This window comes from Mirounga leonina, unplaced genomic scaffold, assembly GCF_011800145.1.
Source record: "Mirounga leonina isolate KUSES-001 unplaced genomic scaffold, KU_Mleo_1.0 Mir_95, whole genome shotgun sequence".
Taxonomy (NCBI): domain Eukaryota; kingdom Metazoa; phylum Chordata; class Mammalia; order Carnivora; family Phocidae; genus Mirounga; species Mirounga leonina.
Genome location: NW_023270865.1, coordinates 22,215,855 through 22,287,943, shown reverse-complemented (window position 1 = coordinate 22,287,943; position 72,089 = coordinate 22,215,855). Strand labels below are relative to the sequence as shown.

Genomic DNA, 72,089 nt, shown 5'->3' with positions numbered 1-72,089 from the left:
TCCAAAACTGAGTCTACTTTTAACTGATAATTTAAGTGTAGGTTTTCATAATAAACAACGAGAACCACCACATACTAAAAGGTCGATGTTCTGACACCCACAGATGTTGGTGCAAAAAAAAAAAAAATCCCATATTTTTTAATGCTGGATTTAGTACAAAATAGTATTTTCCTTGAATATGGAAACTTCTATAAACACTTCACTCAGAGCTTTAAAAAGATTCTAAAAAATAAAAATATTTGAAAGCAGCACCTGGTGAACAGCCAAGACATACATGACATGTGCAGAGAATGAAGAATGCCAACAATATAAAAATACTTATTAACATAGCATCTGCTACATGTCAATGTTTCAAGTACTAAAGATACATGATAATTAAGACTTATTTTCTAATCAAGAGTAGGTTAATGCTTTGTTGGGATAGATATATTTAACCAAATGATAGTATACAATGTGTTAAGGCTATAATAGATGGAGTAAAGTACGATCTCATTGATTTTGGAAATTAGGAAGCTGAAGAAATTCAATGATTATTTTTATTTTTTTAGATAAGAATTATAGGGTCCAAATTTAGTATTATTGTTCCATCAGAGTGATTTCTTGTTTGGCAAAAATGGAAAAATGCCTTCATATAATATGGTTCAGTATGAAATAACAATATTGAGAGGGCAATACAGATGGAGATCGAGAACAATGAAACTAACGGTTGCTAGTTTAAAAATGATTAAGATAAATACTGAAGTCATTGAAAATGATTCTAAGAAATTACATAAAGTGAACAATATGAGCCATGGTTGATCTATACTTTGTAAGAGCCGTGGTACAAAGAAGGTTGTAAGTTATAGGGACTTTAAATAATTAGACAATGATAGATGAGTTGTATTTATAGAAAAATATATAGACAAAGGCAGATTATGTATCTTTCCCCATGTGCCTATGTGTACTTCTCTCTTGAAGCCATGATATCGCTAACAGATGTACTAACATTTTCTTTTTCTGTGACAGTTAAGTTGAGCAGGTTTTCATGTAGCTGTTGTACATCTTTCTTTGAAAAAATGTCTATTCATATTCTTGGCTCATTTTCAAGAAAGGGTTATTCGTTTCTTGGTTATTGAGTTTTAGGAGTTCATTATATAGTTTGGATATTAATCCCTTATCAGATATATGGTTTGCAAATTATTTCTCCCATTCTGCATGTTGCTTTTTCATTTTGTTGATTGTTTAATTTAAAGCCATGCAGAAGCTCTTTATTTAGGCTCACCTGAGTGGCACAGTCTGTTAAGCGCACAGCTCTTGGTTTCCACTCAGGTCATGATCTCAGGGTTGTGAGATCAAGTCTCCCATCAAGGTCTGTGCTCAGCAGGTGTGTGCTTGAGATTCTCTCTCCTTCTCACTCTGCCCCTCCCCCCTGCTCTCTCTCTTTTTCTCTCTCTAAAATAAATAAATACATCTTTTTTTAAAAAAAGACATTTAACAGCTACATGCTCACCTTAACTAACCATCACAGGAAAAAAAAAGTACATATGTATCAATAATTACTTTGTAATGGAATAAATACTTCAAGCAAAAAACAGAGTGACAGAATGGTTAAAAAGGCAAGATCCAGGGGTTCCTGGATGGCTCAGTTATTATCCTTTGGCTCAGGTCATGATCCCAGGGTCCTGGGATCAAGCCCCACATCGGGCTCCCTGCTGAGGGAGGGCTTCTCCTTCTCCCCACTGCTTCTGTATCGCTATCTCTCATTATCTCTCAAATAAATAAGTAACTAATCTTAAAAAAAAAAAGCAAGATCCATCTATATGCTGCCTACAAGAGACTCATTTCAGATCTAAAGACACATGCAGATTGAAAGGGAAGGGATGGAAAAGAATTGATGATACAAATGGAAGTGAAAAGAAAGCCAGGGTAGCAATACCTATATTGGGCAAAATAGACTTTTTTTTTTTTTTTAAGATTTTTATTTATTTATCTGAGAGAGAGAGAGAGCATGAGAGGGGGGAGGGTCAGAGGGAGAAGCAGACTCCCCACTGAGCAGGGAACCCAATTTGGAACTCGATCACGGAACTCCGGGATCATGACCTGAGCTGAAGGCAGTCGCTTAACCAACTGAGCCACCCAGGCGTCCCTGGACAAAATAGAATTTAAAACAGACTGTAACAAGAAACAAAGAAGGACACAACATAATCATAAAGGAAACAATACAACAAGAAGATACAATAATTGTAAATATATGCATCCAACATGGAGACACCCAAATACATAAAGCAGCTAATAACAAACATAAATGAAGTAATTGATAGTAATATAATAATAGTAGGGGACTTTAACACCCTACTTACATCAATGAATAGAACATCCAAACAGAAAATCAACAAGGAAACAGTGGCTTTGGCTAGGACTTCCAGTACTATGTTGAATAAAGGTGGTGAGAGTGGACATCCTTGTTCCTGATCTTGGAGGAAAATCTCTCAGGTTTTCCCCATTGAGTATGATGTTGGCCCTGGGTTTTTTATATATGACCTTTATTATGTTGAGGTATGTTCCCTTTAAACCCAGTTTGTGGAAGGTTTTTATCATGTCTTTATTATTATCATTTCTTCTCCATTCTTTATGCCTCCATTTAAATTTATTTTAGATGTGGTGCTATAATCTCTAGTTTTCAAACACTGAATCTATATTTCCTCTTTTGTGTTTTATAGTTTACTTTTCAGAATTGCATCTGAACTATATTTTAGTCTATTAATTCTTTTCATCTGTGCTTAACCACTGTTGATACTCATCTTTGAATTTCAAAGTTTGTTCTGAATTCAGTTCTAGAATTACTCGTGTGTGTGTGTGTGTGTGTAATCTGCTATAATTGAATTTGGAAAAGGTTAGTTCTCTGAGAAATATCTTAACAATCATTTTACATGTTAAATGTAGTAAGTACCATTGGACTTAAACAAAATATTTTTAAAACTATGGATCTTTGGATCTACTTCTGCTGTCTTTTATTTCTGTTTAATCACTTATAGTGTTTGTGTTGTGCATTAATTATTTTCTGTGTTCAGGCCATTTAAATATTTAATATTTAAAATATTAAAATATTTTAAGGGAATTATTTTTAACTAAGATGAACATAACTTGTTATAAGGATTTTTTTTTTGGGGGGGATGTCATTTGTTTCTGTCAGGTTCCTTGCAGTGATACTGGTGTGTGAGCTTCTTAAAATGTTTAAAAGTTTTAATTTTCTTGAACAATCAATAAAATATGGAAATAAGCTAAACATTTACAGAAGACCTGGCTCTCTTCCAATTTATTGTTCTTCTCTGGGTTTGTTACATTTCCAGTCTTCTTTAGGCCCTATGCCTTATCTTGAAGATTATTGTCTTGATGTTTAGAGAGGTTTTCAAAAGAACAACTCAGTGCCTTAACTGTTACTTCTAGGAATGCAAATGTCCTTGGAGGTTAAAAATGGCTTTTTAAGCATTAGAGTTATCTTGATGCTCACCTGATATTTCCTCCCTGTCTTGTTAGCTCTGATAATATTTTAAATAATCTTTTAAACTTGTATCTTATCTCTTTAATTGTTATTAGTAGCAAAAATGATCTAAGCTAGTTTTTATAAAAAAAAAAAATCTTTGTTATGAGAGTCTAATTTTCTTTGCATGTATACTAAGTAAATGTTATTAGGTGAATTTTGTTCCTCCCAAATTACTATGTTATAGCTTTAAACCCCAGTGCCTCAGAATGTGACTGTATTAGAGTTAGAGTCATTAAAATGCTAATTCAGTTAAAATTATGCTACTAGGGTGGACCCTAATTCAATTTGACTGGTAACTTTATAAGATCTTGAAAGCAGCAGGAGAAAAATGACTCATCACATACAAAGGATTTTAAATAAGAGTAAAAGAAAATTTTTCATAAGAAATCATGGAAGCCGAGGCAATAGGATGTCATATTCAAAATAAGGGAGAAAAAGATAGACAACCAAGAATCCTATATCCAGTAAAATTATCCCTCAAAAATGAAGGAAAAATTCAGGCCAACAGAACAGAGAATATTTGTCACGATAAAGTAAACCTACAAGAAATGTGAGGTTTTCAGGATGAAAGGACATTAGACAGTAACTTATATCCATATAAATAAAAAATTATACCAGTAAGTATAATTACATGTGCAAGTTGAAATACAGAATAAGTGTAATTGTAATTCTTTTCTTCTCCTATTTAATTTAAAAAATAACAGTATAAGGAAATATTATAATATTGTCTTGATTGACTTCTATATAAATGCATAATTTGTATGCTAATAATAGTACAAAGGAGAAGATGGGGTAATAATGAAGTAATTTGTGTATACCATTGAAATTAAGCTAAAGTTAACCCAAACCAGACAATTTTAAAATTAAGATACTTTGTAATTTCCAGAGAAATCACTAAAAAATTTACTCAAAGAAGGTTGCCTTCCTTGACCTCTTTTTGTAGAACATATAACTAAATAATAGGAGTATCTATAATTACTAAATCAGTATTTTAATATTTTTCTAAGCAGTAATCCAATCTATTCTTCTTCATGTTTTGGTCTGAATGAAGTAAAAAATAATTTTTGTTGTTTTAGGAATTTTCCCATGACCTAAAGCATTAACAAATTTTAGACTTTGTTGTGCCAGATTTACAGTTTGCTAATATTCATGGATAATTGCAAAATTTTACTTTGTTTCTTCGCAAACATTTAATTAATTTGTAGTCTATCTGTGTGATCCCATTGTTGTTTTTATAACATGTTTTTACTTTTTTCTTTTTTTCACTAAATTTCGTTCATTTGTCCAATTCATTCATATTAAAATCTCTCCTTTTCCCTTAAATCAGTACTCATAAGGACATTTTCAATCAATACTAGTGAATAATTTTGAAATATATTTTCTGAAATTCTAGGACACAAATTTGACTGTTTTAAAAACTAATTTTCTGGCTACTTATATTTCTGTTTATTCTAAATCATCCTTTAGATATACCATGTTAATCAGATAAAAAATACATAAAAATTATCATTCTTACGCTGTTTGCTATGTAGTGTCAATATAGCAATACAATAATGCTGAAAATGTGCTGATTTTAGTAGAATTAAATATGAAAAAATAATTGAAATTACCTTAACATGACATGTGGAATAAATCTGGAATTTTAAAATTTATTTTAATATAAAAAAGTCACTTTATTTTGTACATTTATATACTATGGTTTTAACAAATGTAGTGTTTCTTGAAACTTTTAATGATTTTAGCATGTACTATTTTGGAAAATATGCAGATGGTAGTAAATAACATATTTTGTTTACTTTTTGCAAAGTATCTAATAAGGAAAAATCATTTTATCTTTTCCTATAACTTTTATTTTATAACCATTTATTTGTCTTTTGAAATTCTGATTTGAGAAATAGGTCACATCAAATTCCAGAGGATTTCACTTTAAGAAATAGTTTTCTTTTAAGGAGATAAAAGTCTTAATGAAGAGAATCAAAACGTCTTGGTCTTTATAAGAAGTCTATTACAGATTTATCAGTTCATTATCTCCCTAATTTCCCCATTTATAAATCTGAGACATCTGATTAACTTTCTGGTGCTATTTAAAGTATCATCCATGTATGATGCATCAAATACACTGAGGACATCTTATTATTTGACTGATTTAATAAATGATACTGGCGTTTTCCACCCTGCTGAAGAAAATAGAGCAAAAGTGTAGAACCCAGAAAGTGGAAACAGATGGTCAATTTTATAGTAAGAAACAATTATACTTTGTCTCTCTTCTGGTTCCTATTTGTTGTATTTTGCTGTGAGGGCAATTTCCCCCAGCCAGGGAAGTATAAAATGCTACATTTTTTCAGAATCATTTATAACAAAGTTACTTATAAAAGGTCATAAAATTGGGGCACCTGGGTGGCTCAGTTGGTTAAGCGACTGCCTTTGGCTCAGGTCATGATCCTGGAGTCCTGGGACCGAGTCCCGCATTGGGCTGTCTGCTCAGGGGGGGGTCTGCTTCACCCTCTGACCCTCCCCCATCTCATGCTCTCTCCCTCATTCTCTCTCTCTCAAATAAATAAATAAATAAAATCTTTAAAAAAAAAGTTCGTAAAATAAGTAAAATTAATCTATGAGGTATTTGGTTTTATATTAGTTTTTCAATAAGTGTTTATGTGCATAATATTTTTCCAAGTATTGTGGAAATATTGAATAAGGCAGTATTTGGGTCTTCATTGAGAATGTAATGTAATTAGGTAGATAGATTTACCCATGTGCAATACTTAAATAAGCATACACTGCATTAGTCAGTACTAAATGACAGACAATAGGCACTGTGAAATATCAGATAAGAAAGAAATTGAAGTAAATTCTTTCATTGATTTTTTCCTTTACTCAATCATTTATGTATTAATGTATGTATTCATTCAGTTGATATCAGAATTTCAGTCATTCAAAATAATACTTGTTGTGTGAATACCAGGAATGTATGAATTCATCCATTTTTCAACCAATGATAAAACTTGTATTTCAGTAACTGTGCTAGATGCTGATAGAACAAGAATGATTATAATCCAGCTCTATCACTTCAGATCATTAGAGCCCAGACAAGTAAACAATATATAACATTTCAGTAAGTGAGCTTCAGGACAGTTTAATGGTAAATTGTATTTGTGTGTGCGAGCATGCATGTGAGTGTGTGTGTGTGTGTGTGTGTTTTGCTCAGAGGCCCAAATTTAAAAACTGTTTCCAAAGAGTTATTTGTTGTTTGCACTCAAGACTTAATTTCTACATGAGAATCACTGCTTGATAAATGTCATTTGAAATTTCTCTAATAGAGACAAATATGATGCCTGAGGAGTATAGAGAAAGGACTCCCTGAGGTTGCCTTTTGGACTAACTTTGAAAGGATGGTTGTATTTGTTAGGCTAAAAAGGGAAGAAAGGACATTTAAACATGTGCAAATTCACTCAAGTAGCCTACAAATATTTCTATAACACTTATGAAGAGTGAGTATGGAAGTCATCAGAGATTGGATGGGAAGATATAAATAATTCAGATCAAAAAAGGGCTTACATGTTATGTAAAGAAAGGACAGATTTATTGCACAGTCATTGGAAACCTTATAGAACTTCATACAAATATGAAGGATTTGTATATTTACTTTAGACAAGAGTTAAGACTGAATAAGTAGAAGGAATTAGGAGGATGTTGCAAAAGATGAGAAATAATGACTTTATGAATTTAGGTAGAGGAAATATGATGGGAAAACTGGAAATTTTCTAGAGGAATTTGTGACCCCTCATATGTGAGAGACATAGAAAATACTTATAGCTTAGAAAATGTAATAGTTTTCTATTTTTAAGGACTATCTTTATGGTGGTCATATTAAGAATACCCAAGGGGGACAGGTTTGGGAGGAAAATTAGTGGATTCAGACTTTTTACAAAATGAGTTGAAAGTGGTTGGAAAAATTATTAATAGGGAAATATGACTAGAATTAAGAAGGTAATTAAACAGGCAAGTAAGATTTAGAATGAGATCAATGTAGGTGGCCATTGAAAGCTGACATCTAGAAAAGACCACTTGCCAAAAACATTTAGAATAAAATGATTAAATGATTGGGGTGTTGATGGGATTCTATGCAAGATTATGCGGTCTATATAGGAGTAAGAAGAAGAGGACTCTTTTTTTTTTTAAATTTTATTTTATTATGTTACGTTAATCACCATACATTACATCATTAGTTTTTGATGTAGTGTTCCGTGATTCATTGTTTGCGTATAACACCCAGGGCTCCATTCAGTATGTGCCCTCTTTAATACCCATCACCAGGCTAACCCCTCCCCCCAGACCCCTCTCCTCTAGAACCCTCACTTTGTTTCTCAGAGTCCATAGTCTCTCATGGTTCATCTCCCCCTCCGATTCCCCCCCTTCATTTTTCTCTTCCTACTATCTTTTTTTTTTTAAAGGTTTTATTTATTTATTTGAGAGAGAGAGAATGAGAGAGAGCACATGAGAGGGGGGAGGGTCAGAGGGAGATGCAGGCTCCCTGCCGAGCAGGGAGCCCGATGCGGGACTCGATCCAGGGACTCCAGGATCATGACCTGAGCCGAAGGCAGTCGCTTAACCAACTGAGCCACCCAGGCGCCCACAAGCATCTAATTTTTAACTGTCCAGAGATATATGTTGAAAAAAGAGAACAAAGGATAAACCTGAATTATAATGGATAAAATGTTATTGAGAAAAAGAAAACAATAATGAAAGAAAGTGAATCCCCTAGAAATGTATTTAAATGTGCATATGCCATGTGAGGCTACGTCTGGACAGTGAAGATTCTAGTTTCACTAATTTACTTCACTTTAATAATGTGCTCTAGTACTTTGCCAATGTTACCATTTAATCCATATGAATAATTTATTGTTTTAAATGACATGTTTATTTATGATGTATAATATTTTAAAATTCATAAATAATAGGCATTCATGAACTGAAGTCCAATTATTTAAAAAATGACTTTCCTAAATGCTCTCTAATGCATTCTTAATGTATTGCTAGTCAATAATTTTAAGTAAATAGCTTTATAATTTTATATTTTAATGAAAGTTCATATTTCAATTTTGTATCCAATCTATGTTTACTAACGTAAAGAAGTAAGTTATTTAGGAATATTGATGTGCTGTCTCAAATATTTATGTAAAGAAACTCATGGCAAAAATTCTTCCCAAGTATAGTTTCAATTGGATTTTGATTAAAGATAGTCTAAAACAGATATTAAATTAAGAAACAGTTATATTAAGATTTGATTAGTTATATTTAAGTTGAAATTCTGTGGCTTTCCTGAATAAAATGAACTATGCTATTTCTTGCCATAAATTTCTCTATACTTTACTTGTCAGATATATTACTGTATAAAGTAAAATAAAAAAAATGCATGGACTTAATATTCTTAATAATTAAAATTCAAATAAAAGTAATTATTTTTAAAAAGCTGGAGAAGGAACAAAATGTCAGCTTTATTTCACCTATATATCTGAAAATGTCTCTTTCTATATGTTTGGCTCAATCATATTTCTACAGTTACTAGTGAATACAAATGTCAAACAGTTCAAATAACATGAGAAATATAAAGGAAAATGAGCCAAATTCAAGAGAAAGACTAAGTAAAGTGTAAATAAAGTATGTTTTATAAAACAAAATTTAATCTCCTCTCTGGAATAAAGCTGCTGATTGCCACTGCTACATGATATTATTTTCCCACAAATTCATCCTAGGAGGGAACTAACTCACCTTCTCACATTTAAACATACCGAATTTCTTACTGGAAATGGTTGTCCAATAAGCTTTTACCAATCATCTAATAACATAAAACATTCATGGAAAAGTAAATATTTGTAGACAGGAAACAACAAAATTCCACTACTTTACCATAAATATTTAAGATACATCTATTATAAAATTTCTAATGTAGAGGTATATACTATGTAGTATATATGCATACATACCTGCATATTTATATTCCTAAATTATACTGCTTATATAGAGAGGATATATAGATATATTTAGGGAAAAAGCAAATGCTCATAATATACATCTTTTTTTTATCATAAATTTATCTTCTTTAAAGCCAAAATGCAGAGCAAACAAAAGAGCTATCTAGTGTACTCAGAATTGAAAACATCATAACAGATTTATATAGTATTTTGTAAAACATAACAAGTTTCATATTGATTTATTTTTAGTTTAAAAAGATATACAATGAAAAACTGTGCTTTTGTATGTTACCAATTTTGCATTTCTTTTTTTTTTTTTTAAGATTTTATTTATTTATTTGACAGCGAGAGAGTGAGAGAGCACAAGCAGGGGCAATGGCAGAGGCAGAGGGAGAAGCAGGCTCCCCTCTAAGCAGGAATCCTGATGCAGGGCTATATCCCAGGACCCTGCGATCATGACCTGAGCAGAAGGCAGATGCGTAACTCACTGAACCACCCAGGCGCCCCTCTAATTTTGCTTTTCTAATCGAAGGTCCAGAAAACAGAGGAGAAAATTAATAGTTTCTTATTATTAAGGAATCAGATTCTTTTAGAATAATGTATTGAAGGAAAACAGATTCAATAACCTTTCATTTCTTTCAATTTATGGAATGAGTACCTTGAATCTCTCAAGAAACATGCTTCTCATTCATTCTATTTTTTAAAATCATAATTATTAAACAAACCAAATTGTTTTTCAGTGGTAGTGACATATTCTGTAGTGTATCAACTCAGATTAAAGGAACTAGGTATCAAAATAACTGGATTAAGGAAGCTAGACTAGGATTAATAAGAAAATTTCCTCATATTCCATTAACTATATCCACATATTTAGTGCTTTGTGTTAGAATCATGAAACCAACAGTAAAAACTACATTATAATCAAAAAGGATAATTTAGGGATCTTTTTTCCTTTGTGGTATCATTCACATATAATGTTTCAATTGATTAATTTAAATAAATTTTCCATAACAATTTGTTGTGAACTAAGTAGTTATGTTGGTGTTTTGTAAGACTCCAAATTGTTGTTCAATTTCCTTTTGAATTCTTAAAACTATTATTTTTTCAATCCATCAGACCACATCAAAATGGAAAGATTACAGTTAAAATCTAATGTATGAGGCAACCTGTTTTTAAAACAAATTATTCTCTATAGCATCCTTTAAATCAAGTAGATGAATTTGGGCTAATGAGAATATGTATGTAAACAAATGTTTATTTCTTCTTAATAGCATTTTTCTAGAAAATCGTGACTGTTATATTTTTTTTATTTTTTTTAAAGATTTTATTTATTTATTTGACAGAAAGAGACACAGCGAGAGAGAGAGAACACAAGCAGGGGGAGTGGGAAAGGGAGAAGCAAGCTTTCCGTGGAGCAGGTAGCCCGATGTGGGGCTCGATCCCAGGAACCTGGGATCATGACCTGAGCTGAAGGCAGACGCTTAACGACTGAGCCACCCAGGCGCCCCTGACTGTTATCTTAATACTCAGAATACAGGATATTTTTTATCCTTCTATAGGGGCTAATGATAACTTGATATCATAGTAATGTGGCATTATGATTACACATTTATCATACACAAGAATGCATGAATGACTTCTACTACAAGGTAGCCAAATTACTTTACAATCCAAAAGTTTAAAAATTCCAATAATAGTGAACACATTATATGAAGAAAATATTTCTCTTTAACTGAGTGAACACCAGATTCATGTTAAATGTATTTGTCAGAAATAGATTGATTCATAGATATAAAAATAGCTTTTTATCTTATGAACTACCTAATGGATTCTTATTAAAGATATGAAATAAAATTTTCTGAGCCTTTTGCAGGATCTTACCTCAAAGAACATTTAGGAGTTACTCATTTATTTTTAGTTAAAGATAAATTTTAAACTCTTAACTCTTAAAAAAGAAAAGTGTTAAATCAACTTTAAAACAGCATTATAAAGCTCCAGACAGAGGAATTGTAAACTGAGCTGGTTGTTCTTGTTTTTCAAACATAAATATAATTGATCCTGGTATACAAATATTTTTATGATTCTTATTTAATATACAGAGAATATGCTTACAATTTTCCTTTAGAACATAATGGCATCATTAGTAAATTTCCAGAAAGTCAATAGTTTAAGATAGTAGTTGTTTATCACCTACAAAACTGAAACCTGGGTAGACATTATAATTATTTTGACCATGATTAATGAGGTTTAGACCACTAAAAAAAATGAAATAAAGAATGGCTTGGAATTTCTAGAATATTAAGAATTCAGGATGGCATTTTCTTCATGTGTATTTACTATTTCTATTTAACCCAGTTAATCGTGTTTATTTCCTAAATACAACTCCAGGGTTGTCTCTCTTAGGAATCATCCTCTTAATTTTCTTTTAATTTAGATATCTTTCTTTAGTACTCCTCTACCCTTAGTTTGAGAGTCAAACTTATGAGGATAGAAATATTGCCCGAACAGTGGAGAGTTCAAGAGGTATACAGATTATGGAATCTGAATTTTCTTTATGACAGTTAACTATATCCATTATTAAAGTAGTTGCCTTTTGAAAAAAAATGGTTAACATATTAAGTATTCATTGGTAATAGTCTAACATGTTCAAAGAGGTTTTTATCAAATTCAAAGAGAGCTAGCTATAAAATTGGAAATTTATTAAAATAAAATGCAATTTTCAACCAGATTCATGTACTGTGATCAACAAATTCTCTCATGTAAGCTAATCTATATAAAAAGCCAAATTAAAATCATGAGGCTGTTTGGCGGGCATATAGAGACAGGAACTTGGAACAAAGAGTAGACAAGTCATCTGCAGAGCTACCGTTGTCTAGTAAAATTATCCTGATGTATCCTGCTTCTCCAGGGGTATATACCTTCCACTGCTGCATATAGACTACTGTTCTGTCCTTATGGGTCAGGAACCCACTCCTCTGAACAGTGAAATCACACACACACACACACACACACACACACACACACTCACTCCCTTTAAATTCTCAACATTTTTTATCTTTTTATTTTTAGTTTCTTATTTATTTTTCTAAGATTTTATTTATTTATTTGAGAGAGAGAATGAGATAGAGAGAGCATGAGGGGGAGGTCAGAGGGAGAAGCAGACTCCCTGCTGAGCAGGGACCCAATGTGGGACTCTATCCCGCGACTCCAGGATCATGACCTGAGCTGAAGGCAGTCGATTAACCAACTGAGCCACCCAGGCGTCCCTTATCTTTTTATTTTTAGTTAACCCACATTTTGGCCAACCTGCCTATAAGAGGTTATAAAAGAGGACTTTATGTATTTTTAAAATTTTAGAAAGCTTGGAGAAATGTGTGGTAAGTGCTTTCCTTTTAAAGAGTTAGGCAGTCTGTGCAAGACTTACCCAAACAACAAAATCAGAGTTGCAATTATCCCCAGAATAGTCTATGTAAGGGAAGACTCCTAAAAATAAATTGGAGAGAGTCTTTGAAGAGATTAATCTTAGCAAAGAAAGGAATGTTATTACCTTCTACTCCCATGGAGGCAAGGGAATGTCCTTCTCAACTTCAAGCTAGAGGGAGGTCAAGGGAAATCCTACAGAGAAAACAGGGATGAGTCTCAGAAGTGGAGACTAACCTCACCTGTGTTTTTTTGGGAGTGAAACTAGAGAAGCCTAAGAGCATTGTACCTCTTCTTGCTTTTTAAATCAAAAAGGTCTTAAGGTGAGAAGCTAATTAGAATTGTTAGTGATTTCAGGGCAAAGAGAAAGGGCAGGAATCAGTTAACTTTCATTCTATCCTTTGGGTTGGCAAGGATTCATGATGCTCCTTTTGAGCCTTGTGTGGACTCCACTGGGATTTGTAAATGGAAAGTCATTTTGAAAAGATTTGGCCAGCGGACATCTGCTTTGGTGAAGAAAACTTGGAAGCAAAACTGCGGCACGTGCAGTATTTAGAGGATAGAAACAGACACAGCAGCAGTATCCCTGAATCAACCATATCCGTGATTGCAACAGAGAAGGAAAGAGGCAGCATTTCACACCTACCATCAAAGAGTGGTTCTGATGGCAGATCATGAAGGCACCAGTCATTTCTTAAATGACCTTTAATCCGTTGCCCTGGAAGATCTTGCTACAGAACAAGGTTGAAATTAAAGGGGCAGGGGCGCCTGGGTGGCTCAGTCGGTTGGGCGGCTGCCTTCGGCTCAGGTCATGATCCCGGGGTCCTGGGATCAAGTCCCATATCGGGCTCCCCGTGCTCTGCGGGGAGCCTGCTTCTCCCTTTCCCTCTGCCTGCCACTCTGCCTACTTGTGCTCTCTAACTCTCTGTCAAATAATAATAAAAAAAAAAAGAAATTAAAGGGGCAGGTAGAAAAGTGCCAGATAAAACCAAATACAGGTCTCCACTCCAAAGGGTAAACAGAGACTGATGGCCTAAAGAACTTGAAATTGGATGTGAGGGTGCTGAATTAAACTGGACCAATTTTTTAAAGAAACTTAAAGTAACCAAACAGCTACAGAATCTTCCAGGCAACCGCAATGTACTGTATTCGGGGAAAAAAAAAAAAAAAATTCGGATCACACTGCAATAAATTCTGCCCATTTGATAAAATGCTTTATTTTTTATAGTTATATTAATCTGTGCTTTAATGCATATCTTTTGGTTTTTCTGTGTTTCCCATTTTTCCTATGTGATTATTCCTCTAAGGCATATAATAACCTTATAATTTGCAATTATTACAATTCATTTGTAAATAGCTGATTTCCCCCTATGGATTCCAACAAGCCACAAGGAAAATGGAAAAGTGTGGAAACGTCCTCTATTTTTTTTTTTAAGCTGTATTTATTCATTTGTCAGAGAGACCTGAATGGAAGGCAGATGCTTAACTGACTGAGCCACCCAGGCATCCCCAAAACCTCTTCTATTTTGAAATAATTTCTTTGTAGGATATCAGGCACTTTGACATACACTACCTTTCTGGAATTATAAAATAGTACGACAAAACTTGCACACTGCAAAATGTCCAAAATGTGACGTACGATCAGACTGATTTTGCAGCACTTCCATTGTTATTTCAAAGCTAAATTATGATGATAATTATTAAAATTATTGTAATCTTTATCAGTGTTATCTTTCTCTATGCACAGAAAATCACACAAATCATAGTCATGCTGATGGCCGCATTCTGCTAAGTTTCTTGCCCACAAATTACACTGATCAGGTGATCATCTCCCATAAAGGCAACAGAAACTGGCATGATACAAGACAAATAATTATTGGCTAGCATCCAGAAGGAAGGACACATGTGAGGAGAAGCACATTTCCCAATGGAGTGCTCTATAATCAATGATGACTAGTTCACCTGACAAGAAAGCAGAGCCACGAAACACAAAACTGACACAAAATATTGAGTGGTAGAAATCGTATGTAAGCAAGGGCCTGAAGAGATCAAAAGAGACTGAAGATAGAGACAAAAGAAAGTCTCAGTTGGTAACAGATGAGAGAGATAAAAGGGTGTAGAGTCCAGAGCATTATTGGTCATGAGAGCTGCTTTGTAACAATGATTTCTACATTTATAACCAGCATCTTGATGCATAATCCCTCTCTCTCCCTTCCTCCCTCCCTCTCTCTCTGTCTCTCTCTCTCCTTCCCTCCCTCTCTATACCCTTCTCTCTTTTTCTCCCCCCCCCGCCTCTTTCTCTTTTTCTTTTGAGAGAAAGAGAAACATATAGTGAAACATTAGAAAACATATTATTTTGACATAATTAAGACAATTATTTTAAAGGAGTGAATGATTGGAAGGAAAGTGCAATATTTGAAATACAGTCATATAGAGAACTGTCCCCAGATTGAATAAATAAAGTATAAACTGTTGGGACTTATCTTTATTTATTTATTTTTTTTAATGTTTCATGCTAGAAAGGAAATGCTATCGAAGTTAGAGTGATCTCAATTTTACACTTCCTTTGTCTCCTTTCCATTCCCTTTGCAAATGCATTTTTCCTAAAATTGCACTACCAGAGATGTTATTTATTCCAGCACAAGTTACATCATTAGTAAATTTTATTTACTCACAGCAAATGGGGGAGGCAATGATCAGATGAATGATAGAAATGTTTCTTTCCTTTAAAAGTGAGTAAGTAGAATACAGTTAACAGGTGGAGGGACTTTTAAAAACAGAAATTCTTGATGTAAAGTATTCTATGCCATAAAACATGTTTATTTATTACTCTTTGCTGTAGTGATAACAACCAAAGTTTGAGTAGGAAAAGAGAACTTCTGATTTGATGTCATGACTATTATATTCCTGTAGAATAATCATGGTTTTAGATTTACTGAACCATAGGAAATCAACATATTTTTGGTTAAAAACTGTCAAAACTCAGCCATTTCTTATGGTTCAATGCAAAGGAGATCTTAACGCAAGGATCCAGGTGCAGGGGTATGGGACAGCCAGGGTGAGGGTGACCTTTACTGTCTGCACTCATGATTAGGACTCCTTCATCCAATTTGATCTCTATTTTGATATATATTATAGTGTAAGCTCTGATAGTTGATTTTTCTCTTTTTAATGCAAGTGCCTGGCTTAATCTTTGATTGCTGGGGCCTCCATTTCTAAGATGGCTATCTAGAATAAACACACTGCCAGCTACATAACCAGATAAAGAGCCAGGCAGCTGGCTATCTTCCCAGGCTCCCTTGCTTTCGAATTTCCATAAATGATTATTTGGGCTACTTGCTTTTTCTCTTCCTGTGTTTTAAATTCCTGTTCTCATTTTAGGGCGCCTGTGTGGCTCAGTCAGTTTAGCATCTGCCTTCGGCTCAGGTCATGACCCTGATCCCAGGACTCTGGGATCGAACCCTGCATGGGGCTCCTTGCTCAGTGGAGAGTCTGCTCCTTCACCTCTCCAGCATGTGAGTCCAAAAATAAATAAATAAAATCTTAAAAAATAAATAAATTCCTATTCTCATTTTAAATTCACCAATAATGAGTGAGCCTAAGAAACCCTAGCCCCACCCCGGACCCTGATAAAAGCAGAACCCCAGGCCATGCACTTTCACTTTCTGACTCTCCCACCTGCACCCAGACCTCACCATGTGCTCCTAGGTGTGCCTCGTGTGTTCCACAGCTTGTTAAGCAATAGACCTATCAGTTCAGTTTCCTGATGGTTATTGCTGAAGAACATATTGCATTCATAGTAAGAACCTCAAGGGCTAGTCCAGCCGCAACACTGGTTATCAATTGGCCAAGGCAACATATATATACATACTCTTCTATTTTTAAATATATTGATTTGATAAAAGGTCTTGTAATGATAAAAAATTATAAGATTTGTTTCAAGTGTAACCAATCACACTTCCCCTGTAATTAGTACTGTCCACATACTTGGGCAATTGTAGTTTCTTTGTCAGGTAAAAAATAAAGGCATGAGATAAGGAAATATACTTTACAGAGAAATATTTATTTAAGAAACAAAAGCCATATGTCTTTGTCCTGTTCCACTCGTAGATCAGAGCTAAAATTCTAGGCTGAGGCCCGTAGCATGCTTAATAAAAAATACACGTCTAACTGAAAACTTCAGTTTTGTTTTCTAAAATGAATCACTTTACTTTACTAGCAAAATATCACTATATGTTGATGAGTTAATTAACTACTCCTAGAATCCATGAGATACTGAAGTGCACATCAAATTAATAAGGGAAATAGATAGAAATCCAAGTATTAGTCAAAGATGGCTGAATTCTTTAGGTTCTATTTTCCAAGAAACCCATTACAAGAAGAATGTTTCTTGAGAAGAAAATATGTTCCTTTTGACTTGAGTAGTCTCATCTCCAGTTCTTTTGTTTCGTAATCACATTCTCCATTACAACTGTTTAAAACCTGAAATCGAATGTTAAGCATTTTTATTATTAGCACATAATTTATCAGGCCATTAGAAGAATATATAGAAGAATATATATATAATTCTCAATAAAATGAGAGAGAATGAGATAATATTAGAGAATTTGTTGTGAATTAAGCAGCTTTGCTTTAGATTTATACAAAAGCTTTTTAATTAGTACTTAAGCCATATGGATGTGAATACTACCTGTTACTGAAATTAGAAATATAGTACCTTTTCGTAATCAATGTGAAATCAAATTAAGGGACTCGGTAACACAGACATAGACATTCAGTACCTTTTGCATTACAATATGTTCGCTGATGTTTTAAAGAAGAACAACAATCACTACATAAAAATTACTGAGCCAGATCATGTCAAGTTCTTTAAGGAACAGATGTGCAGTTTTTATGGTTCACTCAAGAGTAGCAAACACATTATTGTTTCTAGAGTGCATACACTAAAACAATTATAAAGATGTCAAAATTATGTTTCATTGTTTCATCTTTTTCCAATAGGTGTGGTGGAAATTTGTCATGTTTTTCATCACAAAGCAAGTTTTGAATATCCCTTATTTACATTTAAGTAAATTCTCATACCATTATTTACTTCTCACCAAGGTATAAGTAAAAAAAAAAAAAAAAAATTGTTTTCTTACTCTCTCTTACGCCAGAATAATTCCAATGGTTCCATCTCAATTTTAAATATGAGATTCTCATCCAGAAAAGGGCAATAAAGGCAGCAAACATGATACATTGTGCAAGCCCGGAAAATAATGACCAAATCACCTGGATTTCAGGGCCAAAATTAAAAAAAAAAAAAAAAGGTTTCTGGCATTTAGTGTCCATATCAACAGTGTCAGATGTGGTGACGCTATCTAGCCCTGCCAGTTGTGGTCTTTGATGTAATGTTCCCAGGTTAGGATATATGGCCATATAGTAATCTCTATGCCTAACTTCACGACCGACCCAAAAATCCAAGTAATTTTCAGTAAATTTCACGTATACTTCAATTGGCTAGTTTCTTTCTTTCTTTTTTTTTTTTTCATCTAAGAATCCTCATTATATCAGAAATTGATGACAAATGTAGTTACAGGCCATAGAACCTCAAGGAAATGAAAACTCGTGTCTGGTTATTTGGCCTTATTGGATTACCAGGCAGGAAGGATGCAGCTGATATTGAAAAATGAGACTGGCGATCTTTGCTAGATAGTAGCAAAAGAGTTATTTAAATTTTCAACCGTGGCTACTGATATAATCTACCTATACTTAGTATGTCTAGTGAGACGCTGTTGGCATTAGAAATATAAGGGCTATAGGATGGGCTGATTATTTCTAATCTTACCATCGTCTTATAGAAAAATAACGACTCTTGATTTCTCAACCTAGGGAATGATTAGATAAATAGGAGTTGTCTATGACTGTGCTGGAAGAATTTATCTCTAAGTCACTGCAGAACTAAAGTAACCAAGAATCAAATTCAAAGGTTGAAGAATTGTAATGTTAATTTGAGTCATCATCTTCACTCGTTCTTTTATCTGAAACTCAGGGAATTCTTGTTAAAGTGTGAGACCTTGAGGATTTAAATGGAGCAATATGGGAGACATAGATCATTTAGATGACAGCAACTTTCCAAACCATACTGAATTTCCTTTGCCAGCAATAGTTACTCTTCTTTTCTTTCATGTCTATTTATGTTTTGCTTAAATGTCTTACAATAATCTGTTTTAGGCAGGTGCCTTGTTGGGTATGTAGATATTTTTCAACCCCCACCCTGACCTCACTTCATTGCCTCCAATTTTATACTCAAGTCAATTCCTCTTTGTTTGGGAGTGTATGAGGTTTGACAAAGCTGGAGTAAAGTTTTCATAACAGAATAGTTTCAAGATTTTGTGAGAAGAATATTACCAAAAATGTAAAGAAGGTAAGTGGAGATGGATTCTGATGATTTTAGGCCCTTAAAAGCATAGTATGAGAACTAATATGCATATACATACCAGGGATTCTTAATTCAATGCACTAGTTAAGCAGTGGACAAACTCTTTCTGCAAAAGGTCAGATAGCTAATATTTTTAACTTTACAGACCAAATTATTTCTGTCATGACTTCTCAACTTTGCCATTGCATCAAGAAGATAGTTATAGTTGATACATAAATGAATAGACACAACCGTATTCCAATAAAAAGGTACAAAAATTGGTAGTATGTTGGGTTTGACCTGTAGGCTGTAGTTTGTTGACCCTTATGCTAGCTCGCACATTACTAATAATTGTGAATGTTTGTTCATGTGGTTGACTGAAATCTCTGCTTCAGAGTAAACAGAAGCTAAACGAATTAGAAATGACAAAAGGATAAATTAAAAAAAAAACTTAATTAGGGAGAAATCGATCACAGATTCCCCAAAACTAAGTTTCTGCCAAGGTCCTACTGTATGCTGGATGTGTAATTGAGAACGGGGCTTCATGTATGGTGAAATAATACTTGGACTATCATCATGGTCTCTCACGCACATCTCAGATTTAAATTATTACATAGTCCTAAAGCTTCTTGAATGAATAAAAGGCTATTATTCTTAGAAAGAACCCTGTGACACATTAAATGTATATGCTGTAAATCTTCCTCCCAGCCTCCCTCAAAGAAATCTGTGGCAAATTGTCAGAATATTTACTCCAGGAGACTGGGAACTATTTAGAAAGATATTCATTATTAGAAACCCTCTTTTTTTTTTTTAAGATTTTATTTATTTATTTGACAGAGAGAGACACAGCGAGAGAGGGAACACAAGCAGGGCGAGTGGGGGAGGGAGAAGCAAGCTCCCCGGCTGAGCAGGGAGCCCAGTGCAGGGCTCGATCCCAGGACCCTGGGATCATGACATGAGCCGAAGGCAGCCGCTTAATGACTGAGCCACCCAGGTGCCCCTATTAGAAACCCTCTTTAATTAACACCAATATAAGGGGACCAAAGCATGCCATTGTCAATCAGTCAACATAGAAGTTGACTAGGGCATAGGCATTTAAGTTTTGGTTGAATCCAACTCAAGGTGCATCCACCTGAACTATGAACACTGTCGTTATCTGTCCAGTTCCTGAATGTAGAGCTAGAATTATGTGCTCAGCAACTGACAGAAGCCCCACATTTTATTCTCAATTCCTGGTTAGGAAGAGTCAAGTGAAATCTCTGGGATCTCTTTCTATCAAAATAGTAAATCAAAACTCCTACTGCATTTCTCAGAAAATTATATAGAGATGAGTGCCATCAAAGATGTGAAAAATGCATGCCATTTGCTATTACTTTTCTTTCGTCTTTGCAAAAAACAGATAGATTGAGATAATTTCAATGTATTTTCATAAACATATTGAGTTGCACCTCCAAATGTGTTTGAGTATATGTATGTTTGAGTATGTTTAACTTAGCAAATATATCTGGCGCCTGATATACAGCTATTGATCTAGACATTTGTTTTTTTTTTTTTTCGACATTCAAATAATCAAAATACTAAAAAATGATTTGCTTTCATATGTCAAGGATTTTGAGACTTTTTGACACCTAATCACAGAAACATAGAAATTCTAAAACACTGTGCCAGTTTTGTCTATAAGAACTTAAATATTTTTTACATATAGATTCTAAGGCACTGTGCTAGTTCATTCTGTTCGGTTTTGTTTTGTTTTGTTTTCATTTGATTCAATACCATGATGACCTATTACTATGATTGCATCTTGCTAATAAAATGAACACGAGATGTAGCAGACACATTATATTTTGGTAAAGTTTATGTATGACAGAAAATGACAGATACATTACACCGTTAACTTTCTTGGTGTCCAAGCACTGAGGTTTTTAGGATATCATTTCCCCATGGAAGGTAACTGATTGCTTCTTATAGTCCCTATCCCTAACAGAATAAGAACAATGCTCCTGCCATTGACTACAATATGGATGAACTTAGAAGACATGCTAAGTGAGTTATGCCAGATACAGAAGAACAAATAGTTCATGATAATCACTTATATCAGGAATCTAATATAGTCAAACTTGCAGAACCAGGGAGTAGAATGGTGGTTACCAAGGGTTGGGACAACAAAGAATCAGGGAGGTGTTGATCAAAGAGTGCATAGTTTCACTTATGAGAGATGAATAAGTCATAGAGATCTACTGTATACAGCATAGCACATACAGTTAATATTACTGTATTGTACACTTAAACGTTTGTTGAAGGTAGATCTTACATTAAATGTTTTTATAAAAAAAAGATGAGATAAAACTCCTAGGGGTGATGGATAAGTTTAGGACATTATATATAGTGACATTTTCATGGACGTATACTTATCTTCAAGCTCATCAAGATGTACACATTAAATATGTAAAGCATTATTGTATGTCAATCATACCTTAGTAAAATAAAATAATAAAATAAAATAAAATAAAATAAATAAAAATTTTAAAGTCCACTGCCTGATGGACTTCTTTGGATATTCGAAATAATACAAACCACATTGGGATATGCTGCTGTGATCCATTTCCGGAGTGACTCAAAAGTTTGTCACTTTTGAGTGGACTGCAAAGCAAAGTCCATCAAACAAACTCAAATAGTACATCATGCAAGGACTCTGTGATCTGGCCCCAGAGATCCAGTAAGTCCAAGAAAACTTGACATTTCCATTGGAAATCATGTATGTTAATTGCCTTCATGGAGCTTATATTCTAATGACACAGATAAAAACAATTTTATTTCTAATATAACATAAATTTTACATTTTTTCCATTTATTTGTCTTCTCTTGGAGACTAGAATGTAGAGTTTTCTATTTTGATATGTAGCTCATTTGTTCATTGCTATATGTCCAGAAGCTAACATACTGCTTGGGGTACAGTAGTAACTCATAATTCAGTTATTCAAATCATGGCATTATAAGTGCTTTGAAGAAAATTAAAGCAGGTCAAGGATTAAGGGGAAGGAGGGTGACGTGTTCTAAAACAATGACCTCATTTAGTCCTTGTTTGGGGAATCTTTTGTCAAAAGTTAGTCTTTAACAAGCCCCTGAATAAAGTGAGGAAATGAGTCATGGAAAATTGGGGAGAAATTATTCTAGGCAGAAGAAATATCACTTAAAAAGTTCTTGAGGTAAGTGAGCTTTGTGTATTTAAGAAAAAAGCAGAAAAGTCAAATTATTTGAGATAAAGGAAGCAAGAAATTACAGGTTTTACTTTTAAAAAGGTGAGCAGAAGCTAGATCCTAGTGCTGTGGGCGTGGTGAAGGATTTGGATTGCTGTTAATAAAGACACTAGATTTTTAAATAAGGAGGTTATATGGTCAGATCTATATTTTAAAAGATTTCTCTGACTTCTCTGTAGCAAAGAGACTTGTAGGTGTGTGTTGGTAATAGCAGAGGACCAATTAGGCTAAGGTTGCTGTAACAAAATGAAGAGTTGATGATGGCTTGGGTTAGACTGGTAGCCGTGGTGGCCCAGGGTGGACGTGGAAGTCACAGAGGTAATGGTATTAAACAGAGTAGTTGTGGATGTGTTTGTAGTGGTTGTGGTGGTGGGTGAGAGTGATAGCAGTGTTAGTAGTGGGAGTAATGGTGGTTGACTGTACTTTCTTCTTGTGAAATGGGGTTATTTCACAGAAGGTGGCTATATGAATTCAATTAGCTGAAACAATAAAAGAATCAGAAATGTGCTGAGCAAAGTGAGCATCCAGTAAATGTTGACTGAATATATTATTTTGTTTCCTTAGCCATCAACCTAACTTACTCTTCCTCTTTCTAACTCTCTACGGCATGCTGACTCATACCAAGTAAAAATCTCTTCTCCAGGAACAGTGGCTCATACATCTTCCATTGATCATGTTTATATTCTTTTCTGAATGTCACACTTTAAATGAGTAATTCACCTTGCTGAGACATTCTAGTTCCTCATCTTCAACTATCTGATTAATATATGTCTTTTGAAGTACGTTAAAAATTTTTTATTACTTTTGAAGCTTTCTCCATCCTTCAAAAAAAGGAAGATTTTTTTGTAAATAAACACTTACCCAATAGACTTTTTCAATCATTTAGCATTTGACCATTCATTAATTATGAAATTATGAAAATAAACCAAAAATATATTAAAATACATCAATAGATGCATGCACAATATAATATATTCACATAGGTTAATCTTACAATTTTGTGATAATAAAAAGTATGTATAGTTTTATTCTTTCAAGTAATAAACTAAAGAGTCAAAGAGTATTGTTATTCCATTGTTAATACTGTTACAAAGAAATCTCACAGATACTTCATTTTTTCCTCCTTAGGGATTTCCAAAATGCTTACAATATTTAAGGCACAGGGATTTTTTTTACTCCTTGCAGTTTTTTGGCTGGGACAAAACTATAAAAGGGGGAAAGAAAAGGCACTAAGCACCTTTGTAGAATTTAAAGATTTTCATAATTTTAGTCACAAGAAAATAATTACATTCATCATTATTACATGTGTAATGTGTCTTTATTAGGATGAATAGGACTTCACTATATCTGTGTTGTTCTATCAAGGGCAAATGTGCTAATGTCAATTTCTCCTCATTGAAAGAACATCATCAGATTCCTTCATTTTGACAGATAAAACATTCTGGAATAAATAGACAAAGTAGACATATATGTCTAGTTCATCTCAAGTAAATTTAAAGTTGAAGGAATTAATAATGAGGTAATGGAATTTTAGATGAGTTGCAGGGCTGATATGGATTTTGTCATGTTAATATCATCATGCATAACTGGAAACATCTGCCATCTGCTTTATTCTGTATGGTAATGTGGAGCTTCATATATCTATATAATAACACAGTAAGTCTTGTTACTCAAAAGATCTTATCTACAGTCAAGTGAATGCTCTAAGACAATGAATGATTGGTGAGCCTTAGTTAATCTTTGTAATATAATTTATAACCCTGTCTAATATCATTAGACATACATCCCTAGGAATGTAAGATGGAAGGAATATAGCAATATTTCATTTTAACTTTTTGGTACCTTTCCTGATTTGATATAAAAGTTTTAAAGTAGCATTCTGCCTTTAAAAAATCTGTATGATTTCAATTATATTATAATCCTACAGTAATGAAATAAGTTCTCATAGAAAAAGTCAATGTATATGAAAGACTTACAGCATCATTTCAAGGACAAGACTTGAGGTCATACAAATCTGAATTCAAACCCTGCTTCAGTGAACTACCAAACTCTTGACCTTGGGTAAATTATATAATCTCAGACTTAGTGTCCTCAATCCAAAGAGGTGTTCTAAGGTTTTACTGAGAAAACAGGGATAAAGTGCTTAGTTTAGAAAACATGTAATAAATAATTCAATAAGCTGTAGCTACTATCATTACTTAAATGCCCAAAACTAAAGGTTGACTTCATAACTGAGGGAAATTTATGTGCATTCTCTATGAAAAAATGAAAATATTCTTGCATAAAAGTCATATTATTTTATTATGAGGTATTATAATCTAAATATCAACTCTTCAGGATTGTTTAATCGGTGTTTATTTCAAATGGAAATACAAAGAAGTGGAAAAATTACTGTAATGCCTAATTGCATATGTTTAATAAACATTCATTTGGGGCACCTGGGTGGCTCAGTCGTTGGGCCTCTGCCTTTGGCTCAGGTCATGATCCCAGTGTCCTGGGATCGAGCCCCGCATTGGGCTCCCTGCTCAGCGAGGAGCCTGTTTCTCCCTCTCCCACTCCCCCTGCTTGTGTTCCTGCTCTCGCTGTGTCTCTCTTTGTCAAATAAATAAATAAAATCTTTAAAAAAAAATAAAAATAAAAAATAAACATTTATTTGTTATATCCCTCTTGAGAGGGTCACATATATATTAAGACTTTCAAGTTATTTCCTTCAATACATTTTTAAAGATTTTATTTATTCATTTGAGACACAGAAATACAGAGAGAGAGAGCATGAGCAGGGAGAGAGGCAGAAGGAGAGGGAGAAGCAGGCTCTCTGCTGAGCCAGGAGCCCGATGTGGGCCTCAATCCCAGGACCCTGGGATTATGACCTGAGCTGAAGGCAGACGCTTAACCATCTGAGCCACCAAGGCACCCCTCAAGTTATTTCTTGATAAGATAATCCAGTTGCTCAAATCTCTAACCCTCAACCTTCACGATGGTGGTTGCCTGTACGGTGCATTGATAATTGTTATTTCAGTTTGAGGCAATTCTCTTTAAAGCTTCTTTCTTTTAAGATTTTAACTTACTTGGAGGTAAAAACATTCTTCATGATTTGTATCTCTTTAACACTTACTCATAATAGATCTTACACTAATGGCCAGTAAAGAATACCAACATATTTTCTTTTTATTGTTTCATTAAAATGGAAAAGGTAAATTGGGAAGATCGTTTCAGATGTTTTGATAATTAAATATCTCTAATTTTCTCAAGTTATCTTAATTATTTTGTTCAATTCTGAGCCCCAAACACCTATGACAGTATAAATTTCATTTATTTTAATCAAATAATTTAGAAAAGGGGCCAGATCTTGACTCAGTTACTCAGTGTGACATTAAAAAAAAAAAAAAAAAAAGTGTTGAAAGTTTAGAACCCTCAGTCTGGACAAATGCAGTTCACCTTTGTTCTGGCACCACCTGAGCTGTGGGAATGCGCTCACTTGAGTGACATGGAATTAAGTCACTCAATCAATTAAGAGGTTGAATACAGAGCATAAACAAGTTACACTGAAATATCAGCTCTTTAGAACTGAAAATGCTCTTCAGTAGACTCATTGAGTAAAAGCAGAGACCCAGAATGCCAGTATTAACTATTTTTATGTTTGCTTGAACAAATGTCCTAATCACTCTGCTCCTTTTTTCATTAAATATAAAAGTAAATTATTGTCCATTCTGTTCTCATATTCAAATACAAGATTATATATATTTAATATTATTTAATTTTATTTCTTAATTTTATTAATATTTCACAAATTATAGATAGTTGGAGTTTATGATTTTGTCATAAACATGTTAGTGGTGAATAGAGGAACTAGTAACCATATTTTCTTAATTCTACTTATTCAGCATTTATAGATATGAATATTTGAATATTATAATATATGAGCCTTAATCCTAGTAGGGAATTCATTTATGACCTGTAATATTAGTTAAGAAATTGTTCCATTATTATGAAAATACTAATGATGATGGTGATGATAGTGAAGTGAAGGAGAGAGAGGAGAAGGAGGAGGATAAAGGAACACTACTTTGGCTTTTCAGTGAACAACAAAATGATTATCCCCCAGTAGAAAAATAAAAACACTTAGGTTTTTGATATGATTATCAATAGAAAAACACATTGAGAAATGTAAAATAAAATAGTAATTGAGATAAGAAGTGTCTACATTCTATATCTTTGTCTCCAAGTAAATCCAAATGAATTATGAAACAAAGACCAAAGGAAAAACAGAGAGATTTTTTTTTTAAGATTTTATTTATTTATTTGAGAGAGAGTGTGTGTGTAAGAGAGAGAACGTGCATGAGCAGGGGAGAGGGGCAAAGGGAAAGGAAAAAAGCCAATTTCTCACTGAGTGGGGAGCTCTATGTGGGACTGGATCTCAGGGTCCTGGGATCATGACCTGAGCCAAAGGCAGACGCTTAACTGACTGAGCCATCCAGATACCCAAGAACAGATAATTTATTTTTTTATTTAATTTTTTTTTAAAGATTTTATTTGTTTGACAGAGAGAGACACAGCGAGAGCAGGAACACAAGCAGGGGGAGTGGGAGAGGGAGAAGCAGGCTTCCCGCTGAGCAGGGAGCCCAATGCGGTGCTCGATCCCAGGACCCTGGGATCATGACCTGAGCCGAAGTCAGAGGCCCAACGACTGAGCCACCCAGGTGCCCCAAGAACAGATAATATTAAGATAGCTCATTAAGACATGTATGTTTCTGTAAGGACAACCTTTATGAATAGCTTTTCCTTTATGTTTTATTTTGTTTTTGTTTTTATGTTTTCTATAATAGTATTAAATTATGTGAAAATCAAATGGGAAGTCTAGCCATATTATTTTAATGAGGTAATTGTGATGTTAACAGAGATTTTTTTCTTATATATTTTAAGGAAATAATCTCAGAGATGGTCAAAATATGGGCCTATGAATTATTTTTTAAATAATTTATTTGAATGATATATTTATTTAAAGATTTATTTATTTATTTATTTATTTGTTTATTTGAAAGACAGAGAGAGTAAGTGGATGGGAAGGAGACAAGCAGACTCCCCGATGAATGGGGAGCCAGACTGGAGCTTGATCCCACACCCCTGAGATCATGACCTGAACCGAAATCAGGAGTTGGGTGCTCAGCTGACTGAGCCACCCAGGAACCCCTTGAATGATATTTTTAAAATTATTACATATATGTTATTTTAAGCAATCATGTATTTCGTTTCTTGGATGTTGGGCAGCTAATATTGGCAAGACCTATATTTAAAGATGTTATTTAGAGCTTCTTACATTATTGTGAGATTGGTCACTCTTTTTTTATATTGTGGAATATAATGTATGGCAGTTAAACGTTATGTATATATATGTCTGTTAATTTATCAACGTATTTAGAGAACGTTTTTACTCTTTATACACTATTTTAACATGATTCAACAGCAAATATTTTATTTCTAAAAAATCAAATCACTTATAATTTCAGCCACATGACTTTAAATCTAAATATGATTAATTTGACTTTCTAAAGATATGCCAAAGCAAAAAGTTTCTTCCTATTAATTTATCAGAGTAATGTTTAAACATGGAGAAGGATTAGTTGAACAAGATAAATGATTTGAATTAATTTGTGACTCTGTTTATCAAAAGTCTGAGGTAAAAATAAAAAAAAAAGAGAAATACCTCATACTTAAATCTATTAGTGGCATATTTTAATTCTATATAAACCCACAAAAATAAACCCTGAATCAAAGGGACATTTAGTAATTAAACACATTTCAGAAGTTATAAAATAATGTAAGATAGAAAAAGTCTGCATGTCCAAATAAATTGTTCTATAATTCTATAACTGAATATAATATAATTAAGTGATCTTTAAATATAATTAATATATGAGAATGATTTATTAATGACATTTTGTAAATTAGAATGTAAAAGCATGATGTCAATTTATACTTTTCTAATTTTGTTTAAAAATGTGTGCATGTGTACGTGTGTATAAGCAAAGTAGATATAAATTCATATGAATTCTATGTAAAGTACATTAATTACCTTTTTATACATATCTGTACATACATACATACAACCTACATATATGTGGTATGTATAATATATTCATAATGTACATACACAACATAGAGTTATGGGGGTGAGGGAGAGAGCGAAAATATATGTTGAAATATTAACTATTATTAAATTTAATTTGTGCATCTGTCAGAAAATAATTTTGACATAATGTTACATCATCAATAAGGTGCAGTGAAAATAAAGTAAGAAAAGTTCCCTGAATAAAATGAATAAATACTATTTATGGTGTCAATGTCAATTGTAGTTTTATATAATTCAAATATTTGATCTATGTTTTATTCATTCACTATTCATATATGTATTCAGTACTAAACTCATTTGACTGTCATAGCTACAGTTTAATAGTACAAGATGAACAAGAGGAGAAAGATGCATAAGAAATACAACAACGTTCATCAAATATATGAGTTAAAGGATATATAATATGGGGGTGCCTGGGTGGCTCAGCCGGTTAAGTGTCACTCGATTTTGGCTCAGTTCATTACCTGAGGGTCAGGAGATCAAGCTCCACAATGGGCTCTGTGCTTGGCGGGGAGTCTGCCTGAGATTCTCTGTCTCCCTCTCCCTCTGCCCTCATCCCCCACCACTTGCTCTCTCCCACTCAAACAAAAACAAAACAAAACAAAACATGTACAAAATGGTGGCAAGTATATATTTACATGTATATATTTTTTCCTGGAGATGCAATAGGCAGAAAATAAATAAATAAATAGGTGGTTTTCTTGAAAGAAATTTTCAATAAACATTTCACAGAAATTGGTGGTGTAGTGGAAATGGCATTTATCAAAATCGTTCTGTACAAAGAATATTATCTCAGAGCTTCTTTTATCTTGCTTTCTTTTTGAAATGTAATCTTTAAATTTACATAGAGTGAAGTCAATTTTTTGTTTCCATTTTTATAATTTTGGTATGTTCTCTGATCCTATATTTTTGTAATTTTTCAGAATGTCTTATAAATGCAATTATGCAGCATATAACTTGATAAGATTGGCATTTTTCACTCAACACAAGGATTTTGTGATTCATTCAAGTTGTTGCCTGTATTTGAGTCGATTATTTCTTATTGCTGAGTATCTTCCTGTTGTGTAAATATGCCATATTTTATATAATTAATTTACTCAATAGCAATAAATTCCCTACAGAACATTTGGGCTATTTCCATTGTTTGGCCATTATGAATAAAAGTGTTATCAATATTTGTGTACACATTTTAGTGTGAACATGAGTTTTAATTTCTCTAGGGAGAATGCTTAGGGAGAGATTGCTGGTTATAAGGTAATGTATGTTTAACTTTACAAGGAATGGCCAAACTGTTTTTTCAAAGTGGTTGTACCATTTTGCATTTCTGCTGGAAATATAGGACAGTTCTAGTTGCTCCACATATTGGTCAAGATTTGGTATTGTCAGTTTATTTTTAATTTTATTCATTCTAATAGGTATATAATGATATCTTATTGCTTTCTTTTTTTCATTCACATCATGTTTTTATTTGTATTCAACTGTAAGCAAAAGGTAGAATTAATACAACATTCGGAAACTCCAGATTGATCGTCTTTTCTTACACAGAGGAAGAGTGACCAGTTCAACAGGCACAGATTTAGGATTTTCTGACAACCTCTCACTCAGCCTTGCAGCTCATCTAAATGGCCGTGTCTTTACCGCAAAACGACTTTCCCTATTGCTTTTTCTAGTATTGCTCTTTAAAGGAGCCAGAGCATGACGCTGACCCCTAATAACCAGTCCAAGGTGTATCATGTTAGGGGTTAGTGGACTTACCAGCCTCTGGCTGTCTTGGTGAGAGACATGGCCTTGAAAACACGACCCAGGAGTGCCATCATGTAAAATTCCAGAGGGGCTCACAAAGGCACGGGCAACGAATCTCTCTCTCTCTCTCTCTCTCTCTCTCTTTTTTTTTTTTTTTTTGGTAAATCTCCCTTAAAGATTCTTTGATGCTCTGCTCTATTGTTGTAGACCCGGTCTTTTAACCTAAATTCTTTCTTCCTTAAATTCTAGGTCGTTATATTTACAACTTGATGACCCCATCCTACTACCAAAATATCCCTCCCCCATGGAGTTTAAATTTGATCAAAACATAAACCAGGGTGTGACCCTCTAGAATTATAGAGGACAGGCAGAAGGAAAAGTCACCCTAAACCACGGATTGCTCAGGCCCCGCCTGTGAGAATGGGAATGGGGAAAGGAGAGAAATCTACATGCATCACTGAATTTCATCGAGATCTCCGGGAAGGTTTCTTCTGTCTCCTAGTATTCTGTTACATCTCACTCAGGTGGCTGGTCATAGAGTTTGGGCACATAGCCCATTCCGCCTGGTAACACGTGCTGGCCACCGGGGGGCGCCGGAGCTGTACTTTTGCAGAAAGATGCCAATCTGAATTGACTACGGTGGTCTCCAGATCGGTTGCTGAGAATGGGCTCATCCCACTTCAGTGATCCATTCTGCTCATAAACCATCCAGGCTGTCCCCTTGGGAGGCCCAGAGCCGACATAATCAGAGGATCGTGCCACTGCCGATGTCATCCCCCTTCATGCTGACCACCCGGAAATGGTGAGATTCCCTGTATTCCGTGTCCTTCCTGTGAGCATCCGGATCTGTCAAGACCAACGTGTAGAATTTACCTGAATCAAGGTCATCCCATGCAATACTGGTAGGCTGGTTCTTTTTTTTTTTAAGATTTTATTTATTTGACAGAGAGAGACACAGAGAAGGAACACAAGCAGGGGGGGGTGTCAGAGGGGGAAGCAGGCTTCCCGCAGAGCGGGGAGCCCAATGCGGGACTAGATCCTAGGAGCTTGGGATCATGACCTGAGCGGAGGGCAGACGCTTAAGGACTGAGCCACCCAGGCGCCCTGGTGGGCCGGTTCTTAACCTGGGGGGTGTTAGCACTTTGCCCAGCTGGTTGACCTTCAGCCCAGTATATTTGACCTGCATTGGATGCTGCACATGCTTGTCTGCTTGCTGTAGGATCAAAGGCCCAGGCAACGTGCTGAGGTCCACCGGGAATCGCCGGCGCGAGTTGGGCAGACAGCTGGGAAGAGTCGCAGGAGGCAAGGGCACATGCCTGCAGCACCAACTCCCAGCGGGACCACTAATGGTGTCTTATTGTGTGTGTGTGTGTGTGTGTGTTTTAAAGATTTTATTTATTTATTTGAGAGAGAGAGAATGAGAGACAGAGAGCACGAGAGGGAAGAGGGCAGAAGGAGAAGCAGACCCCTTGCTGAGCAGGGAGCCCGATGCGGGACTCTATCCAGGGACTCCAGGATCATGACCTGAGCCAAAGGCAGTCGCTTAACCAACTGAGCCACCCAGGCGCCCTTGTGTGTGTGTTTTAAAGATTTCTTGATTTACTTGAGAGAGAGAGAGGGAGCAGGGGGAGGGGCAGAGGCAGAGGGAGAGAAAAACCCAAGTAGACTCCCTGCGGAGAGCAGAGCCCCATGTTGGGGGCTCCATCCCTCGAGCCATGAAATCATGGCAGGAGAGGAAACCAAGAGTTGTCCGCTCGGCCGAATGTACCATCCAGGTGCCCCCTTATTGTGGTTTTAATTTAAATTTCTTTAATGGTAATGATAGTTGAGCATTTTTTCTTGTTTTCATTGCCATACATCTTATTTGGTGAAGTATATGCTCAAGGGTATTACTAATTTTAAAAATCGGATTGTATGTTTTCTTATTTGTGATCTTGACAGGCCTTTACATATTCTGTATACTTGTCTTTTGCCGGATATGCAGTTTTCTCTGAATATGTAGCTTATTTTTTCATTCTCTTGACAGTGTCTTTCATAGAGAAAAAATTTAGATTTTGATTAAATTCAGAGTTTTTGTGTGTGCATTTTAACAATATGCCTTTGATGTCATGTCTAAAAATTCTTTGCCTAAGTCAACATCACGGAGATTTATGTGTGTGTGTTTTCTTCCAAATTTTTATTTTACATTTTATGTTTAGAACTATAATCAATTTTCAGTGAATTTTTTATAAGGTGTGAAGTTTTAGTCAAGGTTTTTTTTTTTTTTTAATTGTGTATTGATGTTCAATTGTCCCAGCAGCATTTGTTGAAGAAAGACCAGACTTTCTCTATTGAATGATGTCTGTAAATTTGTCAAAATTAATTATCCATAATTGTATAAATTTATTTCTAGACTCTATTTTGCTTTACTAATGTATTTGGGAATATCCTTGTCTATTTTTACAATAAATTCTGCCAGAATTTGATTAAAATTTTGCTAAATCTATGGATCAATTTGTGGAGAAGTTATAGCTTAATAATATTGAGCTTTCCAACCTGTGAACATGCTACGTCTCTCCAATTATTTCTGATAAATTTTTATTACATTTTTTTCATTTTCAGTATACATATCATGTATGTTTTGCTTGGTTTACACTAAAGTATTTCATTTGATATATATGTTTTCATTCTCTTTCTATATATATATAAATATTTCAATTTTAAATTATGTATTGTTAGCATATAGAATCATGATTGATTTTTGTGCAGTTCCCTTATGTCATGTGTCCTTGCTAATTTTATGAATTAAGTCTAGAAATTTCTTTTGAGAATTCCTTACAACTTTTAGAATAGTAGTTACAAGATATACTGAGCTTGTATAAGAGGATTTTTTTTTTTTTTGGTATAAGAGGTTTTACAATGTTTATTAAAGTTGAACATTCACATAACCTATGCATTATAATTCAACCTCTGTGTATATATTTCAAAGAAAAATTGCAAAAATGTAAAAAAATGCATGGGAGATAAGACTGAATTATTTATCCCGGTATTGTTTACAAAAACAGATACTAGGAACAGTCTAGATTTCAGAATTGCATTGTGTGCATATAATAAATTATTATACAACATGGAGCAACGTCAGTGATGCTCATGAACACATGTTTATGAAAACAAAGCAATTGGGAGAAATTTATTCACAGGATGAAAACATATCAAACATACAGAACATGTGATACTGTACCCTATGTTAATTAAGGACATATTTACTTACAGTAAAATTATGATGTCTGAAAATAAACAGTAAATTTAAGGTGACCACTTCTATGTATTAGAGAGAAGGTGAAAGCAGCATGAGAGTGTGGTGCAAAGCAAGTAGTAGTTTATAATTTCTATAATGTATTATTTGATTATTATTTTTAGCTAGATAATAAGTAATAGCTGTTCCTCCCATCTTATATTGCATGTTAATGTGTGAAAAATAATTCTTAAAAAGTCATAAATAGTATGTTCATAGTTCCAGACTCCCATTAAGCATCTATTTAAAACTAAGCTAGAGCTCTTCATTTTCACAGATGTCAGACGGGACTTTCAGCAGTATTTCTACTTCTGCTCCTTCAGCATTGTCATTGCTTCATCAGTGAATAATAGCCAAGGGAAAAAGATTCTCATCAATAGAAAAGTACAGAGAACACACATTTCTCTAACACAGAAACCCAAAATGCCGCCATTTAGCTTTTCCAGATTGGCCATATTTCAGGACAGATAACAGTAGTATTTATCAATTGTGGCTAAAAGTTTGGTTGACGTTGTTCTCCTGAACAGGAAAGAAGAAATGGTTTAAGAATTGATCAATGCATCACATAAAACACCATCAGTGACAGAGTATATAACTGTCCGTTGTCAATGATTAGCAAATTTATTGGGAAAAGACTTACTTTGATAAGAGGAAGAAAACAATAACATCTGAACCCACCAATGAAAGAGTTATGAGCACTTGTGAGGAAAAAGATGCATCAATGAACGTTTGGAAGGACACTGGACCATATAGTAACTTCTTTCTCAAAAACTGGGACTGATTGCTCTCAGTGAACTGAAGCCTATTGTATTACTTAGAGCTGAGTGAATAAATGGCTTGTGATACATTATTCATAGAATCTAAATGACAGAGTATGATTTTTAAGAAAGATACAAAAATGTTAAAACATATACTCAATATTCCATGGGAACTCAGGAAATTTAGAGAGGTTTTATAGTAGTGAATTTTGACTTTAAGAGTATGAATCTCCTAAATGGTGAAAGAGAGGGGCGATGAACTAGACTGAAAACATGAGACACATATATCAATGTGGGAAAAACAACATGGAGAAATGTTATGTCAATGTGGTATAGAAGGTGTAGAAGTGGTTAGTGTTTCTTCTGGAAGATTAATCTAGTTCTTGTTAGAAAGCCTTTCAGGGTGTACAAAGAATTCCCCTGTCCCCTGTAGACAAGAAAAGAGGGACGGGAATGGATTAGCGATAGAAATGCAAGATTGAATATACACTTAAAATTAACTTTGAAAGTGGGAGTCAGGAGGCTGGTCACTAGACACAGGGAGAAAATAGAAAATCGATACTGTGATTAGAAAGAAAAAGGGCAAGATTTTTATATTTATTGTTACAACTTAACTTTAGAAAGCTGTAATAGTGGCCTAGCGACACATGATGAAAACCTGAACAGAGGCAGGAGGAACGGGCTGCCGAGGAAAGCACACACTTGGAATGTAGGACACAATAGCCAATTATCCATCCCTTCCTTTTTTATTTAAGAAAAAAAGTTGAATAAAGAAAATGTTCATTCTTCATGTGTCGTCAAACTATGGTAGGTGCTATGAAAATAAACTCCAGCTCACAGAGATTGAACGGTAGGCCTACTACCATTGGCCACAAATCGAGAAATCTCCACGCTGATGTGCAGCAGTTAATTTGTCGTGGTGTTTCTGAAATTTTGTCGCAGAGCAAAATAGTTCTCACTTATTATCCATGAATTGTTTTAATTTCATTATATCTGACAGGGATCACTTAATTGAGAAGGGCAAGTAAGCTATTTTCTCTCCCCTAAAACACATCTCCATCTGTCATAGCATCTAATATAGCGCCACTAGGATCAGAGAGTTCAATCAATAGTTTACAATCACCGGTTAAACTATAAATACTCCTAGAGGGTATAAAACCTTAAACTATTTCAGTTTTAGCAGGTATCAGATTATCATATATTTTTTGAACAATGATAATGAGGGTAGAAGGAACACTTGGAGACCCAAACATAAAATAAGCGAGGTATTAAAGACACACGGCCTGTTTGAAATTTTACTAGACTGCGACCCTGATCCTTCTATCTCTTGTCTTCAGTATGGTCTCTGCTTATATATATTTTGGCTTACTTAATGACATTCTCTCTGTGTGAGAGGGGAGGGAAATTATACAGTGTTATAATACAATTGCCTGAGTAAATAATCCCACCTGCAACCACTTAACCGACTAGCTTGAAAAGTGTCAGATCTGTGGGTATCTCTGATATCGTCCAGGGCTTCTAAAAAAGTGTACGTACCGAAACCAAAGTTACAATAACCACAGGCCCATCGATTTGTAGAGACTACATTCATACAGACAGAGAGATAGATGCATGATAGAAATAACCATGGATGTAGATATTCACATAAGATTGATCTATCATCTACAGACACACATTTATAGCAACAGGTAGTGCCAGATGGGGAACCAGAAACGTTCTTTTCCCTTGCCACTTTTATCTATTGTTCCTTGTGCTTATAGTTTCAGCCAACGATACTGTAGAGTGAAGGGGTTAAGTAATTTCCCCTAGATTAAAAGTCTCTTGAGTAATGGATAGAATGAAAACTTAAATCTAAGCATCTTGACTCCAAAAATATAATGTCAATCTCTGGAATATAAAAGAGGAAACATTTTGTGGGAAGTCAAATAACGTGCCATGTTATTACAAGAGATTTCTAAGTTCGTACAGTGAAGGGAATCCTTACACTTTTACTGAGCATTTGTATTTAAAAAGACCCATATAGGTAAATAGTAAGTGAACATGACATTAGAATGAGAGGAAGTGGTTTTCTGTGAAAGGACTCACACACAGATAGTAACATGTTGTAAGGGAAAAAATAAAGTCAACTCAAGACTGTCTCTTCCTTTGTCCTTTTTTTTTTTTTTTTTTTTTTTGATGTTTAAAACTATGGCACAGACATAAGACAGGAGCTGGATAAAAGCATGTTGACAGGCCCTCCTCAAGCTCAGCAAGTACATTTGGAATAGAAAACATGTAAGTAAAATTAAATTTTTACACCTCTGCTATGCTTAAGGCAGTTTTATAGCAGATCTTTTTATTTTTACAATTTTATTCATATTTGGTTTTTATGAAACTATATTATTCCAACCTTTCCTTTTAGCTATCTATGCCCAAGTTCAGTCAGTCATGAATTTTTGTTGATATATTTAGAATTAATTTCTTTCCCTTCAAACTCACTTGCTTCAACCATCTTGCTTAAGCCTCTTAACTTACCTTGATCACTGTAACAGCCTATTAATTGGCTTTATTAGAAACTAGTAGCGAGATTGCTGGATTGTAAGGTAGTTTTAGTTTTAATTTTTTGAGGAACCTCCATACTATTTTCCAGAGTGTCTGCACCAGTTTGCACTTCCACCAACAGTGCAAGAGGGTTCCTATTTCTCTACATCGTGACCAACACCTGTTGTTTCCTGAGTTGTTAATTTTAGCCATTCTGACAGGTGTGAAGTGTATTTCATTGTGGTTTTGACTTGTATTTCCCTGATGACGAGTGATGAGCAACTTTCATGTGTCTGTTAGCCATCTGGATGTCTTCTTTGGAAAAGTGTCTATTCATGTCTTCTGCCCATTTCTCAATTGGATTATTTGTTTTTTGGGGTATTGAGTTTGATAAGCTCCTTATAGATTTTGGATACTAACCCTCTATCCTGGAAGTAAACCATAAGAGACTCTTAACTATAGAGAACAGACTGTTGGTTGCTGGAAGGGAGAAGAGTTGGGGGGGATGGGCTGAATGGATGATGTGCATTAAGGAGAGCACCAGCTGGAACGAACACTAGGTGTTGTATGTGGGGTGATGATTCATTGGATTCTGCTCCTGAAACCAGTACTGCACTGTATGTTAACTAACTTGAATTTAAATAAATTAAAAAAAGGAACTAGTGACTCCCTAAACTTAATCCATGGTTTCTCTACCTCTGCAGTATTGACATTTTAGATGACATGATTTCTTGTTGTGATTGTGGGTGTATGTCCTGTGCACTGTAGGAAGTTTAGTAGCATCTGCGGCCTCTACTGATGAGATGTCAGCAATTCCCCTCTCTCCTGAGTTCTGACAAACACAAATGTCTCCAGACATTGCCAAATGTCCCCTGGGGAGCAGCATTGCCCCCATTGAGAAATACCTTCCTGATCCAATATCCACATTGCAACTGAGAATACCTTTAAGAATGCTGAGTTGATTATATTTCTTCCTAAAGGTTTCCTATATTTTTCAATTAAATTTCCAAATCTGTGAGCCTGAAATAAAAAGCTTTTCAAGACTTTATGTATCTCTTCAGCCATATCTCTCTTTACAGCTTATCCTACTCTCCATTTACATCTTGCTGCAAAGCAAAGCAGTCTGCTTAAAGCTCCCAGTAGGCCTTTTGACTTCTTCCCTCAAGGCTTTTTTTTTTTTTTTTTTTTAAGATTTTATTTATTTATTTGACAGAGGCACAGCGAGAGAGGGAACACAAGTGGGGGAGAGGGAGAAGCAGTCTGCCTGGCTGAGCGGGGAGCCTGATGCCAGGCTCGATCCCAGGACTCTGTGACTCTAAGCCACCCAGGCACCCCTACCCTCAATGCTTTTTTTTTTTTTTTCTTTTTAAAGATTTATTTATTTATTTGAGAGAGTGAGAATGAGAGAGAGAGAGAGAGTACGTGAGAGGGGGGAGGGTTAGAGGGAGAAGCGGGGAGCCCGATGCGGGACTCGATCCAGAGACTCCAGGATCATGACCTGAGCCAAAGGCAGTCTCTCAACCAACTGAGCCACCCAGGCGCCTCGTACCCTCAATGCTTTTTATCTTGCTACTCCCTCTCCAGAAACTTACTTACCTACAACCCTTTCTGTTTTTCAAGTTTTTGTTTTATTTTATGAGACTTGAACTTTGTGTTTTACAACGGGTTATTAGGGATTTTCAGGGCTTTGCTGTGTAATGTTGATGGCACATATACAAGTATGATGATACATAGGAACAAGCTTGAAAGACCATTGCAATAAAATAATGATAGCAATTGAAAAAAGTTCCCAAGTAATGCCCAAGGCTAAAGACTAATAGAATCATCAATTAATTGATGGTTTTTCCATCCCATGGGTCTTAATTTCCAACACTTGCTTGAGGAAATTGTTGTGTTTCCCTAATATCTCTTCCACTTCTGTTGGAAAAGTGATAACTTCCATTTTTTAGATGTTCTCAAAATTAAGTAAATATAAAAACATAATGGCAGAGAATATAAAGAGTACAATTTAACATAACTCCTTGCCAGGTTGAAATACACACATACTTAATTTTAACAAGAAATGCAATAGTTCATATATTTATTTTTTAAATATTATGTAAACTTGAATGTGTCGTATGTATATATGTATATATATATAATCATGTTGCATACATACATGCAACAAAATATGCACACATACATATATACATGTGAGTATGTGTAGAAAATTATGTAGGATATATATATATAAAATATATATTCTATATGTGTATATATAAAACTTACATATGCTTTTCTGTTAAAAGAATATTAAATATCTGCCTGAATATTTAAGGTGTTATTTAACCATAGATAAAAAAACATTTAATTTCCACATAGTTTCCCATTAATCCTATGAAATTTAATTAGAGAATTTTTAATTTTAATTAGCACAAAAAGCTTTTGTTTTCACTATACATCACACTTGTTTCTATTGTATTTTTCTTTCCCTCTGAATATTCCATTGACATTTCAATAAAGTATATCTCTTTATTTTCTGGGTCCATTAGTAAAATATCTAATAATATTTTCAAAATTTTATAAATGATTCTCAATAGATATATTACTGTTCTTCCAGTTTTATGTATCTTTTGACAAAGAGCCCTTATCATATCACTCTAGAAAAACTGATTTTCCAGAATGCACTGGAGTGCTGAATCTACATATAAATCAAGTTCAGAAATCCATCATTATTTTGCCTTCTGAGAGAAGATGAAAATTCTTCCTAATTCAACATTATTACTTTGGTATATTTGGAGAGTCTTGCCTTAAGAGCTGTATAGTTTTGAATAGGACCTTTATTTTAAGAGACACCTATGAAACACTGGATGGATAGTATATTAATTCAGAAGAATATGTTAATCTCATAACTCCAATTAAGTTTGTGTGATATCCCCAGGCTCATTCTAAACAAAGGAAACGAATGAAATAATTAAAGAAAAAACTTGGATAAATTGAGAGACAGAGGACTTCTCTGGGCATCGGCCTTAGAGTCATAAGGAAGTATTTGGGGCAGTTAAAAAAAAAAAAAAAAAAGGAAAGGAAAGGAAAGAAAGAAGGCTGAGGATTGAGAGAAGTACAGAAAGAAAAGAAAAAAAAATAACAATTATATAGTAATTTGCAACAGATTCAGTACCTACTACCTAAATTTGTCATGAAATCTGGGCTTCCTGACTGTAAAGCTTGTATTTAGACTCTGATGCAAAATGGGCATTATGAAATATCTAGTGCAAAAGTTATAAAATATATCCTTGAATTAAACATACCAGAAACTTCACCTGTAACTATTTTTGCTATTATTTTCACTTCCACTCTCAGATATTGTCACCCTCTCACAGACTACATTGTATTTTATTATCTATTCTTTCTCTGTAGTGGATAATTCTCCAAAACATGACTTAGTATTGTTCATTTTAATACATGCACACATACACAATGTTTTATTTTTCCTGACTCCTATCACTTATAACCCCTATGTAAAACCTTTTTCTGACTGATCTTCTTTATCCCAGAATAAAGTCTAAGATCCTCATCAGAACTCAGAACGAATCTGAATTTGTGTCTTGCCTACTTTGGATCTCATCTCATTCTTCCACTCATTCACCAAGAGCTGATATCCACTGTTTGCCTTAAAATTCTGGAATCAGGAAGTTAGGGAAAAAATGTCCACATTATTGCCAAGGGTGGAATGACTTTCATTTTACTCCATTTTCATCCAATTATCTAAGCCTAGAAAGATTTGGAATCTTTTTTTTTTTTTTTTTTTTTTTTTTTATCTTCCAGTTCCTCATTACAATTTTAACTTTTAAACAGAATCAACCCCATGAAAAATAATTGTGTTAGTAAGATTTTAACTAGAACTGAGCTATTTCAAGTTTGCCAAAATTCAGAGAATGTCTATGATTTTAGGAGAAGAAAAACTAAGCAATAATATTTCTCTATAAATTCCACTTAAGGAAATAAAGCCTGATGATGATGATGATGATGATATTTATATTCTGCCTTTTCCAGTTTTGAGTAACAATTTATGAGGAACAAAATATGTCTATGAATAAAATATTTACATGCCAAAGACAGTGAAGTTCCTGATATTTGGGGGATCTAAAGTTTCTATTAATGATTGGATCTTGATAATAACTGGTTCAGCCTTTAACCAACTGAGCTAGTCAGGTGCCCCTGGTTCAGCCTTTAGGTATCTACAGTAAATGTAACCCCTGGGCAAGAGCATTTTAAGAAAGAGAGAAAATTTCTTCTCCTAATTAGAGGCTAGCCCACACAATCCTGTGCGACTATGTTATACTGCTGGATGGGAAGATTTAATTGTAAGATTGATAATCTTGAACCTAAGTGTCTCTTTTAGCCCTGACTCAGACAGTTTTTAGCTATGTCTTGTGACTTTGGGCATCATCTCTCCAGTCTTCTGATGTTTTATCCAAAAACTAGAAAAATAATGTATGTCTTAAGTCTCTTAATTGCTTAATAGTAAGATCAAAGCATCATCAAATTTACCAAGTAGTATAGGGCTTTATAAAAGTAAATAATTTTATTTTAGTGACAGTGTATGAGTGAGCGGTGTTCTTTGTTCTTACAGGTTCAACAATATTTGACTATGTAGCAGGCACTGTTCTTGGCTCAGAGGGATGATGATAATTTCAGATATTTTCTGGACTTTTGGTGTGGAGACTGGTGAGTGTATATATACTGAAATACTTTCCCTTGTCTTTATTATCAGATCAAAGACAAACAATGAAAAGATTTACTGGGGATAAAGAACCCTTGATGGTTTGGGTAGATGTGGTTTTCAATGTCTCTCTTGAAGGTCAGGGGAGTCCTCAATTTCAGGGCTTTATTCCATTCCAAGTTGGTGTGAAGTCCACATGTGCATTTCAATTTTACCCTATAGCTATAAATGAATAACTTTCTGTTTTATAGTTACAAAACCAAATTCTGAGTTTCATGTTGACACAGCTAGCCAGGACATAGTCTAATATGTAGTGAAGAAAGCAGAAAAGCATGAAATTACACTCTTTAATATAAAAAATTGAATGTTATGATACTCCTTTTTCTCTTCTAAGTTTGCCAATAGCACTGTAATAGAATCAATTCATCAAGCCAAAGACTTACCACATCATTATCAATTCCTTTATTACATTCTTCTATGTAATCCATTCTCAAATGCTGCTGGATATCATATGAACCCATTGAATTTACTCTTTCTGCAATGTCATCATTCCTGCCCAAACCACCGTCTCTCATTAGATGAGACTAACATTATCCTAACAGTCTATCTACATGTTTTCTTGCATCTATACAATTCATTATCTATTAATAGCCAGAATCCTTAAACATGAAGAGTCCCATGGACTTTCTTCACAGGGACTCAACCATAACTGGTGAAAATATAAAAGTCAAGCAAATAAAAAAGCATTTAAGAGAAACCATTACAAAAAATTTTAAAGGAAATATTATTGATATACAAAGAGAAAATACAGAATCAATTCATGTAAAATGCTCACTCCAACCAGAGAAGGGAAAATGAAAGGACAATTAAAAAAAGAAAAAGAAAAGAAACAAAGAACAAGTACAATTTTAGAAAGGAGTTACAAAGGTGGTAGAGATTAATCCAAGTATATGAATAATCACTTTAAAAATAAATGATTGCTGAGAGCTTCCTAAATTACTCCATGGTATTGCCGCTTTGGCATCCATTTTGTTTGGCTAAGAAGCCTGACTAATTCCTTTAACTTGCACTAGCCTCCTCCTGTATGTATATGCCCTAGATAATAGCCCAGAGAGTAACAAACAAGTGTAACTTCCTGCTATGGCTTCCCCAACTGCCCTTGTGATAAACATCTTCCCTTGTCTTCCAGGGGCTCCCCTTTGTAACCCATTAGATTAAGACCCCACGTAATTTACCAAACCTCCACTTTTTGGACTGAATTGACCCATCTGGCCTTAGTCCAAGAATCCTAAAGCACTTCACCCACAAAAGCTAATAAAGACATGTACCCGGTTCCTATCACTTTCTCTATCTCTACTCTATTTCTACTCTGCCTTGACCTCACAGAAGGAGTAAAATCAAATGTATATATTTGCTCTGTTTCTCTGGACAACACAGATTAACACATCCTTGCATAGACATGGGTTGGTAATCACACATGTATTTCTTTGCTCTTTTAGATGAGAGTATTTAAAATAGCATTATTCCAGTAGAAATGAGCACATCTAGCATTCTGATATTGTTATCTGATATCATTCAATTCCGAAAATAACACTTACCGGGCTTCCAAGTCCATTATTTGTTTTGTTTTCTTTAGTTATTATGGGCTTCATTTTTGGAATCATTTATAAATATATTGTTACCCTATGTCTTAATTTACAACTTGAAAGATAATAACAGGTAGAGATGTATTTTACTGGGAATGAGAAAAAAGTGCTTGTTTCCAGAATATGGCAACATGGATCCTTCTCTAGTGAGGAAGGATTTACAGAGCTAGGATAAGAGGCTTTTATGAGGCCAAAAGTGTGGGAGTAAAATAAAAGTAAAACCATGCTTGATACAAAGTCTGAACTGGTTTTGTTTGGAATGTCCCAGAAAAATCTCCTAGTTCCAGAAGTTCTGAGCACACTATAAAGAAGAATACAGTTCCTTGTTAACAGAAAATTCATGTAGTTCACTTAACATGTTCGTCATCCTACTCCCATGAAGCACTACATATGCAGAGAAAACATCTTACATTATATTCTGCTTTATATCTATTTTTTTGTCCTTTTGAAAAAAATGTATCTGGTTAGTGTATCTGATATTTCATTATAGGTTTGGGTATCATAATGTGGCAATAGTATTTCTGAATCTTATTCATAAGATTTATAAGGAACATATATTACAGTATAGTCCAACTATATTTAGATCTTTTAATCATACAACTTCATTAAACAAAAAGATAATAGCAATTTATATGAGGTTATAAGAATCATGGAAAATCGACACATCAAACATTTAGTGAGTACTAAATTTTCTAATTAACAATTTTATTAATTTGAAAAAAAGAATTTTCATTATTTTTAATGAACAAACTATATAGTAAAAGTATAACATTTGTATTCATAGTAATTAATACAAAGCTTTTCATTTAAAAAATATTATGACAAAAGAATATGAATTTTTACTATTGTTAATTACCAATTGTTAGGTTTTTTTACAAGAACTTTATTCCTTAAAATTGTGGGTAAACTATAAAGTAGAATTAAGTTAGGAAATCTTGTAGCTGTGATTGCTTAAAAACTACAATTATTTCTTTTTTTTTGAAAAGTTAATTTTGAGAAATGTCAATGGACAAGAACCCCTCTTGCCAAGTGGCAGACCCATCTGAATTCTTCTTGGGTATAGATTTTCAATGCTACAACTGGATACAAAGGGAAAAATAATGAATCCTACATATGTGCATTTCGATGTTCCCTAAGAGATGGAGAATTTAATTATCCTGATCTAATTATGCCCAAATCTAGTTTGTCTGATTTGATTACAACAGAATCTAAGTTTTGTGTAAGGTTACTGCTGAATCGGGACTACTCTAATTTCTGCCAAATCTAGTTTACTTGCTCTTTCCATGACCAAAATTATCCAGCTTATAGCTACAACAAAATTAACATTTTGTTACACAAGGTATTTATCTGCATAATTTTTCTATCCTAAAAGGAAGAAAATATAATTTAAAAACTTAAAGGGATAACTGTAATAAGCAGAAATTGTACTGGATTTATGGAGGGCAAAATAAGAATTTGCATTTTTCACAGATATGGAAAGAGTATTAGCTATTTTAAATGTAACTAACTTCCTAATAACACTATGTACATTTACATCATTCATAGACCCAGAGAGCCTCCCCATTTGGAGGAAAGTTTATTGTTATTAGAAACAAGTGATGGTATATTGGGAAACATAAACACAATGATTTGCAAAGCAGGCTTAATTTCTCCAGATCCTTAGAATTTATTATTAGCCTGGGGACATAGAAGCACATTTAGTGGTCTCACAGCTTCTTGAGCTGCTGTCTGCTTTCCCTTGGGAGAAAGTAAAAGCAGGGCAAAGCATCTCCAGATTGTAAATTTTCTCAAGGAAACAATTGCTGCAGTTGATTTAAGAAGGATCTGGAAAATCCCTAGCATATGTGTCACTTCAGCTTTCAGGAAGGGGCAAGAAGGATGGGCTGTGCAGTTTCAGTTTATGACACTAGGTGAGTATTAATTATGCCTCAAGTGAGTGTAAGCTTTTGGGGAAAGCTAGGTAGCATTGCAGAGGTAGTGATTTATAAATAGTATATAAGAAGTGCTTAGAAAAATAGTTTTCTACTAAATGGACCATTTGTTCCCTCCTTTGACCTAGAAGCTAATATTTTATATTTGCTTCTGTCATATTTAATAAACTATTCTCAAAACAAACAAACAGTGATATAGAATGTGGTTTTATGGCCACCCACTATTATAGGGAAAAAAATAATGGCTAAATGACTTTGATTGGTATTAGTTTTATAAGAAACAGTACCATTAATGCAAAAATAAAGTAAAAGCAAAAGTCAAGAGAAGAAAGAAAGAAAGAAAGAAAGAAAGAAAGAAAGAAAGAAAGAAAGAAAGAAAGAAAGAAAGAAGAAAGAAAGAAAGGATAGATAAAGGGAGAGTCTCTTTAATATAAAATAAAAGTCATATCATGTTTACCTTGTCATAAATATAAGTGAACATTATTAAAGAAAATTCCCAATCTTCACAATTAAATCTCCACACTAAACAGCTTAACAGTGTTCAAAAATAAGAGTATGTTCATGTGTGTAATTGCTCATTTTACTTGATATACAAAAATTGTCCATATCATACTAGGGAAGCAGGTTGGAATACAAAAGAAATACCATATGGAATTTCCTCTCAGCTAGGTAACGACTTACCTGTGATCCTCAGGAAAACATGGCCAGAGTGAGGGAATAACTGAACAAATAATTCAGTCTACCTTAGAGCCCATCTTGTGGTGATGTAAGTTGAAAAAACCACTCAACAGCTCTCTGAAAATTTCAATATAAACCTCTGACCTTGAGACACTGGATTAGTTTAGCTTTAAAAAAAAAAGGGGGGGGGCGCCTGGGTGGCTCAGTCGTTAAGCGTCTGCCTTCGGCCCAGGTCATGATCCCAGAGTCCTGGGATCGAGCCCCGCATCGGGCTCCCTGCTCCACGGGAAGCCTGCTTCTCCCTCTCCCACTCCCCCTGCTTGTGTTCCCTCTCTAGCTGTCTCTCTCTCTGTCAAATAAATAAAATCTTAAAAATAAATAAATAAATAAATAAAAATTAAAAAAAGGCATTAACGTCCTGAACTCGAGAGAGCATCACATTTATGCAATCCTATCAAGTTTGCAGCTAGACAAACCAAAGTTTTGTAAAGATATTCTTTTTATTTTATTTTATTTTATTTTATTTTTTTAAAGATTTTATTTGACAGAGAGACACAGCGAGAAAGGGAACACAAGCAGGGGGAGTGGGAGAGGGAGAAGCAGGCTTCCCGCGGAGCAGGGAGCCCAATGTAGGGCTCGATCCCAGGACCCTGGGATCATGACCTGAGCCGAAGGCAGACACTTAATGACTGAGCCACCCAGGCGCCCCAAGATATTCTTTTTAAAGTCATCCAAAATGAAAACTCATTAAGGAACATTCAAAATAAATATAGTATGTTGCAATCTGTTAGAAAAAAAGTTATTTTTAGGCTTAGAGTTTAAAGGTGTCTGTAGTTGAGTTCATTGTTCAGGTGATATTTTTAGATCTCAAATAAGTAGAAAGCCAAAGGTGGTTTGGGAGCCATTCCTCCCACATAAAATTTATGAGCTATTGCTATTTATAGTAAATGATGAAAATAGTTTAACTTTTTTATATGAAAGCATTCTGGTAAGCACTTTGCCTTTGTCATGTGATTTAACCCTTACAGTAATTCCGCGAGGCAGAGTTATCCCCTACAAAGGTGTGTAAAGCAGGAAACTGTCTCAGGGAGGCTGCATAACTGGACCAAAATGAATTTGATTCCAAATTTACTCCTTTTAAATATTACATTATTTTATAATGTTATTATAAGTCAAGTTGTTTGGAAATGTCAAGTACACTGCTTAAAATGGTGAATTCAGTCTTTTAATGAAAAGCTAATGGATGAAATAAAACTTACAAAAAGAAACATGTAGGAACCAGAAAACATTTGGAGGTTCCCAAATGGAGGTGACTTTTATTGTTTGTTGTTTGAAATGGCAATAAAGAAATCCTCCGAAGCAAAAATATCCAATGCCAACAGAGACAAAACCCATTTTTAAGTTAAGTGATAACAAAATGTCTCTCCATGAAATAGTATGGAAGGATACAATTTTGAGGCTGTTTCACTATTTGAGTGCTTCCTGAAGTATAGGCACTATGAAGGTGATAATCAACAGACATGTTTTGGTGTATGAACGTAACAAAAGCCACGTAAGTCTGACCTTGGTTACAGTAAACCAAATAAAATCTTGCTTTGGAAGAATATGGATAAAGTTGGAATGCACAAAGAAGTGTTTGGCTCATGCTCTAGGGAATGATTTTTATGTGAACTTTTCAACTAAATGGTGATACCAATTTTTCAACTTCTGAAACCATAGATTTTTGTGGAAATATTTGTGGAGCAGACTTTTCGATGTGAATATTGGTTCTCATCCTTTGTTCGTCATTACAGATTTTCAAGGATATATATCAATGTGCTATTGAAAGCTTTCTTTTCTTCTATGCCAGACTGAGAATAATATTTCTCTACAAACTGCATTATATATTATTCAACTATCTATACTAGCAGTCTTGCATTATATGAAATCTTATTTTATTTTTTTATAAAACATGTTAAATACTCAAGGCAATATTAACTGCAACAATAAATGGGATAAAATGTTAATTTCTCAATGATGAAACTTCTATTTATCATTAATGATAGTTATATATTTATATATATATAAAATTATATGCATATATATTGCTAATATAATTAATAATATTTATGACCTGGGACTTATAAAAATGGGAAATATAGAGAAGGCATAAGAGGATTCTCATATTGAGAATACTTCTGGGAATATGTCCATTTTATTTTCATTTGCACAACCTTTCTTTGCCTTTACATAAAAAGCAATTTTCTTGAGAACACTTAACAGAAGAAAAGTGATGTTTTTGAAATTCATGAATCAGGTGAAAATGCTTCCTCTCTTAGGTAGTATTTTCTTTTGCTATTTCTATTGCTTGGCTATATGCTAACAGTAAGGATTCAAGCTACTATTATTTGATAAATCCTCAGGGTGAGAGGATTGATGTCACCACACACACGGAAAAAAGATCTTTTAACATAATAGCTCTCTGACGCATTCTCTCTGAAGCAATTCTTTGCTTTACATGTTTCTAGTTTACTTTCATACAGGAAATCAGATTATATTAGAGAACATTTGATAATATTTTAGTGACAAAGGAGTTTTTGTGTTTACAATTTTTAGGTGAGCATTGAAAATATTGTCTTCTTGAGAAGACCTGGGAATTAAAAGAGCATGTTTGGTACAAACAAATAAGAAGAAAATCATGATAAATTATATTATAATTTGTACCATTATTATATTTCTGTTTTGATTATATCTTCCATAAAGAGCCAATTCTTTAAATAATTTGAGTGTATTATACAAAATGATGAGCAAAATGAGAGAATTATGTATATAAGCCTCACCTCTCTCTAATCCTCCTTTAATCACTTTTAGAAAAACCAATTTCTAAAAATCAAAACAAGAAGAAGAAGGAAGGAAGGAAGGAAGGAAGGAAGGGAGGAATGAAAGAAGGACTCAGCTTATCTAAATTGTTGAGGATATCAATCAGTTTTCTAAAACTGAAAAGTTCCATGGTCATTGCAGGCTCAGGATATTCCATACTGATGAATTCCCAAATTAGCATTGTCACTATGAGTCTCAGAATGGATCTTGCCATTTTGTTACGCATAAAATCATAGATAGGTTATTGGAATTTTATCTAAGACATTTAGAACTGAATCAACATTAACATATAAAGAGAATTTCTATATAACTGGAAAAGTAATAGTAAATGGTGTCATAGAAATTTCCTCAATCACGCATTTTGAAAAAAATCTGAGAATATTTTTAAGACTCAACAAAAGTAGTGATTTTAGACATAAATATTAATAATAAATTTAATATCTACTTGTGAGGATTTTTTCCTCCTTCATTGCATTTCTGATGATTTATCAAACTAACTTGGTAATGTTGAGTGGGACAATAGGAATAAAATTTATGTGCAGGTGAGATTCTATTTTTGAAATATTAACCAATTCTACCTCACACTCAACTTCCTATTACTCCTGATTAAAAAAAAAAAAAAAAAACTCTATTCAACAGCTAGAGCTTCCTTCATTTATTCCTCAGGAACAGAGGAATGAAATTGATCATATAGAAAAGATCACTTTTATTGTCTGGAGTTGGAAAGAGTTTAAGCTCTGAAAGAATAGGAGAAATTCTGATAAAGATTTTAGAGTTAGGAGAAGACATGATGTTAGTTTAAACTATCAAACTCCCAGATGACATGATTGGCCTTTTGTGGGGCAGATTAGGAGAGAGGGGAGGAAGAGCAGGGAGAACAGATGAGTCCTTGAGAAGAAACTCTAGGGGAGATAGATGATAGAAAGTTGATAATATATGATAGATAGATAGATGGATGGATAAATAGATAGATAGATAGATAGATGATAGATAGAGATAGATGATTGATAGATAATAGATAGATGATAGATGGTAGATAGATGAGAGAAAGACGATAGAAAGGTGTGGGGATTGAGAGTACAAGGGAATTCTTAAGAAGAGTGTGAAGTGGCTCAAGACCCCAGATTATACAGGACATATGGCACCTGGGGAGGGACTCCCCTGAGTATGGTTCTAAAGAGTTAGTATATTGCTAGTGCACCTTAAAGAGTGGGATACCAATGCTAAGGGCAATGCCACAGAGCATCATGTACCTCAGCAAAAATAGCAAGATGAAAACTAGGAACCACAGAGAGCCCTGGAAGCAGGTGATTTTGAGCAGACCAGAAAGAGGGCAAGCATTTGAGGAAGTACAACAGTTACTTGCATACATCCGAGATCAAATATCAAAGTAACCAAAATATTTCAGCAGATGCTGAAACTGATCAGTTTTAGAGGTTTGTTCCTATGCAATCATCATACTTATTCACATGTGGTATTTTCATTTTTGGTATTGAATATTTGGCTTACATAACATTCTAAATCTGATGGCTTTCATAGTCTTACTGTTTTTTGTTTAGTGTGATGACGATATGTCAGTGATACAGGGCTGGACTTTGTATGAGTAATTTATCTTAGGTAGCCAGATGCAAAATGATTCATTTACGAGCAAAGCTGAGGGAGCCATAACATATTCAGTTAACAAGGTCAAGGTACTGATTTCTTTGACATTTCTTTCACTTCTATAACTTTTGACAAAACATGTGACAAGCCAATAGCATCAAAAATCTAGGTGTCTGAATTGCACATATGGGTGGGAAAAAGGCACAATAGAAGTGGAAATAGGGGCGCCTGGGTGGCTCAGTTGTTAAGCGTCTGCCTTCGGCTCAGGTCGTGATCTCAGGGTCCTGGGATCAAGCCCCACATCGGGCTCCCTGCTCCGCGGGGAAGCCTGCTTCTCCCCTCCTTCTCCCCCTGCTTGTGTCTCTCTCTGTCAAAAAAAAAAAGAAAAAAAAAAAAAGAAGTGGAAATAAAGTGAGAATGTCCACAGAATTGGCATAATTGGAACTGGGATGCAAAATATGTTTTAAATAGTCACAGGCCTGAAGTTACAAGGTTATGATGTATGGCATGTGGAATGGTGCTGCTGTGAAGTAGGAGTATGTGTCTGGGGAAATTTAGTAATAAACAGCCTCCTTAGGTAGAAGGTAGCTTCAATATACACACATAAACGTGTGCGCACACACACACACACACACAGAGGGAGAAGATGTGGGTGGGGGGAGAAAGAGAAATTTTTTTCAAGAAATTGGTGATTGTAGGTAATAAGCAAGTCCAAATTCCATAGGACAAGCCAGTAGGCTGGAAATTCAGGTAAAACTAGATGTTTGCCATCTTGTGTCAGAAATCCACAGGGCAGGACAGGCAGGATGAAAACTCTAAAACTCAGGTAGGGTTTCTATGCTGCATTCTTGAGAAGAATTCTACCCTGTTTGGGAAACCAGTCCTTGTTCTTAAAGTTTTCAATATACTGCATAAAGCCCACCCACACTGGGGAGGGTAATCTGCTTTACTTAATGTCTACCAATTTTTTTTTAAAGATTTTATTTATTTTTTTTGAGAGATAGAGATAGCGAGAGAGAGCACAAGCAAGGAGGAGAGGAAGAAGCAGGCTCTCTGCAGAGCAGGTAGCCCCACACAGGGCTCTATCCCGGGACCCTGGGATCATCACCTGAGCCCAAGGCAGATGCTTAACATACTGAACCACTCAGGTACCCCTCAATGTCTACTGATTTAAATGTTAATCACATCTGAAAATCTATCTTCACAGTAACATATATAATGGTGTTTGATCAAACAACAGGGGACCATAACCTAGCCAAGCTGACAAAAAATCAATCATTAAACAAAATAATGGGTTAGTAAAGGGTGAGAATAGCTATATTTTGCAAGACCCAAAAACTTACTGAAAAATACAGTTCCAGTCTTCTTAGATTTAGAGGATGAATTGGCATGAACTAATGGGGATATTGTTCATTAACTGAGATTCTAGTATAGATGATATGCATGGTGTTTTATTCTTCTCAGTATTACAACAATATTTTGTATTACTTACAGTTTTGCACACCTTTCTTATGTAGTATTCTTTAAATCAATTTTGTTGTTGACTCATGACAACTTGTTTCTAACTTTCTAACTTCCCAAGATGTGGCATATTGCTCCAATGTTATGAAGTGCCAAGACTTTAATTCATTGAGATTAGGTATTCAGCCATTTAACAAATATAAATAAATAATTTCCATTATTTATTCATTCATTGATACAGATGTATCTGGAATGTGTCAAGTGTCAGGATTTATGCTCAAAGCTAATATGCAAATGGGATGATGTAGAATTGATAGGTGAACTACAATGTCAAAGAGCTATATTTTAAGTCCCTGAGATGAGAGAAAGACAATGTTGAAAGCAATTATATAATATAAATCCAAAATTTAAAAAACACCCAAAACAATAATTATCATACTCCCATCTCTAACCGTAGAAAAGATGTATTATGTAAACTACTGTGACTGACAGTAAATTCATAGAATGAGATAGAAAATTATGTCGGTATATATTTCAGCCAACCAAAATTACATAAAACTTATCTCAGTTAGCCTCGCTATTGGTTGATTAAGTATATTTCCTTAACTTCTTTAAGTGTAGGTCGTCACTATAAAAATCCATCTAACAAATCATATTAAACATTGGCATGTGGCTATGTATTCTAAGAAAAAGTGGTCATGATATTTCTAACATCCAATTTTGATATGAGGAAGGCATTGGCCCTTAAATTGGTTAGAACTATTTCATAGGGACATTTTATATCTTTGGAAGAGATTTTCATCAATCTGTATGTGAATTGAGGTTGAGTTTGGGCAATTTAGGGGAGTTCACAACATCTGTATCCCGACACAAATTTTCTAAGTCACTGGGTGCCTAGCTTCTCACTTCTCATAATTGCCATATCAACTTTGCTTCCGGTATGGAAAGGCACAGAGAAACCACATCACTCTTTCCAGAAAGACAAGTCTCTTAGACTCTTTTGTCAATAAATCCTTTATTTTTTATTCTGTCATGTTTTCTATTTTATGCAGGAATCTTAAAAGTTAATATGATTTAATAAATATAAAAATTTTTATCATTTAATATTTTCTAAATATAACCTATATTAATTACATTATTAAGAAAATTATTAATAGTTGAATATCTCAGAAGTGTCCTCCAAGGGTTTTGTTTTGTGTTTTTTTGGTTTTTTTTTTAAGTTAGAAATAATTTGACATTGGCATTATAGTTCAATTTAATCCTTAAATTGTTTTCAATATAAAGTAGCACAGAGTTGCTGATTCAGGAATTATAATAAAGTTTTTATATCAGTTGAATTAAAAATTAAAAAAAACAGAAAAAAGAACAGCATGATGTTATGCTCTAGTATGTACTGATAGAAATATATGCATATCACAATAGTATCCCATTTACTTCTCTAGAAAACTCTGCAGTGCTATATATGCAAATTCATAAACACAACAATTCGCATTCACCCAGGGGAATGGATGTTGAAGCAGCTCATAGAAGCAATGACAAGCATTCATTGCTGTTACTCGAAGTAAAATTCCCAGTATGACACTCCAGGGTGACCTTTAGTAGACCTTCCAGAGGAATTTGTGGTGGTTGGTGATTCCATGTCTGAATTCATAAGGCAGAAACAAACAAGTAAACGAAATACAGAACACCCACATTAAGCAGGGTAAATATCATTCTTACTAATTCAGCCACTAGAAATCAAAGTCTGAAAATTGGCCTTTAAGTCCAGAGGTCTAATATTCACATTGTAATTGTATCCTTAACTAATGATTTATAATAATAGATTAATAAATTAGGGGAAATTAAATGAGTAAGTTGAATTCTATACAATAATTACTTACAGGTTCAACTTGCTCACCCGAGTGAAACATTTTCTTATTTCACAATTTTATATTTCAGAATATTGAGATCATGATGTGAAAGCAAAATACATTTATCCCTATGTATGTAAAATGTGAAATTGTTTTCTTTGCAGAGGTTTATAGAAGTGAAAATTAGTATGTCTTCATGGCAAAAGTATCTTATCAATGAAAAGATGCAAAAATATATTAACTCCTGGCCATGTGATATGAACTATTTATTTTCAGCAGGCTTTTAGTGTGATTTGACCATCTAAACCATTTGTTGTTACTCATTTTCTCTATTTAACTCCTAAAAGCTCGTATTCAAAGATTAGCTGGACTGGTAGCACTTTTAACACACATTCTTGTCAAAACAAAGAAGTCCATGTAAATTTTAAAATTTACCCAGAAAAGTTCTGTTTAAAAAAATCATATGTGCAAAAATAAAACAAGCTCTTATATTTATTCTATATATCTAAGAAAATATTTTAAAATGCCTAGTGAATGTGTGTGAAAATGTGAGATGAAGCTATCATACCACAAGATGGCAGATTAAGGCCACTAAACCAGTATTTCTTGCAGTAATAAAGTTCTATTTTTGTCTTTTATATATGTGTTGACTTTTTACAGAATTTTTAATAAAATAATACAAGTTATACATAACCTGGGTATAAACTGAGAACTAGAGATCTAGTATAAGTCAAACATTATTATTATTGCTATTTAGTCAAACATTTTTAATTGAGAATCTCTTTCTTGTTTGGCTTTATTAAGATATATTAAATATTTTTCTTAAATATTGAGAATAATGTCTTATAATTTAAATGTTTACCTAAGCTTTTTTATGAATATATATCAAGGTGCACACAACAGACTTTTGGCTTTATTTCTGGATAAAATTTACTTTTTGGCCATATTTGGCATCATGAGATATTTAGAATTACTAAAAACAAACAAACGGAGACAAAACCAAATAGACTTAAGGTATTTTTACTTTGGAATCAGCTTATATCAGATTTAGGGTATTATTATTTAAATTCCTTGAATCTCTGCCTTCATAATATTTTTTCATCTTGAATATTAAGTCCTCCGATATCTTCTTATGACCTTAAGTTTGACTTATATATTAAAATATATGATGCTGATGGTGACACAACTGTATACATATGTCCAGACTCACCAAGTTGTATATAATAATTGTACATTAATTAATTATATACATTATGTGCAATTTTTTGTATGCCAGTTATACCACAATAAGGCTGGAGAGAAAAATAAAATCTGTTTGCTCTTGAAACAAATAAATAAAATATATGATGCAACTGTATTCCTATGTTCATATATGAAATTATATTAGAATTACCATTATAGAATCCAGACAATTACACTACAGAGCTAAGAAAATTTGTGGTGAGGAGGTGATGAAGTTTCTAGATACAGGTAACATCTGGGGAGAAACATCTAGTTTCTCCTAGCTATAAACAAACTGTAAAATTGTGCATTTTTTGAGGAAATAGCACGATGTCCAATAAGGCTATGTCGTAGAATGTGCATGAGGGTACTATAGCTGGGAAGTGAGACTGAGGATGTTTTTAAGGACAGCATATTCTCAAAAGAAAACACCTGAATGGTCCAGTCAGTATTGCTCAACTTTAAAAAATGTTAAAGTAAGGGCTGATTATGATTTGATTTAACATTTATAAAGATCAAATTTCAGCCCTGTGGAAGTTGACATGGACTGGAAGGGAGAACAGAATTTGGGTCATGGAAAGACCAAGTAGGAGTGTTTCCCAATATTCACAATAAAACATAATGAAGATTCAGACGTGGGAAGTGAAGAGGAGAAGGATGCCTGAGATATTTGAGCAATTGCACAGACAGGTGTGGAGAATTCCTAATCAACCACTTAGTTGAAAGATCACTTATTTATTCATCCAACAGATTATTCAAGCTCTGACATTATATGCTAGGCATATTTTTAAATATTAGACTATAATTTTGAGAAAGACAAAATCTGAACTATCACAGAGCTTATCTTCTATTAGGATACATATAATTTATGAATCAGCATTGCATAGGTATTAGATATATAGAAATAAGCAAATATAACCCCCTTTGACAGATCTTTCAGTCTGATGAAGAACTTGTTATGTTGGGAGAAGATTATAAACCAATATGGGTAAGAGTAATGTCTGCGGGTGTGAAGAAGTCAAGAATGGTATGTGTAATGGTTTCTTGGTGAAACCAACCAGTTCTATAACAATGTCTTTAACCTAGATAAAAAGACATATATCATATGATCTCACTGATATGAGGAATTCTTAATCTCAGGAAACAAACTGAGGTTTGCTGGAGTGGTGGAGGTTGGGAGGGATGGGGTGGCTGGGTGATAGACATTGGGGAGGGTATGTGCTATGGTGAGTGCTGTGAATTGTGTAAGACTGTTGAATCACAGACCTGTACCTCTGAAACAAATAATACATTATATGTTAAAAAAAAAAAAAAAAAAAGATGGTAGGAAGGGAAAAATGAAGGGGGGGAATCGGAGAGGGAGATGAACCATGAGAGACTGTGGACTCTGAGAAACAAACTGAGGGTTCTAGAGGGGAGGGGGTGGGGGGATGGGTTAGCCTGGTGATGGGTATTAAAGAAGGCATGCTCTGCATGGAGCACTGGGTGTTATACACAAACAATGAATCATGGAACACTACATCAAAAACTAATGATGCAATGTATGGTGATTAACATAACATAACAACAACAAAAAATAATGTCACAAGAGAAGCGGTTATTGGTGGGGCATGATGGAAGAATAGCAGTAATGAGTGTTGCTTTGAAGATACAGAATTTGCATACTATGCCAAAGCTAGGAGAAAATGTTAGCGGGAACTAAAATCTTAGAGAAAATGATGCATAGTCAATATTTTAAGGATAGAATATAAATAGAATAAATCAGGTACACAGTCCCATTGAAGGTTAAAGGGAAGATCGTGTTAGGCTGAGAAACCAGAGAAAGCTTCCTGCAGTATATTCCAACTGATATATAACCCCGAGAATGGGCAGAAGTAAAGCGGGTTAGGGAGAGAAAGTTATTCAAGTAGAGGTGAAAAGCATAGACAAAATCAAGGAAATTTAAAAAGAGTGGAAGAGGGGCTGTTTTAGAAACAAATGGTATCCTTTTGCTTGTGCATGGGACATAGATACATAGGATTATCATTATCTTACAAGTTTATTCATTGGACTAGAGGAATGTTTCTCACTCGTTCAGTCAATAATGTATTCATCTAGTCTGTATGATGTCAGTGATAATGCAAGGGTAGACTGAGGCAGGGGAACAGCATGACAAGAATGAAAGTCCTATTTCTAAGACTGAGGGCATGGAGATTGTGCTCATGTGTAAGGTGAAAATTTGGTTGAAACATCAATAGTTTATCTGAGTAATCAAACATCCAGCTAAATAATTCTCTGACACAATGTCGCCCATGATTTTTCAGGATGCATCTGAACCCAACTGTTTTACAGTAGCTCAGAAAGAGTAAGGATGCCAATAAAAGACACACATTGACCCCAGAGAAGCAATGCCACCCGAGGGCGCAGCTGGACTGCAGTGTTGGCATAACAACGTATAGACTTCATAAACTACTAATGCGTATCTATCTGTTTGGTCAAGGTTGAAGGAGTGGGCTCTCTAATTAGCCATGGTTTGCAATGGTTAGTATGGTGGATATCTTCTTATACTGACAGACTGGGAGAGGGGCAGTGACCAGCAGAGGAAAAGAAATATGCCCACAGACTAGAAGGAACAATATGAGTCAATAACTATACATGCAGTAGTTTATTCCTGAGTACAAGTAGGGGTGGGGTAATGTCGCTAATCTGGATAAAGATTTTGGGAACAAAGGTTTTGGAAGGGCAGGGTGAGAAGAAGAGAGATCAATAATAAGCAAGTTTTTATTCATACAGACTTCACCATACCTAGGAGAGTTCTTATGAAATGTAAGTGAGACATTATAACTCAGAAAAAAAAAATATGGTAAACACTGACATTGATGTGTTTAGAAGACATTAATTTCATTTCTATCCTCTGACACAAAGAGCAGAAGATGCCTTTGAATTTGCACTTCTCTCTGGCTGACCACTGTGTCACAGTCAACATTTATATATAGCTTCATCCTCATTTAATTCTTATCTCTATTTATATGTCACTTCCACAAAGAGGTCTTCACCCACAAACCTATCTAAAATAATCACCAGTCATGACTTTTGCCCTGCCTTAATTTTCTTCATAATACACTTATCACTTCCTGGCATTATATCGTGTATTCTATTTGCCTGAGGCTATTAATCTGAAATAATTTAGTAATAATTTTGGAAGCAGGGCAGATGGATTAGCTAGCAGTTATGATCTCATCCTCACCAGCGCTACAATTACAGAAATTGATTGTGATTAATTTTACACTATATGGTTATTGTTAAGGATCAAACTATTTTTTGCCTGCTTCCATAATCAGAAGGACCAACAAAAATTCCTTAGTTCAATTGTAAGTCATAAGATAATATGGTGAAATAATAATAGTATTCATTTTGGTGACCGCCAATGCAGTGGTTTACTCAATCTTTCCTTTTACTCTCTGATAGCAAATAATTAGATTCTAGAAAATATCTGAAGACTGTAGCATGTGTAGGTATTGATCAGAGAAGCACAGATATTTAGGCCAGGTGGTACTCTGTGTGGTTCATTTGATGTCACACCTTGGGTTAGATAAACCCAACCTTTTGACATCAAGCCATGACTGAGGGAAAAGGAGAGTATTGTTCTGATCTGAACTTCTGTTGGTCTTAAAAAAATGTCTAATGCTTGTTTTTCTTTCACTGCAAACCTACATTTGCCACCGGATGTTACTTACATTTAGTAATTAGAGATATTGATAAGAAACCACATTTTATTTTTCAGCTTATTCTTGTCTTACGCAGAGCTTTCAATGAGGCCTGACATTGGTTTAACAAGCTTTACAGGAGAAATTTAACTAATCTCTCAGGTTTCCAGGGGTAACACCCAGCAGCTAAACCATTAAGGTAATTACAAGGAAGCAGGAGTGAACTGAGGCAGTTTGTCAGAGCGAGAAATCGCAGATCTAACTTAATTGAATTCTCTGAATAATAAAAAAAATGCATCGCTTTAAACACAAGAAAGGAATTTTAAGACAAGTCCTGAGCTACTGGCAATATCTCATTACAATAGAAGTCACTAAGTAGAATGATTTAAATGTGCTGAATATAAACATCTAGCATACATAAAAGAGTTTTTAAAAGTCTTTATCATAATCTTGGAATATTTAAATACAAAGAGAGATATTAGGCTTTGCTCTACTTTTGCCAATTTTTAAAAGCGTATTTAGAGCAGATTTATTTTTCCACCAATAAATGGGGTGATAGATATAAGTGATTTAATTTGTTTTAAGTATATTGACTACTCAGGAAAATGATCCATAATAACTTAAAGGAGGATTTACTTTAATATTGGATACATACTAGGAAGAGAGAACAAATAATTTCTCTGTTTATTTCAGAGCAGTTTGAAGCTTTTACCTGAGTAATTGTTTCATATTCCACTTACTGTAGCTCAAATGTACCCTGTTGTAAAATTTCTAAAACAAAATGTATTTTAATGATATTTTAGACACATAATAGCTTAGACATATTGCCTACAAAAATTGCTTGTCTCAATTTTCAAATAATCTTGGATTTTTTCAACAGTTCATGTAGAAAATTTGCTATTAAGTCATGAAATTTCTTGAACAAATCATCCCTCCCAACAGATTTGGAAATCAGAGGCAATTAAATGCTTTCAATTATTTGAATTTACTAGGTTTGTATATTTTTAGTAATTGGAGGAATGCAGAAATATAATTTTAGTATTTTTTTATGTAGTATGTACTGTAGATTATTTCATCTTTATAGATAAGTAATAGGAGAAGGACAACACATAAGCTTCTTAGCACAACATTAATTCATTCTATTAAATTTGCATCTGGTATCTTTGACCGCCAAGGCATTGACTGTCAGATTTATTGCAATGTTCAAGAAATTGTCAGCCAAACTGAAAGAATCTGAAGAACCCCTTACTACAGAGAAGAGTGATTACTGTAAATGTAATCTCTAATGTTTCAAAGTGTATTGATTTGAATTTGCTTTCAGTAATTAATATTTTTTTTCTAAAACTGAATGCATGGACTTATTAAAATGACTAATCAGGAAGATAATTTGAAGTCCATCTACCAGATATAGGCAACATGTTCCACTGGGAACACTGTCATTCATCCAATTTACCTCCAGGTAAAATTACCTACTTCTTCAAATCTCAGAGCAGAAAAGCCCCAGGGAATGAGAAAAGATCACTCAGTCTGTAGAAAGAGCTTACTTTATCTTACCTTGCATGTGATGGGTAATTGAAAATAACAAAATTATATTCATTAAGCTCTCATGTAAATAGTTTGCCTCTTTCCTTTACCTCCTCAATTCACAGTTGGTTGCAGATTCTGCAGGTACAATTGAATGCCTGTATTTTACAATAAAAATTCTGTTCTGCCAATTAGAATTCTGGGGGATTTCAGATATTATTTTGCTGGATTTACACATAGGAAATTACTCTGGGTGTGCCTACAGAGCCAGAAAGCAGGGCAAAGGGATGTTCCAGAGCTCACTTGAACCTGGCAATTCGACCTAGTTTCAGTGATGAAAGATACAATACACTACTGGGTATGTCAACTAGGCAGATCTATGTAGAATAAAATACGAACAATGAAAGAAATAATAAGGAGCTGGCTGATATCAGTAACATTTCGGAGGAGGTATATGCTTATTTTCCCAAGTAGAAAATAAAATAAATATAAATGCTAAGAAACAAATCAAAACTACCATACAAAAATGGCAAGGCCCAAGTGTGAAGTGAATGGAAGTGTGATATATTTAAAGAAATGGCTGTGTTTAAGAAAGATGACTCAATTTGACCTTCTTTTGAGGAACATTATTCTATAAATTTTATAAGAGCTGGGGGCATTGGATAGAAATTAGTCAATAATAACAAATAATTTGGCTCTATAATAAATTATACTTACATAGCTACAAAGTATAAACACTCTATTGGATCTCTAAATATAAATCGATGTGTGAAAAAGAAAAAAAGGCACAGAGAATCACAAAGTAGAATCATGATTCTTTCAATGTGAAAGGAAAGCAGATGGACCACGTGGGGAGTGAAAGAGGAAATATGGAGGTAAAGAGAAGCACTTCTATGACATAGGATGCAAGGATTCTTGTACCAGTGGAGAAACAGAGATGGTGTGAAGATTAACGGATCCCACAATGAATTTTAAATAAAGTAGCTACATACACAAAGGTAATCCATAAGAGAAACAGCACTTAAAAAAGAAGAAAAGGAAAAAGGAAAAAAAAAATACAGAACAAAGAGAAGGGATGTGGCATAAGCTAAGCTAAATCTTTATGGAATTGCTAGGTTAAGAAACTAAGCAATAGAGGTTTAAATATTATCTAGAAATATAGTAATAATCACTAGAGGACTAAACAAAAGGAAATGATAATTGAAAGGAGTTGATTTGGGAAGTTGTGGCATAGGGCGGGGGGGGGAGAAAACTATTCCTTCTCATTATAATTCCTACTATGTAATTTCATTTTTTAACACAATGGATATATGCTACTTTCATAAAGTTAACAATAATACAATTTCTGCTCACATTTATGGCTCTTAGTCATATGGAACCTAGTCATTACTAGCATGATAGGGTCAGATAAATCCAATGGGAAAAATAATGAATGATATGGAAAAATAGGTAAAAGTTAAAGGGGGCATAAAATATTTTTAAGATGTTATGACTCACAGAGATATTTCTTAATTGCTCGTGTTGGGAGATAATGATTTATATTTGTAGAGACTCCTAAAGGATAGTCCTCTATTTAAATGAGAACCATGAGGTATTACATAACTGACCTACATGGGAAACAGAATGACTTGTGAAATAAGTTCAATCTACACTAAAACATAAAAACAAAGCCTTAGTGAATAGATACCCATGTGGTTGATATACTTTTCAATAGATATTAATACTTACAAAATAATCACATTGTGTACAGAGACAGTTGGGTGAACAATTAGGTTTCTGAGTGTGAATGAAAACTCAACAAATACAAAAATACTACATAAAAATAATTTTATTGGCAATAACTGTTGAGCAATTACAGGTCTGTTTTTGCAGCCTGGCAAAAAAAATAAGTTTCAATACCAATTCAATTCTTGAAATAATCATTGAAGAAAAAATATAATCAAAACACTGATTTCTTTGCTCACATCATTTTGGAGTGAAAACCTCAAAGCTGTCATCTATGAATAGGAAAGACAATCATATTCATGAATATGAAACAAAGATTAATGTTATTCCTAATTGGAATGGCATGCATAAAGTTTGCATTAGAAGGTGCAAGGTGTAAGAATAGAAGGGGATGGCGGCATTCTGTGAGATAGGGTAATAAAGAATATCTGTTGCTTTGATATTATGGTGATGGATGACTTGCTCTGTTCTGGACTGAATATATGCCATCAACTAAAGTTGTATGACTCACCCGCTGCCTGATCAGCATTTCCCTGGAGCAGCAATATTATCAATATATCTGAATCGAATTGCAGGAAGTCTTTGTTATTTAAAGATTCTAAGAAACTCTACCACACTGAGCATTATCTGCCCATCATATAGCTTTAGTGACTCAATTAAGGAGAGTAGAAATTTAAACGTAATGTGATTTATTTTCTGTTTATTTGAAATAAATACAATAACCTTTCTCAAGAAGCTATAAACTAAAACTTAATCTAATCAATTGGTCTGATTACAACTTTAATGGACATGCAATACCAACAGAAAGGAAATGATTCAAACACTGGTCACATATTCTGGAAGTTTTTATTTTATAGTTTGAACAAGTCATGAACAATTAATTCATGGCTTCCATATGTATTTCAGTTTGCTTCTTATTTTTGATTAGAAGAATCTTCTTTATTTAATTAAAGTTGTACAGCAGTCCTCTATTCAGATCCACTTAAATTTAAGAAGCATTCGTACAGAACTTGCAGCTGTCCTGAGCCCTCAGACATCTGGAAAGCCCAAATAGCCTGCAGGTCCTATAACCAAATCAAGAAAAGGAAAAGTAGTAAAACATAATCAGTTTATTCGTGGACTCTAGGTTCTCTTCCGTTGGCATATGACTATACTTACGCCAATACAATACTATCTGGATTACTCTAGCTTTGTGGTAAGTTTTGAATTTGACAAGTGTGAGTCTTCCGAATTTGTTCTTTTTTTTTCAAGAGTGGTTTGGCTGAATTTTACCATGTATGCTAACTAACTAGAATTTAAATAAAAACTTGACATAAAAATAAATAAATAAAATAAAGGGTGGTTTGGTTACACTTAGTCCTTCCTATTTACACATGAATTTTTGGATAAGCTTGCCAGTTTCTGCAAGCAAGGCACCTAATACTTTCATAAAGATTGTATAGAATCTGTAGAACAATTTTTGGGAACACTTGATGTTGATTCACGTTGAGGAACATATCACAGTCTCCACAAGACGTGGGCAAACATTCCCGGTAAGGAATAGGAACTCTTTCTAAAATGGCATGTGAATAAAATGAGCAAATAAATTAGCCCTGCTGTTGTAAAGGTGTGACATAACTTCGGTTCCCAAACAGTAGATATGCAATGCAAACAGGCAATGTCAGTTCCCAAACAGCAGATATGTGAGCGGGCATTTCCTGAACACCGAGAGATTTTTTTTTTTTAACTTGTTCCTGTCTACCTACTGGCATTTAGACGACAGTACATTTTATGTTGGTAAATAATAAAGGTCAAAAAGTACTTTGACTGCTTTCACTGTGATCCATATGTTACCCAGAAAAATCTGGTTTCCTGGACTCTTTCTCAAGAAATACAAGTTTTTCAACAATACATTTTTAGAGCCACTTTATGTGTTTCATGCTGTCACCCTCGTATAACCCTTGGAAACACTCCCACAGTCTTCCCCATCACATTGCTACATAGTGTTTAGTGCTATTGCGCTCAGTATTTTTTATTATTGTAGCATTTTTTTCCTCCTAAAATACTATCTTAGCATTTGGACATTCTTTACTCCCCATCTTTTGAAGATGGGATTTTTTTTTTTTTTTTTGACTCATTGTTCCGCATTGCCCCCTTAAGCACCAAATTGACAATGGTCTCTTGCTGAGAAAATTTTCAGTCTGAGGTTGAAATTAAAATCTTTCTCATCACACATTAAAATGCATGAGTCATTATAGTTTTAAAAACTGTAATTTGGAGGGGAGCCTGGTGGCTCAGTCGGTTAAGCAGCCAACACTTTTTTTTTTTTTTTTTTAAGATTTTATTTACTTATTTGAGACAGAGAGAATGAGAGGGAGGAGGGTCAGAGGGAGAAGCAGACTCCCCGCCGAGCGGGGAGCCCGGTGCAGGACTCGATCCCGGGACTCCAGGATCATGACCTGAGCCGAAGGCAGTCGCTTAACCAACTGAGCCACCCAGGCGCCCAAGCAGCCAACTCTTGATTATGGCTCAGGTCATGGTCTCAGGGTTTTGAGATCAAGTCCCATGTTGGACTCCATGCTGGGAGTGAAGCCTGGTTAAGATTCTTTCTCTCTCTCTCTCCCTCCACCCCTCCTCCCCCTCTCCCTTCCTAAAAACAAACAAACAAATAATTGTAATTTGGATACCCATCATTAAAATTGTCATTCTGATACATATTAAGCAAGTTGTAGTAAATAATCGTGTTTTAAATAATATTTTTAAAACAGATACCTTTTGGGGTGCCTGGGTGGCTCAGTTGGTTAAGCGTCTGCCTTCAGCTCAGGTCATGATCTCAGGGTCCTGGGATCAAGTCCCACATCAGGCTCCCTGCTAGGCGGGAGCCTGCTTCTCCCTCTGCCTGCTTCTCCCTCTGCTTGTGTGCTCTCTCTCCCTCTCTCTCTCTCTCTGACAAATAAATAAATAAAATATTAAAAAAAAGATACCTTTTATTTTGTATGTTCTGTGATTATATTCTATGGATCTACTGATATATCTATATAGATATATATAGATATCCATGCACATGGATACACGAACCCACATATTTTTCCTTCCATAACTATTAGCCAGGACCCATAGTATAGGAGCATTAGACTTTCTTTCCCCATAGAGAGTTGTTTGGCAAGAAAATCATGATACAGTAAATTAATAAATAAATAATAAATAAATATTTCCTTACTCCTTTATTTACTTACTTACTTATATTTGCTCCTGTCCTTGGGAAGAAATGAATGTCTTTTTCCTTTGTAGGGTGGTAATGATGTACTAGGTTAGAGGGTACTACTTATGTGTTCTCTATTTAACAGAATGGATAAAATAGATTCACTGTGTCAATAGCTGCTTACAGGAGCCAGGGATGTATTGATTTCCCCATTACGGAGGCTACGGCTGCAAATGGAATCTTAACTTCATTAAGCTTAAGTAAACACATTTCCATTAACCCAGATCCATCTGTCTTTTTCCATTGGCTGACCAAGAGTATCAAATGGGATGTAATAGAAATCACAGCCCTTGTAGTACAGTATGGGAGCAAAAGTATCAGAGTCCAAGTGCCCAGGTACAAATTTAGTTTTCTGTGGCCTAGCCATGGAACTCGGTAAGTTATTTAATGTCTCTGGGCTTTAGCCCAGAAAGTAATTGAGTCTGCTTCTTAGAGTCGTGGTTTGAATGCAATGAGAAATTATATGTAATATTATCTGGCATCAAATAAATATTAACCTAATAGTTACAATTATTTTTATTATTCATAATGGGTAGTTACATACATTTGGGTATATTTAAGAAGGGGCTTAGAATATCTTAGAATATCTTTGACGTCATTACATTTAAATAGAGGATGTTTATTGTACATAAAGATACAAATATGGCCATTTTTATGAAGGAGGCGGACTGTAAATGTTATGGGTATTAGGATTCTACGCCAAAGTACACAGAAGAGCTAACATACTAAAAGGGAGCAAGAAGGATAATAATTGATTTCAGATTTGAGCAGCAGTTTAGACTGATAAATACAGTCAAATTACCCTAGATATGGGTAGGATTTATTTGAAAATGAATTTATTTTTAGATAGACATTAGTTCATGGACTTACATTACTCAAAGGAACCTATAAAAAAGATCCTAGATCTGGCTATTAGACAAACTATTGTTTTTATTTGAAAACAAAAGAATGTAAAAGGAAAAAAGGAAGGACTTGGATCCATCAGAGAGTATACACAGAATGAAATATACACATGACTAAGCAAAGGTATATTACCAGATACTAAGATCTCTCTGAAAAAAAAGGAGAAACAAATTATATATATATATATAGTATATTACACAGACACACACATATATAGAAAGAGACAAATATATAGACACACATATAGAGAGAAACAGAGCAATATCCCATAATAGAAGATAAAACAGAAGGACTGTTAATGTTACCGTTGAAATGGAAAGAATTACTCAACACTGAAAGAATAAAAATATAAAAAATTAAGATAAATAATATTTTCCTGAAATCCAAATATTTCTACTTAGTCCTCAAGGAGTAGTAGCTATGGATAAGTAAATGACAATCTCAGTCCAAATAGCTGCTGAGAGCAACTCTACAGTTGAAGTAAATGTAGAAATAATAGAACAACCTCTCTCAAGGAACAGACTCTCTGAAGGAGAAGGTTTTTAGTCAGCCTCCTGTACCCCAGAATAAGAGACAACAGAAAACACAAATACATATCTTTGAAGAAGGATAAAGAGAAGGTGGAAGAAAAATCTTAGAAAATAAATAAAAAAGATAAGCATTAAGAATGACTATGGAGTTGTGCCTGAGTGGCTTAGTTGATTGAGACTCTAATTTCTATGGTTCATTCTGAAAGCTGATGAAATTCAGAGTATAAAAATTTAGAATAAAACCTTTATAGGCTTTACTAGACTCTCAGTGATTCAGTGACAGTCAAACCAACCTTGTCATTGAATTTTGGCTATAAACCAAACATTCTGTGTATGTTTTCTTAAACAGTTGTATATGAGTAATAACCACCCCTGGCCTTAAAGATTTTATTTTTTATTTATTTATTTGAGACAGAGAGAATGAGAGACAGAGAGCACGAGAGGGAGGAGGGTCAGAGGGAGAAGCAGACTCCCCGCCGAGCAGGGAGCCCGATGTGGGACTCGATCCCGGGACTCCAGGATCATGACCTGAGCTGAAGGCAGTCGCTCAACCAACTGAGCCACCCAGGCGCCCCACCCCTGGCCTTAAAGAGATGTTTAGCTAGTTGTGAAATGTCATAAAAGTGAAGTGAGTCTTTAGCAAGTCATACCCGAAGAAATGAAGGAAAATATAAAGGCTGGACATTTAAATAAGATATATAAAATGGGCACTTTAAAGCATACTTTTCATCTCTAAATTATATGGGAAAGAGATTTCTGCTTCCAGATTAGATATACTAGATTCTGGAAAGTCCAAATTTCTTCTTCTGCACTAGCTAGAACTAGACAATTAAATTATATATATATAGAATGTGACCCTTGGGGTGCTTGGGTGTGTCAGTTGGTTAAGCGCCTGCCTTCAGCTCAGGTCATGATCTGAGGTTCCTGCAATCAAGCCCCATGTCAGGCTGCCTGCTCAGTGGGAAGTCTGCTTCTTCCTCTCCCTCTGTTTCCCCCCCACCACCACTCATGCTCTCTCTTCTCTCAATTAAATAAATAAAATCTTTTAAAAAAGGAATGTGACTGTCTATGGTGAGTTGAGGATCACTAGATGCTTTGTTTAACAAGATGTTATTATCAATCCTGAAGACCAGTAAGGATCTGAATTGGAAATGAGCAAAACATGGAGACTTTTGGAAATAAAAGGAGCCCACCATTTCACCAAGTCCCTTTGGGACTTTTGTGGGACATACTGGAGATTGTGGGTTTTATAACACACATTTTTAAATGGTTATGTGAGTATGTCTTCATTCTCAAAGTGAAGAGTACACAAAGTCCCGATGGAAGGAGTGAATTTATAATATAAATACATAATGCCCTTCAATAAATTTGCAGTATTTGAAGCTCTTTCTACTGAGAGACCTATGATTAAAGCTCACAATCTTTCAGTACAGAACTAAATCCCCTGCTATCTTTCCTGTGTGAAGAAAGAAAGTTCTACCAGTTGTTAATCAGAAGCCTGGGGAGAATATTCCAGAATTAACAAGATTGGATTAGTCTTATCCCTCATATTGAGAATGACTCATTTATTTTTCTTTTTAATGGAATAAAAGTGAACTTGTATATTTTGAAGACTGTCATCTAGGTCCTCTATGATTCTTTTATACAAAATTCCCAGCACACAAAGTATGGAAAAAGGTACGAAAGTGTGACTAATAATGAAGCAAAACAAAAATATAGAATCAGATCATAGACGATCCAGATATTGGGATTTGGATAAAGTGCTTTAAAATAGCTATAAGAAAATAAAGAAAAACCTGAAGAAAATGGAAAATTTCAACAGTTTCCATAGAGCAATCTATCAGAAAGATTCATATATGCATTCAATAACTGAATATAAATAACCTGCAGTTGTGTTTTATAGTATATTGTACAGAATGAGAAAGAGAATGACTAAACGCAATGAGAGATCATGGAACATATCCAAACTGAAGTATAAGACAAAAAGAAAAGAAACAGTGTAAGATCCATGTAGATCAGAGTCAACATGCCTAACATGTATGTAATTAGAGTCACAAAAGGAAAAGAGAAAGAGAATAGCAACAGCAGCATTTGACAAAACAGTCATTAAGAATTTCCCTAGGATGCCTGGGTGGCTCAGTTGGTTAAGAATTTCCCTAAAGTGATGAAAAGCATTAAATCACATAGTCAATGATGACAACCAACACTACCTATAAAAATCAAACGTGTGCATGCACACACATACACACACACATTCGAACATACCAAGGCACATCATAGTCAAACTGTTGAACATCCAAGGCACAAAAAACACTTTTAAAAGCAGCAGGCAGGCAGGGGGCGCCTGGGTGGCTCAGTTGATTAAGCGATTGCCTTTGGCTCAGGTCATGATCCTGGAGTCCTGGGATCGAGTACCACATGGGGCTCCCCGCTTGGCTGGGAGTCTGCTTCTCCCTCTGACTACGCCCCTCAGGCCCTGTCTCTCATTCTCTCTCTCTCTAAAATAAATAAAATCTTAAAAAAAAAAAAAAAAGCATTCTTGAGCAGAGTGGTCTTTAGCTTCCAAGTGTTTGTTTGAATTTCTGCCAATTTTTTTTCTTGTGATTGAGTTCCAGTTTTAAAGCATTATGGTCTGAGAATATGCAGGGAATGATCTCAAATCTTTTGGTATCAGTTGAGACCTGATTTGTGACCCAGTATGTGGTCTATTCTGGAGAAAGTTCCATGTGAGCTCGAGAAGAATGAGTACTCTGTTGTTTTAGGGTGGAATGTTCTGTATATAACTATAAGGTCCAGCAAGATCTATAAAGAACTTCTCAAACTCAACACCCAAAAAACAAATAATCAAATCAAAAAATGGGCAGAACACATGAACAGACACTTCTCTGAAGAAGACATACAAATGGCTAATAGACACATGAAAAAATGTTCATCATCATTAGCCATCAGGGAAATTCAAATTAAAACCACATTGAGATACCATCTTACACCAGTTAGAAAGGCAAAAAATGACAGGGTAAGAAACAACAAATGTTGGAGAGGTTGTGGAACCCTCTTACACTGTTGGTGGGAATGCAAGTTGGTACAGCCACTTTGGAAAACAGTGTGGAGGTTCCTCAAAAATTTAAAAATAGAGCTACCCTATGACCCAGCAATTGCACTCCTGGGTATTTATCCCAAAGATACAGATTTAGTGAAAAGAAGGGCCATATGCACCCCAATGCTCATAACAGCAATGTCCACAACAGCCAAACTGTGGAAAGAGCTGAGATGCCCTTCAACAGATGAATGGATAAAGAAGATGTGGTCCATATATACAAAGGAATATTACTCAGCCATCAGAAAGGATGAATACCCAATTTTTACATCAACATGGGTGGGACTGGAGGAGATTATGCTAAGTGAAATAAGTCAAGCAGAGAAAGTCAATTATCATATGGTTTCACTTATTTGTGGAACATAAGGAATAGCATGGAGGACATTAGGAGAAGGAAGGGAAAAATGAAGGGGGGGAAATCGGAGGGAGAGATGAACCACGAGAGACTATGGACTCTGAGAAACAAACAGGGTTTTAGAGGGGTGGGGTTTAAGGGGATGGGTTAGCCCAGTGATGGGTATTAAGGAGGGCACATACTGCATGGAGAACTGGGTGTTATACAAAAACAATGAATCATGGATCACCACATCAAAAACTAATGATGTATTGTATGGTGACTAACATAACATAATAAAATTAAAAAAAAAAAAAAAAGGAGCCAGAGAAGAAAAGTACTTTTCTTTAAAAGTGAAATAATAAGATCAGGTGCTGACTTTTCAATAGAAACGACTGGGAGTAGGGACGCCTGGGTGGCTCAGTCAGTTAGGCGACTGCCTTCGGCTCAGGTTGTGATCCCAAGGTTTTGGGATTGAGCCCCACATTGGGCTCCCTGCTCTGAGGGGAGACTGCTTCTCCTTCTCCCTCTGCCTCTCCTCCTTGGTTATGCTCTATCTCTCAAATAAATAAATAAAATCTTAAAAAAAAAAAAGAAAAGAAACGACTGAAAGTAAAAGCAAATTTGTGAAGAATAAAATTAATTTATATTTCTATAGCTAGAAAAAATATCAGATGGAAGAATAAATACCTTTTGGACAAATATAAACTGAGAAAAATCATCAGCACTAAAAAATAATAATAAATGAAGTTCTTTAGAATTAGTTGAATTTTTAAAGAGAGAAACATAGGAAGAACAAGTTCTTCCTTAAACTCCAAGGGTTCTAGGGCCTCTTTGAGAATGAATCTTATCGTATAAAAATAAAACTAGAGATGTTTGTATTCAGTCCAGTTCAATTAAATTCACTTTAGCTTTGCAAAATTCCTTAGTCTGAGAGTAACGGAATATGCCACGAAATTTCTTAAGCTACAACAGTCTCCGAACTCTATTTCAAGACATCAGTCATGTATATCTATGTATGTATGTTGATACCAAATCAACGTGTCTACAAACATACACATAAACACATGCACACATATGTCACACTGCACAGTCAGTCACATAGCATGTTGTTAACAATGTTGGTGTTACCTCTGGGAGTAGAATTAAAAAGATAGAACTGCAAACTTTCTTTCAATATGTCTGCTTTCTGTATTTTAAAGCAATCAAGACTGGATATTTTATATGTAAAATAAGTGTTTGGAAATAGGTAGATGATCAAATAAAATTGCAATACGATTCATGTTTTCTGTGAAGAGACAAACACAGATCTAAAACACTAGCAACTGTGAAACCATTGCTAGACTATTCCATGAGGACATAGGAATGTGAAACATGTAATGGCAGCAAAGACTGGGAAAGCAGAAGTGTTAACTGACTTAGCACTGTGGAAAAGTGAGATGTAAACACATCAGAGGACTCCCAAGAGGATCAAAAATTATTTCACCAGTTTCCCTGGGAAATAAAAAATAAAGTGGGGGAAAGAAAACAAAATAATTGCTTGAAATATTTCCAAGAAAAAAAAAATGCCCTTCAGCTTTCTAGTAGCCATGGGATTGTCCCTGCCCCATCTCAATAGAAGTTTGAAAATTTATTTCCTAGAGAATATAAAACTATAGTCTCCATATGAAAGTTATCAGGCACAACTGAGAGTAGGGAGACAAAACTGAAAACACTATAATGTAAGAATTCCTGTATTAAAGGATTAGGCACCTGGCCTTATTCTGACCTTGTTTCCCAAATCACTGGCAGCCATGCCTACACGCCCAAGTCAATAGACGTCAATAACTTTCTCTTTGGAACATGACTATTGACAATCTTGAATTTCCCACTGAAAGAGAAATGTGTACACTCTGCAGTAAAGACTTTAATTGGTTACCCCTGCCCACATACACAGAGCTTTTACTAATGGTTTCAACATTTACCTCATAAATATCAGAAGGCCATGTTGGTAGATCTTTATGAATGATCCAAACAGACAAAAGCATAACCTGTAAGAACACTGACTTTTTAGGTAGAATGAAATTTCAAAACATATACTTCAAATTGTCAGGAGCCCAGCT

General features: G+C 34.5%; 1 pseudogene; it reads right to left on the bottom strand.

The window, feature by feature from the left end:
• Nucleotides 1–30,961: 30,961 nt before the first annotated feature.
• Nucleotides 30,962–42,274, bottom strand: LOC118006217 (annotated as a pseudogene).
• Between the last annotated feature and the right edge of the window lie 29,815 nt (nt 42,275–72,089).